Here is a 72,089-nt window from a genome sequence, read left to right on the forward strand (position 1 = left end):
ATTAAAGAAAAGAGCCTCGATAGATGGGAAAAGAATTTGGCAAAGTTAGAGAGTCCAAACCTGAAGCAGGAAAGGAAGGGATTTCTATGCACGTGTGTTACGGTAAATTCCAAACTAATGGAATATTTTATATAGCTCCCTAAATATTGGGAGGGTATGTTTTAAAGAGAAAACACCATGTGAGTTCCCTCGATTTAAATTAATCAACGATCTATGCAATTTATTTAGTTGAGATGCAAAAGATTTATGACATGATGCAATGCGCATGATGCAAAGATGAATGCAACAAACCAACAACTCACACGACGAAAACCCGGAAACTCTGGAAGACATCTGAAGCTTCGGTCTTGGGGCGTTACAAGCGTGACGGCAGTGTCGGGCATGGGAGGTTCCCGACCCAACATGGTTAGCCATGTAGCGCTGCATGAGGTGGGCCTGAGGTGCACTAGGCCCAACATGGCATTTACTAGGGTACAACCTCTGCGTCCTTCGCCCAGGTTTTGTTCAATTGGAAAAGTTAAGGCACCGCGAGTCTGGCTGTCAACGGCGGCGTGGGATTCGCGATCCTTTGCGTCCGTCGTGATGAGCTCGGGAGGTGGCGGCGACTGGCCTCCCCAGCGGGCCGCCGGCGGTAATAACATGCAGGGGCGTCCCGACGCCGGGGGCAATCACGGCGGAGCTACAGGGGGTCGTGGCGCTGGTCGTAGCGCGCCAAACGGCTGGCCGGCAAGTTGGCGGGCTGACGCGACCTGAGCTACATGGCGGAAGTGGCCGTGGAGGCTATGGTGGTTTTGGCAATTACGGCGGCGACTATAATGGCGGCCGCTTGAACTGGAATCGCCAATGGGGTGATGACGGTTACGGGGCCTATGGTGACGGGCAATTTGCTGGTTCTTCATCAGCTGGACAGAGAGCGGAACCTGATTACTATGTTGGCTTCAAGGGTCCGGTCGAAGGTTTCGTCGAAGGACATACTGGCCCGCAGCAGTACTAGCCGCGTCGGGATGGTCCGGCAGGCAGGCGATTCGGGAGGACTGGGGGCCGGAACACACGCCCTCCGAGGACGGATCCTCTGCCGCGGCGTGATCCGGCGTTGGTGACTCCGTCGGCGGTGGCGGATGCTAGTTTGCAGCCACCGGTGGTCGCGGCATCAACAGGGACTCAGCCGGCAGCGGTGGTGCCCGTGGTTGGTGCAACTAATGCGGGTTCGACAGCTGCTACGAGCTCGACGGTAGTGACGGTGACGTCTGCTGATGGCACGACAAGGCTGCCGGGGGAGGCCATGGCTGCGGTGGCTGCCCTTGTTGCCGTTCCAGTCGAAAAGGTGAAGAATGATGTGGAAAAGGGTGACAAAACAAATCAGCGCAAGAAAGAGAAATTGTACTGCTACCGATGTGGCGTGCCTGGTCACTTTTCAGTTGCATGTACCACAGAGTTGTGCAACATATGTCAGAAGCCAAAACATGACACGGAGTGACCGCTTTTGTCTATACCGGTGCCGATGGTATCTATTTATGGAGTGTGTGATGCTGAACTCATGTTTTTCGAGACGCTTGTGATGCATTCTTGCAGGCCTCGTCTGGAGAATGCCAGGACGGGCTTGATTAGAGTTACACATGGTACTTTGGCTGAGGATCAGATTATTGCTCAACTTAGACAGTTGGTATCGAGTTCTTTTCAGTGGGCTCTAGAGAGGATTGGAGATCAAGTGTACAAGGTTGATTACCCGACTAAGATTGATCTAGATAGGATCAACAACTTTGGCATTTGCAAGGTTCCTGGCAGCCCTTGTCGCCTTGAGTTTGATGAGTGGAAATAGAATGAGCCGGCTGGGGTTCCTCTTAAGAAAATCTGGGTGAGATTCTCGGGCGTTCCTCCTAAAGCACTTAATGAGTATCTTGTGGTGGCGAGTCTGGGCTCGCTGATTGGTAAAACTCGGGAGGTGGACATGGATTTCACACGTAAGCATGGGATTGCACGGCTGCGAGTTGGGGTGATTGATGTGGATTTGGTGCCTGCTATGTTAACGTGGTTTTATGCTGGTTTGGGATATGATCTAAAACTATTGATTGAGGGCCAGCCTATGGCTTTGGATGAGGACAGAGCTAGTGGACCAGGGGACGGCACGTATGATTCTGATGGGCGTCAGGATGCTTTGATGGACCAGGATAAGAGAGGAGATCCACCTCCCTCATCTGGGGGAACTGGACAGTCGGAGCTAGGAACGGCGGCTCCAGTTTCCGTGTCCATGCCCATGACTGAGCTTCATTTCGGCTCTTTCGGGGCGGCTTCGGCGCCTGCTCGCCTATGGGCTGATAGGATGGACAGTACAGACCCGGCAGAGAGTGAGTTACCTCCGTTGTCACCTGTTTGCTTCTTTTATGTGATGGGAGGCGCCAGTTTGTGTTCACTCCCGAGGTCGCTGCGGGAGGGGAGCCCCGGACGGGTGATTACCCCTGATGTGACTAAGGATGATATGATCTCTTCGGACAACACTAAGGATAGGTCTCCTATACTAACACAGGAGGTGGACATGGTGGGAGAGTTATCTTCGGCGGGTGAGCGCCCGACACCGGTTGTGGTTCGGATTTCTTCTCCATTGCCTATGCAGGTGTCACAGGCGGTGACACCCGCACACGAGGATGCTGCTTCGCGGATTCAGACGGCAGCACTCCCACCGTAGGAGGCGGCGTGAGTGTTGCCTTTGGAGACTTGTGTCCAGCCACACACTGCTGACCGATAGGAGGCTTCGGTTGAGGAGGTGGTGGCATTTGGTGGCATCCCTGATCTGACATCTGGGGGAGACGGACCAGCAAGCGCATCCAGGAGCAGCCGGACGCGGATGACTTTCAGATGGGGTGAGCCATGCGGGCTGCCAAGATTCGAGATGTCGAGGCTGTTTTAGGTTTGTCAGTTAACACTGAGTTTTTAGTTTTGCATTTTTCTGAGAATGATATTATGCATAGGGCTGATAGTTTAAGTATTTCTTTGGGGAGTAGCAATAGTGAGGTTGCAGCTTCCATTAACGATTTACTTGATCTAGAGGCTGATCGCGCACTTAATATGCTTAAAACCATAGCAGCTGTCAAACCAATGAAAGAAAGCGAAATTAATGAACTAGGAGTTAATGAATTGGAGGTGTTATGTGAGGATTTAGTCCTGAGAAATTTTTTAGAAGGGGAGAACGTGGTTGTGGATGGGCATGCGGCCGATCTACAACCATATGATGGTCTTGGCAACGAGCACGGTCATGCGGATTGTGAACTCAAATCGGCAGCACCTAGGCGTAAACGGCAGAAGAATTACGATCTTTCTGCGATACGGTGAAGTGCTCGAGTTAGAGCTAGAAAGAAATTTCATGATGAAATATGAAAGGTATCTTCTGGAATAGCAGTGGTCTGAGGGACTTGGCTAAAAGAAGATTTCTAACTGAGGGAACACAAGTTGGATTTTGTCACACTGTTAGAGACAGGACGTGATAACTTCACATCACAATTTTTGGGGACGATATCAGGGGAGGATTTTGACTGGCATTGCTTGCCACCTCGGGGTAGATCAGGTGGGATTCTCCTTGGAGTTAATTATGAGACTCTTGAGGTGCTAAATGTTTTCTTGGGAGATTTCGCTGTTAAATTCCATGTTCGGTCTAAGGTGGACGGATTCAGATGGGCTCTTGTGGCCGTGTATGGCGCGGCACAGCCGGAACTCAAACAGGACTTTCTTGCCGATCTTGCCAGAATTTGTGAAGGGGAGACTCTACCCATTCTGGTAGGTGGGGATTTCAACATCATTAGAAGAAGAGAGGAGAAAAACAATGATAATTTTGATGCCAGATGGTCCTTTATGTTTAACGCGATCATTGAAAATTTGGACCTACGTGAGATTGCGCTCACTGGTAGGCAATTTACTTGGGCAAATAATCTTCCTACCCCGACTTATGAAAAGCTGGATCGGGTTCTCACGAGTGTTGAGTGGGAACAAAAATTGCCTCTAGTGTCAGTGCAGGCAATGCCTAGAGGAGTTTCTGATCATACGCCACTTCTTGTTGATTCAGGTGAGGCGACTCACTTGGGCAATAAGAGTGTTTTCTCTTTCGAAAATGCGTGGTTTGAGAGAGAGGACTTCCTTGAGTTGGTAGCAAGGGAGTGGGCGGCTGAGCAAAGAGGTGCCTCTGCGGAGGAAAGATGGCAATACAAGATTAGACATCTTAGACAGTTCCTTAGAGGCTGGGCTAAGAATAATAGTGGCGCTTATAGACTTGAGAAGGAGAGACTTCTCAAGTTGATTGATGATCTTGACATTAAGGCAGAGAGTGTGCCTCTAGCCATAGATGACCGGGTATCTAAGAGAGAGGCTGAGGTCAGTCTGGCAAAGCTTCTTAGAGAGGAAGAAATGAAGTGGGCGCGTAGAGCAAAAGTACGCCAAGTGGTTCAAGGGGACAACAACACTCAATTTTTCCAAAACATAGGAAAAAGAAAATCATTCAACTTGAACAGGAGGAGGGAACGATTGTAGGCCATGAGAACCTTAAGCTTTACATCTCAAATTTCTATAAACAATTATTCGGGGCTCCAGTTGAGAATTTTGTCAACCTGGATGAGGACAGAGTTGATGACATACCTCAACTTCGAGATGATGAGAATGAGATTCTCACAGCCCCTTTTTCGGAGAAGGAGGTGTATGAAGCGATTGCTCAAATGAAAAACAACAAAGCTCCTGGTCCGAATGGTTTTCCAGCGGAATTTTATAAGAAGTGCTGGGGTATCATTAAAGGTGACTTGATGCCTATGTTCAATGATCTCTTTAATGGACACCTGCAACTTTTCAAATTAAACTTTGGGACTATTACTTTGCTACCAAAGGAGGGAGCGGTCCACATTGAGAAATCCAGGCCGATCTGTTTGCTCAATGTGAGCTTTAAAATTTTCACGAAGGTTGGCACAGATTGCGCATAGTGTGGTGCAACCAACACAGACCACTTTCATGTCAGGACGACATATCCTAGAGGGGGTGGTTGTCTTGCATGAGACCCTTCATGAAATCCACTCAAAGAAACTTGATGGCGTGATCTTCAAAGTGGATTTTGAAAAGGCCTACGATAAAGTCAAGTGGCCTTTTTTGCAACAAGTTTTGCGCATGAAAGGATTTGACGAAGCCTGGAGAAAACAGGTCGAATCCTTTGTGCAGGGAGGGAGCGTTGGTATTAAAGTTAATGACGATATTGGTCATTACTTTCAAATGCTTAAAGGATTAAGACAGGGTGATCCCATGTCACCGGTCCTTTTTAATATTGTGGTTGATATGTTGATTGTGCTTGTTAACAGAGCGAAACAAGATGGTCAGGTAGGTGGTCTTATCCCACATCTAGTTGATGGTGGGGTATCTATCCTACAATACGCAGATGATACAATTATTTTCATGGAGCATGACCTCGCGAAAGCAAGGAACGTGAAGTTAGTTCTTTGCTTATTCGAACAAATGTCTGACCTCAAGATTAATTTTAATAAGAGTGAATTGTTCTGCTTTGGACACGCCAAGGAGGAGCAAGAAAGATATAAATAGTTGTTCGGGTGTGAATTAGGTGCGCTTCCCTTTACGTATCTAGGGATACCAATTCATCATCGCAAACTCACTAATAAAGAATGGAAATGTATTCAGGATCGGTTTGAGAAGAAATTAAGTTGCTGGAAAGGCAAACTTTTATCGTACGGAGGAAGGCTAATTCTTATTAATTCGGTGCTGACGAGCATGCCGATGTTCCTCCTCTCTTTCTTTGAAGTACCAGTAGGAGTACAGAAAAGATTAACATCTACCGATCCAGATTCTTTTGGCAAATTGATGAGAATAAGGCCAAGTATAGGCTCGCCAAGTGGGAGATGATTTGTAGACCAAAGGACCAGAGTGGATTGGGTGTTGAGAATTTAGAAGTGAAAAATAGGTGCTTATTGAGCAAATGGTTATACCGCCTTTCAGTGGAGACTGAGGGAGTGTGGTTGCAATTACTTAGAAACAAATACTTATACGCTAAGTTTTTGGCTCAGGTAACGGCACAGCCGTCGGACTCACCTTTTTGGAAAGGACTTATGAGGACGAAGGTTGCTTTCTTTAACAGAGTGACATTTAAAGTGGGGAATGGGCAACGAACTCGATTCTGGGAGGATACCTGGTTAGGGGGCACTCCATTAGCGTTACATATCCAGTCTTATATCACATTGCACAACGGAAAGAAGTTTCCGTTGCGTCTGTGTTGCAGTCCATTCCACTTAATATTCAATTTCAACGGGCACTTGTGGGTCCACGTTGGGATACATGGTTGCATCTTATGCGTAGGTTAATGGAGATTAATCTTTCGGATGCCAATGACACGATAAGTTGGAAGTTAACGGGGTCAGGTGTTTTCACGGTTAAATCAATGTATACGGATTTAATCAATACTGGAGACATCCCAAGGTCGGGCCATATCTGGAAAATTAAGGTGCCATTGAAAATAAAAGTGTTTATGTGGTTTGTTCACAAAGGTGTAATCTTAACGAAGATAATCTAGCCAAACGCAATTGGGAAGGGAGTCAACGATGTTGCTTTTGTGACCAGAATGAAACAATTGAACATCTACTTATTAAATGTCCTATTGCTAGATTACTTTGGAGAACTATTCATGTTGCTTTTAACATCACTCCGCCAACTTCAATATCACAGTTTTTTCATGACTGGCTGAATGGGGTGGCACCTCAGACAGCTGCACAAATCAGAGTCGGAGCATGTGCGTTGCTTTAGGCGATATGGAATTGTCGGAATGATGTAGCCTTTAACAAACAAAACATTACTAATTTTTTGCAGGTCATCTTCAGAGCGTCTACATGGATCCGTACGTGGTCCTTGCTGAGCCATAAGGACCACAGGGCGCACATGACTATTGGGTGCAACCGATGAGAAACGGCTGCACGGGATACATACAACCGATATGGATGGCGGTCCAGTAATAGGTTAGGTGTGTAGACATCTTGATCTATTATAGCCGGTTGTGGCTTTTTTTTATTTTTGGCCGCGTGTGACATTTGTTTCTTCATGACCTTTTAAAACCACTTGAGGAGACTTTTGACATCTTTTCTTAATAAAATGGTTGTGTGCATCGAATGATGCAGAGGCTGGGGGTTAACCTCGTTTTCTAAAAAAAAGATACCTATGTGCTTTATGTGATACACACTATGAGGAAACTACTCTTCATCTCTTTTGGGATTGTCCATTTTCCCTTAGCTGTTGGGATACTATCATGTTGGACAGGAAAAGGGGCATCAATGTGCTAGATGAATTAAGGATAATGGTAGAGCACCTTCCTGCTCAATTCATGATGGAGATTGTCATCGTGGGTTGCTGGAACTTATGGGTGCAGAGAAACGCCAAAATCTTCAAAAACATCACACCCTTGGATCAGTCATGGAGGATTCAAGTAAGAAATGGTTTACAGTTGATAGTTTTGAGGACAAAGAACAAGCACAAAGATGCTTTCGAGCAATTTGAAGTAAATCTGCTTTTGATTTATTTATGGAGTTCCCTAGAACTGGTGTTGGCTAATTGTGTGTTTTTTTCCATTCCTTTGTAAATATTTTAATTAATAAAAATTACCGTAGAACAATTGTTCTACAATCTTTGGTCCAAAAATATATCTTTAGTGATCTATAAACGCTCTTACATTTCTTTACGGACGTAGTATATATCTAGGAGCTAGCGAGCTACGTTCAGAGCAAGTGACACAAGCTACAAAGACAAAACCAGAAAAGAATTATAGGTACTTTAGCCGCATATAAGAAGTCAGAGCCCCTCGTGCAGCGGTGCAAGAACCAAACTCGATTAGTAACTTCGCTGGCATATGCATGACGACTTCTTTCAAGGGAATACGCACCACGCAAGTAAGATAGTACACCATTTTTAAAGAAAAGGTAAGATAGTAAGATAGTACAGACCGACACTCATACCACGAGACGAGATGCCCACGCTATTAGGTGAGACTCCTTTATTTAGGGAACTAGGCCAGGCACGGACGTAGCGTTTTCCGTGCCGTTCCCACGAGCCAGCCAAAGCTAGCTCCAAATACGGATGCCACCCGCAGAAAAAGAGATCCAGATTTATAAAAGAAGTTAGAGGGGAATCCAGCCATAGAATATCTGGTTGAAATAACAAACCGATGCACGATAGCCATCAGAGATGACCACACGGGGCCATGTATGAACAGATGACAATGATTCAACCATTGTAGAAGACATTCAATTGCGAAGCTTGAAGACTAACTAAATTAAAGACCACAGTTATTGAGCAGCACTGTAATGGCAACGAGAGGGACATGGCCGAGTCAGTGGTCACCTAGAAACAGCACATGATGGATATTCATGCGTTCATGATACCCATGTGGACCGCATATGAAAGCGATATTTGGTGTAAATTCCTTGCCTCCACCTTCCCTTTCTCTCTCTGGGGCAAAAGTGGCCAGCCCTGCATTCGGTAGACCGTGGCACCATGCGGCGAATCCACCGAACAAGGATGGGAGAGGATTACAGCCCAGCACAGGCCAAGGGAAGAGACACGCAGACGCACACGCGTGCCAGCCAAGAAAATACCGAAGAAGGCCGAGCCGCCGCCGCCGCACCGAGATTGCTGCTCTTCCGCCGTGACGACAGCCGCTGGAGATGAAGCAAAGGGCCAGCGCAACTCTCAGTCTTCCTATCTTGTCCAGATCAGGCCAGTGGTTTTCTGGGTCAGAGAAAGTTACTACTCAAGATCACACACTGAAAACAGTATACGTAGATTCCTAGACCAGCAGACGCACTCATCACCTCCGTGGTCATAAACAAACAAATGGATAGTACTTCCTCCGTTTGGAAATACTTGTCCTAAAAATGGTTGTATCTAGAATTGTTTTAGTTTTAAATACAACCATTTTTAACACAAGTATTTCCGAATGGAGGGAGTAGCTCAGTACACAATGCTGGTCACGAGATGGACAGGAACCCCACTGAAAGAGCCCCGCAAAGGCTGCATAAGGAGCCTACTCCCCTGTCTGTCTGTCTGTCATCACCTCCAACAACCAGAAAGATGCCTAGGCTCTTCTTCTACCCAGTAGCCCTTCTTCTTCCCTTGCTCTCCACTCTGCTCTGCTCCTGTGTGTCCCCATGGCAGAGCACCATAAGCACAGGCACATCTCTGCAAGTAGATCGTGAGAAAGTCCTGCTCGTCTCGCCAGACACCACCTTCTCCTGCGGCTTCTACCCGTCCGGGAACGGCACCAACGCCTTCTACTTCTCCATCTGGTTCACGCACGCCACCGACAAGACCGTCATCTGGACGGCGAATCCTCGCTCTCCGGTGAACGGCCAGGGCTCCAGGATATCCCTGAACCGTGAGGGCAACCTGGTCCTCACCGACGTCAATGGCTCCACGGCATGGGAGAGCAGGACGAGCTGGGGCAAGCACACAACAGTGGCTCTCCTCGACACCGGGAACCTCGTAATCAACGACTCGGCCGGTAAGACCGTATGGCAGAGCTTCGATTTGCCCACCAACACCTTGCTCCCGACGCAGCGTCTGACGAGAGCAAACAAGTTGGTCTCCCAGTCCGATAGTTACCATGTCCTCTATTTCGACAATGACAACGTCCTACGCCTCCTGTACAACGGACCGGACATCACAAGCATATACTGGCCAAGCCCTGATTACAATGCACTGCAGAACGGCCGGACCCGGTTCAACAGCAGCAAGATCGCGGTCCTGGACCGCGAGGGCAAGTTCTTGTCGAGCGATGGGTTCAAGATGATAGCCTCGGACTCGGGTTTGGGGATCCAGAGAAGGATCACCATCGACTACGACGGGAACTTCAGAATGTACAGTTTGAATGCATCAAGTGGCAACTGGAGTATCACAGGGCAGGGTGTACAGCAGATCTGTTATGTGCATGGATTGTGTGGAAAGAATGGAATTTGTGAGTACTCACCAGCAGGCCGTCCCAGATGCACTTGTCCTCCAGGATATAAGATGGTTGATCCCGAGAACTGGGACAGAGGCTGCACGCCAACGTTCAGCATCCAATGCGGGCAACCAAAGGAGGATTTTCAATTCGTCAAGGTTCCTCATGGTGACTTTTACGGCTTTGATCTCACTTCCAACAAGTCAATCTCCCTCGAAGAATGCCAGCGGATTTGCTTGGAGAGCTGCCTGTGCATATCTTTCACATACAAAGCTGGAGAGGGTTTATGTTACACTAAAAATGTGCTCTACAACGGCCAGGTCTATCCATACTTCCCAGGAGACAACTACTTCAAACTTCCTAAGAGTGTCAGTTCAACATCTCCAGCCGCCAATCATCCTGGTATTACCTGCAGTCCGGAGAGATCCAAGGTTATGGTAGTGTCTGCAGATGCATACATACAAAACTCTGACCGCATAAGCTGGGCATACTTCTACATCTTTGCTGCTATATTAGGGGCAGTTGAATTGCTTTTTATCATGACAGGATGGTACTTCCTTTTCAAAATGCACAACATACCCAAGTCCATGGAGGAAGGTTACAAGATGATAACAAGCCAGTTCAGGAGGTTTACGTACCGTGAGTTGGTTGAAGCAACAGGGAAGTTCAAAGAAGAGCTAGGGAAGGGTGGCAATGGAGTAGTTTACAGAGGAATACTCGGAGACAAGAAGGTTGTGGCGGTAAAGAAGCTTACAGATGTTAGAAAAGGTGAAGAGGAATTTTGGGCAGAAGTAACTCTCATTGGGAGGATCAACCACATGAATTTGGTACGAATGTATGGGTTTTGCTCAGAAGGCCAGCACAGGTTATTAGTCTACGAGTTTGTGGAGAATGAGTCATTGGACAGATACCTTTTTGATGGCAGAGGCACTGAAAGACTGCTCTCATGGGGTCAACGGTTCAAGATTGCCTTGGGGACAGCAAGAGGCCTTGCTTACCTGCATCACGAATGCCTCGAATGGATTGTCCATTGTGATGTAAAGCCAGAAAATATACTGCTGACACGAGAATTCGAAGCCAAGATAGCAGACTTTGGACTATCCAAGCTCTCTGAGAGAGATAGTTCTAGCTTAAATTTTACTCAGATGAGAGGCACAACGGGCTATATGGCGCCAGAATGGGTGATGAATTTGCCAATCGATGCAAACGTAGATGTTTACAGCTTCGGAGTTGTGCTTCTAGAGATTGTCACTGGGAGTAGGGTTTCCAGCGGGGTGACAGCAGACAAAGATGAGATGGACTTGATGCAAATTCCCAGTGGGGCAACAGAAGGCGGAGAAGAGATGGGGTTCATGCAATTTGTTCAGGCGGTAAAACAGATGCTCGCTAATGGGGCTGACCTGGATATAGTGGATGCTAGACTGAAAGGGCATTTCAATCACAAGCAAGCAACAGTTATGGTGAAGATAGCTATTTCATGCCTTGATGAAAGAAGCAAGAGGCCAACAATGGATCAAATTGCTAGAAATCTCATGGAATGCGACGATGAAGACTATCATCCTGCATACTTTTGATGGCATCTTACCAGAAGCATGAAAGCAGGCTGAACAAGGCATCAGAAGAGAAAAAAAAAACAGCTATGCCATTATCTATGCAGTGTATACCTTATGTCATGAATTGGGAAGATTAGATCCATTCTCCAGATTTTCTGCATTGCCTTATTCAAATTGTGGTTGGTATCCTCACAGGCTGCAAGGCTGGTAGGGGGGAATTAGGTGAAGCGCGGTATTTTCTTTTATGTTTGTATGACAATTTTACTCATCATGATATAACTGTTTTGATAATGGTCGGTTCAAATTGGATCAATTAGTTTGATAATGCGTTGCGATATACTGTGTCTGGTATAAATTATTTATAATGCTAAAAGAGTTAGAAGTCGGTTCATTGAGCTCTGCAAGTAGTAGTTTCTAGATATGGATCTGCAATAGAATAGTGCATTATGTTCTTCCATACCGGTTGCTTTTACTTTACAGTTTCATAAGCCAGTAGCCAGGGAACATGATGTAAAGTCTCAGGCACTAAGCCAAGATTAGCAGTGCCAAACTTTGTTTTGTAATGCTGTCTATCACTAGTGGGCTGCCAGGTTTATACAAACTGACTTACCCCCCTGTACCGATCCTGCACTCTATATATAACACCATGAAGTATAGGCTGTTGTAATTTTGCGGCACATAATAAACCATGTCGGTACGATGCAGTATAGGCTACCAGATGGGGCAAGGGATGTCATGAAGCTATGTGTGAGAATGTTGTAATGTGTGAGACCTAACTTCTTGAATTATGTGTCATTTTCGGATATTTTGGTCTTTTGAACATATGAAGTGACTTACAAAATTCTTGACCTAAGTGACTTATACCATATTTTGATGGCTAAATGCTTCCAAAAAATGAAAGTGCCCAGAATTATTTTTAAAAATCTAAAAAATGAACAATGCCCTTGTATTCAATCTGGGAAAATTTCAAGAAGTTTTTTCGAACAGGAAAAAAAACTACAAGCAAAATTCAAATTCTGGAGCATTTTGGGTAAAATTTGGCCAAAAAAAAGGTTTCCAGGAAAATTCCAAAAAATTCTCATAAATATCCAATCTGGGAAAGTTTCAAGAAGTTTTGCCAAACAGAAAAAGAAAACTAGAAGAAAAATTCAAATTTAGGAGCATTTGGGGACAAAATTTGGCCCAAAAAAAAGTTTCCAGAAAAATTCCAAAAAAATCTCAAAAATCTACACTACCCTTATATTCAATCTGGGAACGTATAAGAAGTTTTTCCGAACAGAAAAAAAATAGAAACAACTTTCGCAAAAAAAGAAAGAAAAAAATAGAAACAAAACTCAAATTCAGAAGCATGGTTGGCATGGCGGCTGACTGGGCTGTTGACCAGTCAGACACAGTTAAAAACCAGCCAATGGTTGTTTCTTGTCCGGTTTTGAAAGTTTAAGGTTGTAAAATAGACGGTTTCATAGTTCACGGTTGTATATTAGAGTTTGAGCGAGAAAGGCCCAAAGGTGGCAACCAAGAGGGGGTTGATGCACACTTGTCAAGGTCCAACGAGGAATGCCACACAGCCTCTCGACTTGTCAGGATGACACTCCTTGGCGGTGGCACGAATGGTACGGCCACATCAGCTGCAGATGGCACATCAATATAGATGGTTCGAAGCCTACCACCTCTGTGACACCTGCATCCTCACCAAGCAGCCGCGTTCGTCTTTCCTGCTTCCTGGCGAAGGTAAAATTAAGAGCAGAGCATGAGAGTGCTCTGGATTTGGTCCATGGCGACCTCTCTGGCCCAGCCCACCAGCAGGTCCCGACAGCAAGCGTTTCTTCCTTGTCTACGACCACAACCGCTTCAATGGCTGGTGTTATTGGCAGCAAAATGTGCGAAGCGCCGATGGCAATCAAACGCTTCTAGGAGGTTGTAGAACTCAGAAAGTAGCAACAAGTTCCGAGCTACAAACCGACTACGGTGGTGAGTTCATGTTGATCGAATTCAACGACTATTGCACACATCAAGGTGTGTAGAGGCATCACTCCGCGCAGGTGTCACACTCACCGCAGCAAAGCGACGTCAGCGAGCGGCGGAATCAAACCATCGTGGCCACAGCATGCAGCATGCTCAAGCAAAGCAGCATGCCTACGAAGTTTTGGGGCGAGGAGGTCTCTACGGCCGTCTTTCTCCTGAGCTATGCGCTGACATAAGCCCTCGACGAAAAGACGCCGTCCAAAGATTGGCATGGCAGCCAGGAAGCCGGTGGTGAGCTTTCTTCGCACATTCGGTTGTCTGTTCATGAAGAAAGTGAAGCCATTTCCAGGCAAGCCCGAAGACTGGCAAACCCATTGTCTTCGTCGACTACAAATCGGGCTCCAGGACATACAAGATGTTCAATCTTGTATCACAATGTGTGCACGTTGCACGCACTGGCACACCGGCCAGTTCATCCAATGTTCCTTTTGCGTGTTACTCTAGTTCAAAGAGCATTAAAATTTAAATTTTCTTTAGGATACAATTGCAGTTAAGTTGCACAGGAAAGTTTCTCTAACTCGGAAGTAAAGCTATTAGTTCTTGCTTCCAAATTCAATCAGAATAACACAATGTTTCCTACTAGTTGTTATGCTAACTTGCTAACATTTTGTAAGCCCATGTGGATTTAGTGCAGTTACTCGTCTAGCAAAGTGCAACTGACACAAGATTTGGAGAACAGCAACACTTCAGAAATATGAAACACGATCTTGATTTGGTGCAGTTACTATTCTAGCAGAGTGTTGCGTATAAAAAGGCTATACCTTTATCTAAATTTACAGAAACATCCCATTGGTATCGTCGTTTCGTCTTGCAAATAGAATGGCTTGTTCGACAAAGGTACAGCAAAAACACCAGTGTTGAAAGAAATAACTACAAAAAAATAGCCATTTCTTGTATGTCTTATTTTGAAACTTATCACAAGATTGCGAAAGTAAGAATCTAATACAAAAACTACTGAGATGATAAGCTAAAACTTACTTGAATTTAAGGCACTCTTCTCATGGCACTAGCGATTCTCCTTCAACCTAATTTGCTGGCCTGTTAGATAAATCACACATTTCTCCTACCATGACAGATATGCAACCATATTGTCCAACCTTCTGTAGGTAGAAAAGGCTGCACATATCTGCCAAAGGCTAGAAAAATTAAACATCATTAATCATGTCATGAGAAATCTGCACCCTCCATTGTGTCGTGCAATGCTTTCCAGTTTTCACATGCCATTTCCCTTCTCTCTTTGAAAATAAAGTACACATTGTCCTAATCATATCTGTAATGCCCAACAGGCATCACTTAAGCTGAATTGCTATGCTGCAGTATGAGTAGTTTTCTTAATCAACCCAAATGATAAATACATTCTGCTGGTAGAAAAGCTGGAAGGGCTTTAAGCTTTATTTATATTTTTTTAAGAATACGCAGGTTTTTCCATTATTAGAAGCAAACAGTTATACTGATGATCCACCATAAGGCGCAACACCCTTACACGATCTTTTTTTTTTCAGGAAACCTTGGGAATGTAGTCAGAAGCATTAGTTTGCTTCACAATAAGGTCTAAAGGTTGTGCTCCCTTCGATAGATACCTTATTCCACTTACCTCATACAAGTTACAACCCTCACAACCTGGTTTGCAAAATATCAGATTATAATTACACAGTTCATTCAGAAAGAGCTGCAAGTCGTATAGGAAAAGATAAAGCACCTGCCAAAAAACATTGCTGAAAATTTGCAGCTACTTTCTTGCATCAAGAAGAACAATAACTGGGGTTCCTCAATACATATTAACTTACCTAGCTAGTTTAACTTTGGTTTAAGAAAGCCAGTGCCGGTGATAGCTCAAGACAGCTCAAACCCGTTCAAACAGAAACAAAGCAAGTGGACAACATGAGAGGAACATTACAGGCAACTGTAGATTGTGGTAATACACATAGTGTGAAAATGTTGTGGACATGAGTACGTTGCCTCAAAGCAGCATCACATGTATTGTGGCCGGCCAGCCGGCAAGGTGTACAATTGGCACGTGAGTTCTGTACAGGTAAGAGACGCCGAATGATATCCAAGCAAGGAGTTGGCTAGGAAGAGTTCAGGAAGGAGACGACTTGAACTAGGAAAGATGAGATAACTTGAACTAGGAAGGAGAGGCCCAATGATATTCGAGCAAGGAGTTCTGCACATATAGAATTCGGGACAGTACGTATTAGGAAAGTATGGATTCAGATACTCATATTAGAGGGTTTCCTAGTTAGAGTACAACACCCTGGGTGTCAAGTTAGGAAATATTATACTCCCTCCGTACCATTTGAACTGTTAAAACGTCATACATTATGGTACAGAGGGAGTAGTGCATGTCATGTAAGGTTTGAGAATCAAGCAAGAACAATAAATCTACGGTAATGTTAACTGGCTGATGTTCCCTGGGAGGGAGCTCCAAGCGAACACCCCTACAGCCATTGGATCATGATCAAGCGGTGGCAGTTTTCTTGGAAAAATTGCCTTCTACACAATAAACTGACATGCTCTTCTGAAGAAACTGCCATCTTCACATAACTTAAACTGCCAGGAAAAACGTTTGGAAATGCCAACCCTTCCCAGCGAACGTTCCCCAGCTATTGGGGTCCTAAATCTAATCTATAGTTATTCTCTCATTCCAATCTATCTCTAACCAGTTCCTCACAGCCATGCCATCTGGCATATTCAGAACGGTAGTTATCCAGTTGCGAATCAAGGTTCCCAACAGAAAAATAGTCAGTAGTCTAATTGACATATTGCCCAGGCAAGTTCACTATCAAACCCAGTCATATAACCAGGAGGCACGAATGCATCAGGGAGAAAAGAAAAATAGCAGTCTGCTATAAGTTATAATCAGGATTCAAAATCCAGGAATAACAATGTAGTTAGTAGTTACTGCCTTCCCTGGTTATCCCAGTCAGTGTCTCTAGTACATCGGCCACTGTTAATCTATATTTGATTCAAATCCCAATTTCAATTTGTTTTCAAAGAGACCATCTGCAAACCAGACTGGCCACTAGCTGGATAATATCTGGCTCGTTTATGTCTCCAGACCCAAAATATGGCTACACGCTGCTAGTAATCCTGACCAGTATTTGCACAAGTACTAATTCAGCGTCTGAAATCAGTCCACTTAACAAAATTATGAAGTGATCCTAATAGCGTAGGCAAGTTATATCCTACCTCGCAAATCGCAGCTACCCCTGGTCCAACAAAAAATACCCAGTGGAACTTTCTTAGCTTCAAAGAGATAAGGGCAACTCCAACGCACGACGCCAAATGGACATCCGTTTTGTCCGGATTTCGTCCGTTTGGGAGTGGCAATGGGGCAGTGTCCACCCGGATTGTGGATGCGCCGGGCGTGCGCCCAACGCGCGGCCGCATCTGGTCCGCCTGCATGCAAATTTTTGAAAGCAACAAAAGGTGTAGCTAATGCCAGCGGCCGCGGTTGCGGTTCACGCCAGTACATGCCGGCCGGCAACAAAGCCAGCGGCCTACAGAATGGTCACCCTCCAGTTTCACGCCGGCAACAAAGCCAGCGGCCGGCACACTAGCCAGCGTTCAAAATGAACATGTTTTTGACGCCGGCAACAAAGCCAGCGGCCAGCACACAAGCCAGCCTTCAAAATGAACAAGTTTTTGGCACCGGCAACAAAGCCAGTGGCCAGCACACCAGCCAGCCTTCAAAATGAACGGCCATAGTCCACGGCCGAGGTCTCACCTAGTTCAGGCTGTCTCGGGCAAACATCTCCTTCTGCCGGTTCGCGAACCAAGCCTTCCTCTCCAGTGACATGTTCTTGTCGACACTCATGATCGCGAGTGCCACCTCTTTTGCTTTGGTATCGGCATTGGTGGCCTTGATCTTGAGCTTCATCAGTTGAGCAGCCTCCTCAATGCAAGCTTCCTCTTCGCGGCCTCCTCCATGTCAAGCTTCTTCGTTTGGAGCTCTAGGTATATCTTCATTTGCTCCTCCTCTCCTCCCTCACTTCCTTTTGACTCATCATGCCTTCCGAAGTTGCTTGCAAGGCCATGGAAGCCGCATCACGCTTCTCGTCGGCCTTCGAGCTGGTCTTGCCCCTCGGCCTCTTGAGCAAGTCTCCCTCCTCAGCCCCGGCCGCCTTCCCTCCTTGTGAGCGGCATATTGGTCTTTGAACATGGGGCAATCTTTGATGAGCGACCAACAATGCGTGAGAGTAAATGGCTTGTTCTTGTGTCGGGCCTTGAAGGCTTCCAAAGATTGGAATGCCTACACAATCAAAGATGTGGTCACAATTGTAACATGGGAGGACACAAGATGCATGAAACATAAATGGCGTGCCAAGATGAAAGGACACAAGATGAAAAAAGAGAGGTTCATACCAAGTCACCGACGCCTAGGCCACTCACGAGATGGGCTTCGACGCTCTCAAGCGTGATACAATACTTGTTGCACTCTTGTTGAATGAACCCCCGTCTCTTTTGGATTGAGTTGATGTCGCGGGTGCTCGCAAATTGGTAGGGGGCAAACTTCTTCACTCATGAAAGGTTTTGTAAACTCTCATCCAAAAGACAGATCCTTTTGCTCGGCACCTTTCATGGGATCTTGGCCTATCTCCATCCAACTCTCGCAAATTAAAGTGTCCCCCTCTTGGGTGTATATCCCGTGCGAATGCTTTGCCTCTTCTTTTGTGCTTCGGCCCTTTGGGTGAGCTCATCGATAAACAAGGGCTCCTCCGCAATGTCGACCTCTTCTTCCTCATCTTCACAATACATGTCATCATCTTCATGCCATGAGTTGCCATGGTCGTCCTCATCTTCATCATGGCCGGCGAATTGGGTGTCACCATATTGGCCGCAGGCATCCTGGCTTTCGGCCGTGGCGGGATCGAAAGCTTGGCCTTGACCGTCGACGTGGAAGGCCTCACCACGGCCCTCGAAGATGATGTTCTCCATGAATGCGGCGTAGTCAGGGTCATCGACTATCGGCGTCGGCAGTGGCATTTCAACGACAACTTAGGGGCGCCGGCCAACCGGCCATGTTGGTCGTAGGAATCAACCGGGCCTGCTTCCTTTGCGTCCCGTCGAACGGCTGGCTAGCGCCGCTGTACCCCGGCCGTCACGTTGAGGTCGATGAGGGCTGCGGGCGTGGCCGGCGTGACCACGCTGCCGTCCGGCGACATGGAGAACCGGGTCTGGCCATGGCCATGCAGTGGCGGCACACGATACACGGGCGTCTCCGGCGTGACGGACGAGCTCGGGGACCGGTACTGCGAAGGACGAACGGTCGACGAGCCTGTGCTAGCCACGGCCATGGCAGCGACCGAGAGAATGGCCAGCGAGGGCCGACACAACCCTAACATGAAGAGGGCGTGCGCCTTGGCGACGATGGACTCCTTGTCGTCGGCGTCGGCCTGGTGCTGCGCGGCTCGTGACTTGGCGGCGTAGCCGGCAGCAGCTTTCTTCTTCGCCACCTTTGTCAACCAGTTCCTCCTCTTGGTTGATTCGGCATCGAGCTTGGTGAGCTCCACCGGTGTGAGCTCCGACCGCGGCTTCTTGGGAGCCTTCTTCGCCGAAGGGCATGCGGCCGCGGCCGGGTCGCCGAGATTCATTGGGGTGCCGGCCATGGAGGAGGGAAGGGAGAGGGGGGGCACGGGAGGGTTTTGGGCGAATTGGAGGAAAAGCGGGCGGGGTGTGTCTCCGACGGGCGGGCCAGGGGAGGACAAGGGCACACGTCCCGCCTGTCCGCGCGCTATCCATTTCGACGCAAGCGCGGCCAAAATTTGGGTCGGGAATGGGTCGAAAGCGGACCGAAAACAGACATTCGTCCGTTTGCTCCCGCGCGTTGGGCCACCTTTTCTGTCTGTTTAACCCCAAACGGACGCGGCCGGACCATTTGGGGTCATGCGTTGGAGTTGCCCTAAGCCATGGTCAGGTATAACCCCTGACACAATCAATGTACTGCATTGATATGGCAGGTAACTGGCACGGTGGCAGTATTCACACTTGGCCTGATATTGCAACCTAACCATTGCATATAAAGGTTGCCTATGGGGTTCTAACCCATCAGTCATTGTTTCCATCAAAGAACATCTGGTAGAGTTTCTTACTGACAGCTAAGGTTCACTGCTTTCTCTATGTTGTTAAATATAGTGTTATAGTCATCACCAATCAACAGATAATGTTAGTAATTATTTCTGTTGCCAAACATTAACTCCACTGGAATAACGAAAAACAGCACTCTTAATTTCACTCATGTCAGGATAACAACAGACTCACAATTATACAGAACTATCATGCTGAAAGCTATTTGCTCATTACAAAGCATACCAGCGAATCGGTGAGCAGTCTGAATGTAACACCCAAACCTGCTAATATTTGTCACCCTTGTTTCATCTTGATCATTTAATTGAGTTGTAATACATAATACAATGAGATTTGAGAAGGCATCATCATTCATCTAGTTCTACAGATTCCAGCATCAGTAACAGCAGTCCTTGTCTACAACAGAGGCACTTAATTAACAGAAGATCAATTGCTCCACTTCTCTTCAACCAATCCATATCCCACAACGACAACGCAAGCCCGCATTCCCCTGCCAACCATAACCGATAAAGGAGATTTATTTGCAGAAGGCTAGCGTGAAGTTGCATCGAGGATGAGAAACAGAAGACTTGCTAATCTTTTGGTATGTACAGAACTGGAAGTGGGTCAGCTCAGAGCAAAAATCCTAAACCGCGGCATCTTTAGCATTGGACAACACATTGTATTTTTATCTGCCCGCATGATCACATCAACTGGGGATCTGAATGAGCATAGAAATCGTTCCAGGTAGAGAGCAAACACATAGTGTTTTAAAGCTGCAATGAAGTGTGGTCCCTGCAGTGAGATCTTGTGGCATCAAAACACCATCCTTAAAGAAAAAACTTAATGATTGTCCACATAGAGAATGCCTCTCCTTATTACTGGCTTCGGCCTCTGCACTGCTTTCCAAGTGACATGTACAATCCCTTGAAACAAAACTAACATCACCCTGACAAACACAATGCTCTGAGATGATTTGCAGATAACGCTTTTTTCCAATTTCTTCTTTACAGCCAACTACACCTTGAGAGCTGTGCCATTTTCTAACTGTTGCTAGTAGTTTCAGTGAGCAAGATGAGAGAATGTCATGCATATCATCAACGGTTAAGCAATGCTTATTAGGCCATACTGAATTTGAAAGAATATCATGAGACACCTTATAAACAGCATGGAAGCATGTGGAGCAACATTCATATAGACATGAAGATTTTGGAACTGAGAGATTATTTATGCTATCTTGCACTTGACCATTAATCGGATGACCTGACCCAACATCATTAAGAGGAAAGCTGGTATGCAACTCATTACCACTGCCATGAGATTCAGAAGACATCGTCTTCTTTGGTACTTCTACATTGTCCATAGCAGCTGGGCATGCACTTGAATTTTCTGCCCTTTGCATATTATTGAAATCTTCAACAGATTCAGAGAGGCTTTCAGATCTTTGAATATCTGGCTTGCATTTTGCTTTACCATTGGTAACTCTGGACATTTTCCAGCCGTTGTTTACTCCATCAGATCCTCCATCATTTATTACTGGATCTGCAGGTGTAAGAGCACTTTTGGGCGCATCGGGTGAAGCAGAACAGACAAGATCTTGTTCCACTGCATCCATCCTGGATATAGATGTCAAATGATCATTACCAATGTTGCAGACCACACTATGAATTTCAAGTTGGTCTGGACCTTGGACTGCCTTGTCATGCATCTCACTAGGACAGGAAGCAGGGCCAACCAGATGGTCGTGTGACTGTTGGGCTGAATTGTCTTGGACCTCGGTAGAGCCGCCAACAGGACCAGCCAGTACATTGCTTTCTGTAGCGTAACTGGTACTTTCACACTCTCTTGTGCATGACTTTCCTAGACTTGCTGTCTTTGTACCTAATGCTCTTGTCCTAGTGTCAGGATGTAATCTGTAGATGAAAGCAAAAGGAAGAAAACAAAAGGTCAGTAAAATTCGTCACAGGATCAGCAATATTAAGTACCAACATGATCTTGCTGGCCTAGCACACCTGACTTAAGAAAGAAACAATACTAGCAATCAATAGAAACATAAGACTGATTCGTCAGGCATACCTTTGGAAGGTGTACGCCCAGCTGTTCACGATGTCATCCAGATATGCTACTTGAGATAGAATATGGAAGTACCGATATCGACTTTTCTTTTCCAAAATTTTAATTCGGATCTGCTCAACTAACAGTTCCAAGACCTTTCTCACCTCAGCACAGACTTCCATAACAGATTCATAGACACCTCTATATGCTAATAAACCAACAGCAACCAACCCTCTCACACAAAGGGACTTCTCCTTGCCCTTAACAACACTGTGTCCTTCAGATAATGATTTATTGGATGAGGTACTGCTATGTAATAAACAGGAATTAAACGGCCAGCCTTTCCATGGTTCATTTATATCAGTGCAGGGGCCTTCCCGCAGTTTTGAGGTAACCCAACAGAGTTTAGAGAACTGCGGGTGCTGCAGTATCTGAATTCCGAAGGCAATAATAGAAAGTGCTTCATTGCCCTTCATAGTTCTACTAGAAGGATTTCTTGAGACACTCTCGTGAAAATCAAGTTCCTCAGGATCTTCCTCTCTATCTTTCACATCAGATGCTGATGGCTGTAGCTGAGCACTGCATGTGGCCAGCTTTGTAGGATATGAGGGCCGTTTGTCAACATACAAAGAAGACTTCGCCAATATGATGGATTCCTGGTTCTCACAGGATTTTGATTTATCTGGTGCACTAATTTCCATGGGAGAAAAGACTTCTTTCTGATCATCACGACTGTTATGAGCTCTGTCATGCAATAATTGAACATGATGCTGAATTAAGTCATGTGATAACCGCAAAGCGCATGAATCGAGCACCTCGTCCCAGCTAATAGAGCTGTCAACATTCACAGAGAATCTTGGTACAGTGTGTTCTGAAGAACTAAGACATTGATCTACAACATGTGTGCTGAAGAAATGCTTTACTCCGCATGGAAGATCTTGGAACTTCAGCTCACTAGTGGCCTGTAAGTGAAGTATCAGCTACATATCCCATTTATATATAATCAGGTCAGCTAATTACCACTAAATCTCAAGTCTAAATAGTAATGGGCAATCGCCAATGGTGAAAACATTCACCGTGTTCAACATGAATATGAGATGAAAGATTAACCAGCAAGGCAGTAACAAATGAACCAACCAGCTCTTTATCATTTGCACAAACAGACCAAATAACAAATACATAACTGAGCACATCACTATTGTTGCTATTAAGATCCGTGGGCGAACTACTGCTATACAATGTTGCACAATTGAATTTGAGCAATCACTCCCAGCTACGAACTACTTGCTACTAACTTCTAGAGCAAATTTGGGGTTAGTTTGGCAATGCAGTGGCTTTTAGGTTACGGTTTTGTTTATTAATTCCAGATATGCTCAGTAATCAACTAAGAGACATAGCAGAAATATTTTACAATGATTGGTAAAGATTCTCTCAACTAACCATATGTTGCAGCATGGACTGATCACAACCTTTATGTCATTTTAAGTTTGTGTTGTAAGACCCAAAAGCATGATTTAACAAAGATAAATACAAAATATCCTTTTCTTAATAACAGTTTTAGTTGTTTTTAGTTTAGATTATCATATAGAAAGAAATGCAAACAAGGTGATAACATTGCATGACTAGAAATCCTCAGAGGCGTACTCATCATGTTAATGAACTTAAATGCAGTATTTTAGCCATGAACTTACCATGCACATTCCTTTGTGACATTTTATGGAGGACAGCACGAAATGCATACATATATACAGAAAATCTCAAGCAAAAAGGAAGTCAAAAGAAATATGGCATGAAGAGTGGAGATGAAGCTTACCAGAACACTTATGGATACAGATGCTGATAATGAACCCATCTGATCAACCAAAGTATTCCAAACTTCTGAACATTTTGGCATGCTTTCAACTGGCGAGGAGGCCAACTTGCTTGTATCCATGTTGTGCCCATGATCTTCTGTTTCCTGTTCATGGACCGTGTTGACTGCCCACAGATCAATTCTAGGCATGTAGATTATGCACCTTCCAAGGTGTAGGCCTTTCACTGGTCAAGGAAAAGCAAAAACAAACTATGGTTACTCACTTATATCCATTGGAAACAAATGAAAGATACTAATAGAGTACTAGATGGATAGTCAATAGATCATTGGACATCAACTAAAAGAGGAATCAGGCATAACATAGTTTACCTATATATAAAACCATAAAGGCACTCTCCTCCAGGAACATAAGTTACTGAAACAACATTACATTGATTGCCTTTGGAATTTGGATAGTGTGAGTGTGTGACAATGGCTTCTAAACTCACATGATGTGGCCAAAAGAGGATAATGGTTCAGCTAAACTAAGTCTGCTAATTTACATCAGGCCAGATATGGGTTGGCAACTTGGAATTAAATTCAATCTATAAAGAATCATCATTGCTATGGTGCATCAATCTTCAGTGCATATATTCAGTAACTTGGCAATGTGCAGCTCAACTGAAATGAATTCAACCTCAAATGGATAAAACAACTTGAATTGTCCAATGTAGATACATATTAGCTACATACTCAACTCGCTTTCTAATATGTGATGAACACTTCACAGGAAAATGCAACTTTGATCAGTGGAAAGATCCAACACCAGGTGCATGACTATCTTCATATAGCTAATTTTCTTGATAAAACAAGTTTTTTGTTTTTACTACGTGTCAACTGCACAGTGCTTGCGAAAAGTCGGTTGGTTGTGGATGACTGGCTGCCCATATCAGATAAGATTAGCGCATGCACATCAGTAAAGCCCAATAAGATAGTTCTCTATAATGTATTTGTCTATTTAAATAGACTCCTGAATACATGACTGAAGGTTACATCCAGGAAAGCTCCTACTTTCTAAGTAACATCCAAACCTGTTTAGACAAGACAGAGTATGTTGTTGCGTTATAACTGCAGAGAATACTAATCCAAAGTCATGGCACAAAATGGCAGTGTTCTCTATGCTGCTACAGTTACTGTGCAGCCAGCAACAGTAGCACCATGAAAAGTTCATAATGACAGAATCTGATTGCAAAGTTAACAAATTTAAGCCTAAAGGAAGTTGTTGACTTATCATCGATTCTTATACAGATAACTCCTGAATGAGCATTAATTTCACATACTCACGAGTCACCTTTTTTAGATGGTGGAGATTTTATTCATCCCCAGCCTCTGTTACATGCATATAGACAGTACAAAATGAAAAATAAAATACACAGGCAAAGAACATTAACACTCAAGATACAGCAAAAATACAGACGAAAAGTTAACTGGTAATTTCTTAGTCAACATTTCAGAACTAAATGGAAATAAAAGTAACTTACACAGAATTTGTGTCAATCCATTAAGGATGTCACCATTTCCCTCCTGTGCCATAGTTGCAAGATCAAGCTTGTGTATTACAGTCTGACCCACAAAACCATGAAGAAGGCAACGGACTAGATGTTGTTGGCCTGATCTGGGTGCTCCAGCAACTAAAGCTCGAAAACCTGTTAACTTATATGCTAACCCTCCTTTGTTCAGAGAACAGGTGGAACTCAACCTGCGGTCATCGAACTTCTCATGTTGTTTGTTTTGACTTAACAACATTGAACCATGATTTCCTAGTTGAGATGCTGTAAGACCATAGCTTGACAAGATTGATACAATTTTTTTTCCAATATCTTTCTGCTGTATCAAAGAGGGAAGATAGGAAGACCAGAAAGTGTGAGGTACATTGTTCTTTTCCATAGACGAAAACACCACTTCCTTTATAGAGGAAGATGCCTTCAGAAGAGACGAAGGTAACCAGATCCGTTCATCCAAACAGAGGGAAATAAGGAGATGAAGTAATGGTTTAAGAAGGCATGGTAAAAGATAGGAATCAATAGGAGCGGAAACTAGATCATTTGCAGCAATCCCTGCTTCCCTTTGTGAACAGGGTGGGGGAGCTGCTGCAAGAGCAGACAGCCAATCCCTTTCCTCCACGTCGATTGATGGTAGAGGAAGTCGTCCATGTTCAGTTCCTTTCTCAGCAAAGCGTAAGATATCTTGCAATGGGCAAGTCCTTTTCAGAGCATTTAATGCAGCTTGGGTACAAATTGCCTGCAAATCAGCACCAGCGTATCCAATAGTTTGGCTTGCAACAGCTGAGAGGAATGTGCCTGAAATAGGACTAGGCCAGTTTTTTGTGTGTAACGAAAGAATGGCAGACCTAGCCTCTAGGGTGGGGAGCGGGAAGTATATCTCACGATCAAACCTTCCTGGTCTCCTAAGTGCAGGGTCTATAGCATCAGGACGATTAGTAGCCCCTATTACTATAACGGAGCCACGTGATTTCAAGCCATCAAGTAACGAGAGCAAAGTCGCTACAACTGAATTGTGCGTCTGGTCTTGTTGTCTGGATCTACAAGGTGCTAAACCATCCATCTCATCAAAAAATATGATAGAAGGTTGGCATTTTTCAGCTACCTGGAATAGAAGTCTTAACTGCCTCTCAGCATCCCCAACATACTTGCCCAAACAATCAGCACCTTTTCGAGCAAAATAAGCAATCCTTCTGTTACCCTGAGAGCATGCCCCTATTAGTGCCCGTACAACAAGTGTTTTACCAGTACCAGGATGACCATGCAGCAGAACACCTCTTGGTGGTGTAAGACCTAAAGAGCTAAAGAATTCAGGATATAGAAGAGGGAGTATCACCACTTCTTTCATGCTCTGGATAACATCGCTAAGCCCAGCAACAGATTCCCAACCACGGTACGCCTTGTCATTTTCAGAAGAACCTCCTATGTAAACAGGTGCAATCCTCAAAAGATCTCTGTTTAGCCTCTTCCCCTCACGTTTCAAGAACTCTTCATCTTCCCCACAGTTCTCTAACCATTTCTCTTCAGCCTCTATATCCTTTCTCCATGCATCATGTGACAACTTTCTGATATTGGCCTTCATCTTCTTTACCTTCATCTTCCTGAGTAGTTCAGCATATTTATCTCCTTGAGGTTGGAAGAGATGTCGATGATCATTACAAGTTATAAGAAACTTCCGGTGATCAAATATGCAGGCTTCTGTTCGACTACAAGGCTACAGAATAGAGATGGAGAGATGAATAATACATATTAAAGAGAAATAATAGAATGATGAAGCGCAGCCTAAGCATAAAGTAATTACCAAATGGTAGGTTTTTGGACACCGGTCGACACGGCACCCAATAGTTGCTCCAGGTCTGCCACACCGACTGCACTTCAGAAGCCTTCCACGGCAAAGTGCTGCCCTTACATTTTTTAGGCACCCCAAACCAGCAAAGTAAACCTAAAATTTAACACCAAAAAAAAAATCTCAGCATCACTAACATGGTGTATATGGATGCATTCAACTGTTTTTATTGGCAATACATTCTATTGGAATTCAGTAAGTAATCCACAGAAACCAATGCTGATCCATAACCAGTTAACCATGCAGTGGAACATACTATTTTCAGGAAATACAATCATGGTGATAAAGAGGGGGTTATTGAGGAAGTGAGCCTAACTAACTTGGGTGAGGCCATGAGAAGGTGGATGTACAAACCCACAACCTAGGACATTGCTACATGCCTTCCTTTTTTTTAAATAGAGCTAAAGAACAGCAATAATAAGCAACAGAAGAAAGAAGTAACTCAACATACACATTCAAACAAACACATAAGAATTTGAAACGCATTGCAGGAACTGACCTCGGGACTCCAAACTGCACAATTCTGATGAACCCAGACACGGGCAATCCCAAATCTATCATGTATTGGACCCAGTAACCTTCCGAGCCATCCAGGATCGTCACTGAACCCATCCCATATATCATAGTTGGGCTCCTCTGAAGGCATGGCACCCTCATAGGCTTCATTCTCGCTGTCAGCAGTATCATGCAGTGCAATCTTGGGTGGTCTCCCATCAGTCCCTCCTCCACATAGCCCACACCTCCTTCCTTCTTTAACATCTACAACTCCTCGTTTTTCATCTGAAACTAGAGACTTTCCGACTCTCTCGTTCAGAGCCTCCTCAGGCAACACTATATTTGGGGCATCCATCTGTTCATCCTGCTGGACCTCTTCCACTTGCTCATCAGGACCATCAAGTTCCATTGGCTGCTCATCAGGAAGGTTGCTCGCTGCAATCTGCCCATGGTGCACATAGAGCTGCTCATTCCCCCCTAAATCGCCGAACTCAACCTCATCAGTATTCTCATCACCATTTTCTCCTTCTAGTACAGGTGAATCCAACTGTTCAGGTTTCTCTTCACCCTGCAAACTATCCTCCTCCCCCATTTCCTCCATGTTGCCTTCGTCTAGATCAGTTCCCGCACCAATTGCTTCTTCCTCCTCGTCATACTCATCACCTTCCTCCCCTGCTCCTTTTTCCTCACCTTCCTCTTCTACTACAGTGACACCCTCAACAGCCTCGTGAGTATGTACACTAACATCGATGGTTAAATTGATCTCCCCATCTCTGATTTCCCTCCCACGCGATGACAAACCTCCGCTCTCCTCGCCCCCCTCTTCCTTAATCCCCTCCTCAACTTCGTCTTCATCTTGGAACCACAGGGTCCTCACTCGCCTCCCCGCCCCGGCCTTCCCCTTTGCCCTATCCCGCAGCCGCGAGCGCCACGCCGCATTTCCCCCGCCGTCCTCCTCATCCTCCTCGCCGTCCACTACTCGGGCAACCGCCTGGCCCCGTGCCCTACCCTTGCCTCCCCTCCGTGGGCTCCCACTGGACCCGGCCACGCCCCCGCCGCGGCGGGGCCTCATGCGGCGGGGCGAGGGGGCCGGCGAGGTGTCGAGCGTGACCGGCGCGCGGCGTGACCGCGTGCTCCGGCGGACGGACTCCGGGTCGGAATCCTCGCCGCCGCCCCCCGGGGGAGGCGTCGGCGCGACGTCGCAGATGGCGTCGAGGCGTTTCTGCTTCTTCCGGCAGCGGGGTGAGGCGGCAACGCCGCGCCGCCGCTTCGGCATCGACGGAGGCATCTTGGGGGAGGGGGGAGCGATCGCAGACCGCGTGCTAAGCGAGGGTTTTGGGGGTCTCGCTCGCTCAGCCTCCAGAGTCCAGACGGCTGTGGGTACGGCGGCGCGGCCAGTCGAGGGGAGGGGGGGAGGGCAACTGATGTCAGTCTCAGGCGCAGATTTACAGTTACTGATAGGTGGGTCCCATGTTTTTCTGGGCTCGTCTGTCAGTGCGGCTAAGGCCAGGGAGCGGGTGATGCAATGCAATGGCTCTTCCTGCGAATTTTGCATTTTGCAAGACGCCCTGTCAAAACAAAACAAAATGAACTTTTTTGAGCCTGTGAGTTCGGAATGTCAATGGCGACGACGGAGGATTAGAGCAACTCTAGCACATCCCCTATATCCTCGTCCGGACCATATAATTTCCACGGTTTTACAGTATTTCACATTTTTACGGCTGGAACAAGTCTGTTAAAAGTCAGCCAGTTCTATAAATATTTTTACAGATGTCCCACGAATCCGCTCGTCCGCCGCTACCTAGGCATGGGCGGCCCGGCCCGACAGGCCTGGCCTGAAGCTTGATGTCTGGGCCGGGCTTAGGACTCACTTTCCAGACCACAGCCCGGCTCGTAGCCCAGGAAAAACTCGACAAAACATGATTTTCAAGTTTTTATATAAATATAGGCATAGAATTATAGTATTAATCTTCGAAAACATGATTCATTGACTCGCGTTCACTGTTTTGATAAGTTGTTATGTGGGTGAAACTAATTTGTGCAATCAATTTGATTATGTCAAAGCAATTGATTTCCCAAATTAGTTTGTAGGATAATCATATAGAAGCTATTGTGATGTCCATGAAAGGTTAAGTTTCCACTCCACCGAAAAAGATTTTCACCCCACTTTTATATATAAAGCAAGCCACCACGGCCACAAGGTTCAACAGAGAGCACACACACATAAGGTAACACAACACAAAGTACGAGGTAGGATAAGGTACTGCTTGAGAGCACAGCTCAACAAGCCCTTAAAATAAAAAGGCGGACGCGCCGCAGACGAAGAAGCTAATCCGGCTCTGGTGGTGGTGGAGGAAGCAGCGGCGCCAAACGAAGAGCCATCGAGCGAAGGTCAACAATGATGATGTTGATGGTGTCCTGGTCCTGAGGGTGGCTAAGCGGCCACCTGAGTTGCAAATAGCCACACATTTTGAACACCGCGTCGGACGCACGTCGCAGAGGGACACGCTGGATCACAAGCTTATTTCGAACTATCCAAAGCGTCCATGCAACGACCCCAATGGCCAGCCACCTAATATGGCGGCCCGTTCGGGGTAAGGTCTGAAGCTCAGCGAAGAGTTCCGGGAAGTTGGTGTTGCACCATTGACCACCAACCACCTCGCAGAAGCAACTCCACAGGAACTGGGCGAACACACGGGAAAAGAAGATGTGGTTCGAGTCTTCCGCTTGAGCACCTCCATGTCGGAAGGGATGCGGCCCCGGATCCATTGCCATAAGAAGATCCTGATCTTCACGGGGAGGGGCCTGATCGACCATATCATCACTAAGGGCGCAGGTCCCGACGAGGGGACGATGGCCCGGTATGGACTTCATGGAGAAGCTGCCCGAAGATTCAAGACGCCATGAGATGCGGTCGATCGTCTGCTCGACGTCTGGCTCGTGCAAAGGCGATGCAGTCAAGGAGTTCATGCCAGGCAATTATATCCGACAGCCGGAGCGCAAGGTACCCTAAGTCAATAAGGACCACCTCGACAGAGATCCTAGGTTCCACCGTGATGGAGAACAGATCCGGGAAGCGGGCCGCGAAGGGGGTATCCCTAGCCTAGTGATCGAACCAGAACAGGGTGGATGCATGCTACTTCTTGAGTTTGCTCTGGTTTTTCCCTTGAAGAAGAAAGGGTGATGCAGCAAAGTAGAGATAAGTATTTTCCTCAGTTGAGAATCAAAGTATCAATCCAGTAGAAGAACAAACAAGTCCCAATGATTGCACCTACACAAACAAACAAATACTTGCACCCAACGCGATAAAAGGTTGTCAATCCCTTCACGGTTACTTGCATGGATGGGATCTGATAGTGATAGATATAAAAGATAAGTAAAAGTGCTAAATAAAATAAAAGTAAATAAATTGCGGCAAGGTATTTTTGGTTTTATAGATCTGAAAATAATATGATAAAAGATAGACCCAGGGGCCATAGTTTTCACTAGAGGCTTCTCTCTTGAAAGAAATCATATGGTGGGTAAACAAATTAATATTGAGCAATTGATAGAAAAGCACATAGTTATGACGATATCCAAGGCAATGATTATGTATATAGGCATCACGTCGGTGATAAGTAGACCAACTCTTGCATGCATCTACTACTATTACTCCATACATCGACCGTTATCCAGTATGCATCTAGCGAATTAAGTTAACAAGAATGGAGTAACGCCTTAAGCAAGAGGACATGATGTGGAGGGATAGATCCAATTAATATGGACAAACCCCATCTTTTTATCCTTAGTGACAACAATACAAATATGTGTCATGTCTCTTTCTGTCAATTGGAATAAGCACAGCAAGATTAAACCCACTACAAAAGCACATCTCCCATTGCAAGAAAAATCAATCTAGTTGGCCAAACCAAATCAATAGATCGGAGAGAAATACAAAGCTATCTTAATCATGCATAAAAGAGTTCAAAGAAGACTCAAATAATATTCATAGATAATATGATCATAAACCCACAATTCATCGGATCTCAACAAACGCACCGCAAAAGAAGATTACATCGAATATATCTCCTAGAACATCAAGGAGAACATTGTATTGAAGATCAAAGAGAGAGAAGAAGCCATCTAGCTGCCAGCTATGGACTCGTAGGTCTCTGATAAACTACTCACACATCGGAAGGAAGGGCGGCAAGGTTGATGTAGAAGCCATCCGTGATCGAATCCCCCTGCGGCGGGGTACTGTAAAAGGCCCCAAGATGGGATCTCATGAGGACAGAAACTTGCGGCGGTGGAAAAGTATTTTTGGTGTGTCCTCTAGTCTACGGGGAATATTTGACTATTCATAGAAGAAGAATTAGGGCTGGAGGACCAACTATGGGCCCACAAGCCTGGGGGGCGCGCCCTCCGAGCTTGTCGTCTCCTCGTGGCTCTTTTAGCCTCTTCCCGAGCTTCTAGGGTGTCTTGTGCTCCAAAAAAATCATCAAAATGTTTCGTTTCATTTGGTATTGAGTTTCTCTAAAGACAAAAACAAGGAAAAAAATATCAACTCGCATTGGGCACTAGGTTAATAGGTTAGTCCCAAAAAATGATATAAAATAGCATAATAATGCATATAAAACATCCAAGATTGATAATATAATAGCATGGAACAATACAAAATTATAGATACGTTGGAGACGTATCAAGCATCCCCAAGCTTAATTCCTGCTCGTCCTCGAGTACGTAAATGATAAAAATAGAATTTTTGATGTGGAATGCTACCTAACATGTATATCATGTAATCTTTCTTAATATGGCATGAATATTCATATCCATAAGATTCAAAACTAAAGTTTAGTATTGACATAAAAAAATGCTTCAAGCGTACTAAAAAGCAATCATGTCTTCTCAAAATATCATGGCTAAAGAAAGTTATCCCTACAAAATCATATAGTCTTGTCATGCTCTATCTTCTTAACACAAAGTATTTATCATGCACAACCCTGATGACAAGCCAAGCAATTAGTTCATACTTTTTAATGCGCTTCAGCTTTTTCAACTCTCACGCAATACATGAGGGTGAGCCATGGATATTGCACTATAGGTGGAATAGAATATGATGTTGGAGGTTGTGTGGAGAAAACAAAAAAGGAGAAAGTCTCACCTTGACGAGGCTAATCAACGGGCTATGGAGATGCCCACCAATTGATGTCAATGCAAGGAGTAGGGATTGCCATGCAACGGATGCACTAGAGCTATAAGTGTATGAAAGCTCAAAAGAAAACTAAGTGGGTGTGCATCCAACTTGCTTGCCCATGAAGACCTAGGGCGTTTGAGGAAGCCCATCATTGAAATATACAAGCCAAGTTCTATAATGAAAACTTCCCACTAGTAATATATGGAAGTGATAAAATAGAAGACTCTCTATCATGAAGAACATGGTGCTACTTTAAAGCACAAGTGTGGAAAAATGATAGTAACATTGTCCCTTCTCTTTTTTTCTCTCATTTTTTGTTGGGCTCTTCGGCCTCTTTCTATATATTTTTTATATTTTTGTCCGGAGTCTTATCCCAACTTGTGGGGGAATCATAGTCTCCATCATCCCTTCCTCACATGGGACAATGCTCTAATAATGATGATCATCACACTTCTATTTACCTACAACTCAAGAATTACAACTCGATACTAGAACAAAAATATGACTCGATGTGAATGCCTCCGGCGGTGTACCGGGATGTGCAGTGATCTAGCATGACATGTATAAAAAATATGAATGGTGGCCAAGCCACAAATACCATGCCAACTATATGATCATGCAAAGTAATATGACAATGATGATATGTGTCATAATAAAACAGAACGGTGGAAGTTGCATCGCAATATATCTTGGGATGGCTATGGAAATGTCATAATAGGTAGGTGTGGTGGCTGTTTTGAGGAAGATATAAGTAGGCTTATGTGTGAAAGAGTGTATCATATCACATGGTTTGGATGCACTGGCGAAGTTTGCACCACAACTCAAGGTGAGTAAGGGCAATGCACGGTACCGAAGAGGCTAGCAAAATGCAGAAAGGTGAGAGTGCGTATAATCCACGGACTCAACATTAGTCATAAAGAACTCACATACTTATTGCAAAAATTTACTAGCCCTTGAAGCAAAGTACTACTACGCATGCTCCTAGGGGGGTAGATTGGTAGGAAAATATCATCGCTCGTCCCCGACCGCCACTCATAAGGAAGACAATCAATAATATATCATGCTCCAATTTCATAGCATAACGAGACCATAAGTGCATGCTTCGGGAATCACAAGCCTTAACACAAATATTCTTACTAAACCACAATTACTCACTAGAATGACTCTAATATCACTATCTTTATATCTCAAAACAAATGCAAGTAATCAAACTTCTCATATATTCAATGATCTTCGTGAAAGTTTTTATTATATCCCTCTTGAATACCCATCACATTAGGACTAAACTCATAACCTAAGCAAATTGCCATACTATTTATAAGACGCTCAAAATAATATAAGTGAAGCATGATAGTTCCTCAATTTCTTCAAAATATAACCACCACCATGCTCTAAAAGATATTAGTGAAGCACTAAAGCAACTACCTAGCTCAAAAAATATAAGTGAAGCACATAGAGTATTCTAATAATTCACGATTAATGTGTGTCCCTCTCAAAAGGTGTGTCCACAAAGGATGATTGTGGCAAACTAAATAGCAAATAAAGAAAAACTCATATAATACAAGACGCTCCAAGCAACACACATATCATGTGGTGAATAAAAATATAGCCTCAAGTAATTTAACGATGGATTGTAGATAAAAGAGTGGATGCCATCTGGGACATCCCCAAGCTTAGATGCTTGGTTGTCCTTGAATATTACCTTGGGGTGCCATGGGCATCCGCAAGCTTAGGCTCTTGCCACTCCTTATTCCTTAGCCCATCGAAACTTCACCCAAAACTTGAAAACTTCACAGCACAAAACTCAACACAAAACTCGTGAGATCCGTTAGTATAATAAAGCAAATCACCACCTTTAGGTATTGTTGTAAACCCATTCCAATTTTATATTTGCATTATGTCTACTATGTTCTAACTTCACCGTGGTTCATACCACCCGATGCTACCCATATATTCATTAAAATAAGCGAACAACACTATGAAAACAAAATATGTCAAAAATAGAACAATCTGTAGCAATCTATACTTTAGCCAAACTTTTGTAACTTCAAAAATTCTGAAAAAATAGTACAATGTAGGAAATTTGTATATAAATGTTGTGTAAAAAATTTAGATCAAAATAACGTTTCTGTGAATTTAAAAAATTCCATAACTGAGCGCAAAAGTTTCTATTTTTTAGCAGAATCGAATCAACTATCACCCAAGATCATCCCAAAGGTCTTACTTGGCACAAACACTAATTAAAACACTAAAACATAATCATGACAGAAGTATAATTTCATATACTCATAAAAATAGAAAATAAAAGGGAAAACTTTGTTTTTGCCACTCTAGTTTTTGCCAACTTCGCTTATGCCACTCTAGAATTTGACATTTCACTTTTGCCACTCTTAACTTTTGACAATATATCACTTTTGCCATTCCGTGGCAAAAACAAAATTTCTAGAGTGGCAATTATGATACATTGTCAAAAGCTAAGAGTGGCAAAAGTGAAATGAAAATTTATCGTTTTTGCCATGAAATGGCATTTGTGATGTATTGTGAAAAGCCAGGAGTGGAAAAAATGAGATGTCAAATTCTAGAGTGGCATAAGCAAAATTGGCAAAAGCTAGAGTGGCAAAAACAAAGTTTTCCCAAAATAAAAATATTGGGTTGTGTCCCAACAAGTGCTTTTCTTTAAAGCCTTTTAGCTAGGCGTTGATAATTTTAATGATGGTCACATGAAAGACAAAAAATTGAAGCACAAAGAGAGCATCATATAACATGTTAAAAACAAGTTTGAATCTAACATACTTCCTATGCATAGGCATTTTATAGGGAAAAGATTTATCAAGACAAGCAAAAACTAGCATATGCAAGGAAGAAGAAAGAAACAATAGCAATCTCAACATAACGAGAGGTAATTTAGTAACATGAAAATTTCTACAACCATATTTTCCCCTCACATAATAATTACATGTAGGATCATAATCAATTCAACAATATATCTATGATATAAATTTTTCTCTTCATGATCCACATGCATAAAAGTTTTATAATCTTCCAAGATAGTGGGATTAACATCAACTAAAGTCATGACCTCTTCAAAACCATTTTCAGTATTATCGCAAACATATTCATCATGATGCTTAAATAAATTTTCAAGATCATAATTAAGAAGCATTATCACCCCAATCATGATCATTGCAATAAGTAGTGGACATAGCAAAATTAGCATCCCCAATATTGGGGTTCTGCATATTCTTAGCACAATTGAAATTACTAGAATTTATAATAAAATCATTGCAATTGTGCTTTTCATTCAAGGAGCTATCATGAATCACTTCATAAATTTCTTTGTTTAGCACTTCATCACAATTTTCAGATTCATGAATCTCACGCAAAACTTCGTAAAGATAATCTAGTGAACTTAATTCACTAGCAATTGGTTCTTCATTTGGATCTTTTAAAAAGATTAGTAAGTGGATGAGGATCCATATCAATAGACTTTCAGCAAGCGAAGATGCAAGAAAATAGAAGGCTCATGGCAACACAAGCAAACATAAGATAGAACAAGAAAAAGGCAAACGGAAAATAAGGCAAATAAAGTGACAATTTTTCTTGAAGTGGGGGAGATGAAAATGAGAGGCAAATGGCAAATAACGTAAATTGCAAGGAGATGAGATTTGTGATTAGAACCTGATAGATGTTTCTGATGTTTCCCCGGCAACGGCGCCAGAAACTCCTTTTGATGCGGCTTGAACTACGTCGGTATTTCCCCAAAGAGGAAGGGATGATGCAGCACAACTACGGTAGGTATTTCCCTCAGTGATAAGACCAAGGTTATCGAACCAGTAGGAGAACCACGCAACACTATGTGAACGGTACCTGCACACAAAGAACAAATACTTGCAACCCGGCGTAAAAGAGGGGTTGTCAATCCCTCATGGTTAAAAGGATAGATAAAATTGTAGTAGATTGGATAAATAGATCTCACGGGAACGCGAGATAAAATAAATAACAATAAATTGCAGCAAGGTATTTTTGTATTTTTGGATTAATAGATCTGAAAAGAAAAGCAAATAAAAATAGATATCGAAGGCAAATATGATAAAGAAGAGACCCGGGGGCCATAGATTTCACTAGTGGCTTCTCTCAAGAAAAATAGCATACTATGGGTAAAAAAATTACTGTTGGGCAATTGATAGAACTTCAAATAATTATGACGATATCCAGGCAATGATCATTATATAGGCATCACGTCCAAGATTAGTAGACCGACTCCTGCCTGCATCTACTACTATTACTCCACACATCGACCGCTATCCAGCATGCATCTAGCGTATTAAGTTCATGGAGAAACGGAGTAATGCAATAAGAACAATCACACGATGTAGACAAGATCTATTCATGTAGGAATAGACCCCATCTTGTTATCCTTAATAGCAATGATACATACGTGTCATTTCCCCTTCTGTCACTGGGATTGAGCACCGTAAGATCGAATCCATCACAAAGCACCTCTTCCCATGGCAAGAAAAATCGATCTAGTCGTCCTAACTAAACTAAATATTCGAAGAAGAAATACAAGGCTATAAGCAATAATGCATATAAGAGATCAAAGAACTCAAATAACTTTCATGGATAAAAATATAGATCTGAACATAAACTCAAAGTTCATCGGATCCCAACAAACACATCGCAAAAAGAGTTACATCCAATAGATCTCCAAGAGTCCATTGTATTGAGAATCAAAAGAGATAGAAGAAGCCATCTAGCTACTAACTACGGACCCGTAGGTCTACAATGAACTACTCACGCATCATCGGAGAGGCACCAATGAGGATGATGAACCCCTCTGTTATGGTGTCTAGATTGGATATGTGGTTTCTGGAACTTGCGGAGGCTAGAATTGTGTTTCGTCGACTCCCCTAGGGTTTTTGGAATATTGGGGGTATTTATAGAGCAAAGAGGCGGTGTGGGAGGCCACCGAGGTGGGCACAACCCACCAGGGCGCGCCTGGGCCCCAGGCGCGCCCAGGTGGGTTATGCCCCCCTCGGGGCACCCCTCTCGTACTTCTTTGGCCCATCCTGTGTCTTTTGGCCTAGAAAAATTCTCCAAAACATTTCGTTGCGTTTGGAATCTGTTTGGTATTGATTTTCTGCGAAGTAAAAAACAAGCAAGAAACAACAACTGGCACTGGGCACTATGTTAATCGGTTAGTCCCAAAAAATGATATAAATTGCTATAAAATGATTGTAAAACATCCAAGAATGATAACATAACAACATGGAACAATCAAAAATTATAGATACGTTGGAGACGTATCATGCACCATTGCAAAAGTTTGTCGTTTCGAAGCACCTCATGATGATCGGGTGTGATAGACTCCACGTTTGCATACAGTAGGTGTAAGCCAGTTTTACACATGCAGAATACTTGGGTTAAACTTGACGAGCCTAGCATGTACAGACATGGCCTCGGAACACAGGAGACCGAAAGGTCGAACATGATTCATATAGTAGATGTGATCAACATGAAGATGTTCACCATTGATGACTACCCCATCTCACGTGATGATCGAACATGGGTTAGTTGATTTGGATCATGTGTCACTTAGAAAACTTGAGGGATGTTGATTTAAGTGGGAGTTCATTAGTAATTTGATTAACTGAACTAAATTATCATGAACTTAGTCTTAATTGTCTTCGCAAAATTTGTGTTATAGATCAATGGCCCGCGCTGTAGTTCCCCTGAATTTCAATGCATTCCTAGAGAAAGCTAAGTTGAAAGATGATGGAAGCAACTATGCGAACTGGGCCCGTAACTTGAGGATTATCCTCATTGTTGCTGATGTCTACTACGCAATGATAAGTCTCCAACGCATCTATAATTTTTGATTGTTCCATGCTATTATATTATCAATCTTGGATGTTTTATATGCATTTATATGCTATTTTATATGATTTTTGGGACTAACCTATTAACCTAGAGCCCAGTGCCAGTTTATATTTTTCCTTGTTTTTGAGTTTTACATAAAAGGAATACCAAACGGAGTCCAAATGACATGCCAATTTTTGATGATTTTTTATGGACCAAAAGAAGCCCCCCGAGTAAAAGAGTTGGGCCAGAAGAGTCCCAGGCCATCCATGAGGGTGGGGGCGCACCCTACCCCCCGGGCGCGCCGCCCTATCTCATGGACGACTCAGGGACCCCCCTGACTTGTTCCCGACGCCAAAAATTCCTATAAATACAGAAACCTCCAGAAAATAACCTAGATCGGGAGTTCTGTCGCCGCAAGCCTCAGTAGCCACCGAAAACCAATCTAGACCCATTCCGGCACCCTGCCGAAGGGGGGGATCCATCACCGGTGGCCATCTTCATCATCCTGGCGCTCTCAATGACGAGGAGGGAGTAGTTCACCCTCGGGGCTAAGGGTATGTACCAGTAGCTATGTGTTTGATCTCTCTCTCTCTCATGTTCTTGATTCGGCACGATCTTGATGTATCGCAAGCTTTGCTATTATAGTTGGATATTATGATGTTTCTTCCCCTCTACTCTCCTTGTGATGAATTGAGTTTTCCCTTTGAAGTTATCTTATGGGATTGAGTCTTTAAGGATTTGAGAACACTTGATGTATGTCTTGCATGTGCTTATCTTTGGTGACAATGGGATATTCACGTGATCCACTTGATGTATGTCTTGGTGATCAACTTGTGAGTTCCGTGACCTCATGAACTTATGCATAAGGGTTGGCACACGTTTTCATCTTGACTCTCCGGTAGAAACTTTGGGGCACTCTTTGAAATTCTTTGTGTTGGTTGAATAGATGAATCTGAGATTGTGTGATGCATATCGTATAATCGTACCCACGGATACTTGAGGTGACATTGGAGTATCTAGGTGACATTAGGGTTTTGGTTGATTTGTGTCTTAAGGTGTTATTCTAGTACGAACTCTAGGATAGATTGAACGGAAAGAATAGCTTCGTGTTATTTTACTACGGACTCTTGAATAGATCGATCAGAAAGGATAACTTTGAGTTGGTTTCGTACCCTACAATAATATCTTAGTTTGTTCTCCGCTATTGGTGACTTTGGAGTGACTCTTTGTTGCATGTTGAGGGATAGTTATATGATCCAATTATGTTATTATTGTTGAGAGAACTTGCACTAGTGAAAGTATGAACCCTAGGCCTTGTTTCAACGCATTGCAATACCGTTTTCCCTCACTTTATCATTAGTTACCTTGCTGTTTTATATTTTCAAATTACAAAAACCTTTATCTACCATCCATATTGCACTTGTATCACCATCTCTTCGCCGAACTAGTGCACCTATACAATTTATCATTGTACTGGGTGTGTTGGGGACACAAGAGACTTTTTGTTATTTGGTTGCAGGGTTGCTTGAGAGAGACCATCTTCATCCTACGCCTTCCACGGATTGATAAACCTTATGTCATCCACTTGAGGGAAATTTGCTACTGTCCTACAAACCTTTGCACTTGCACTACAAAAAAATACACTTCCGTGATGATACGTGTTTGTCACAGTAGGTCGCGTTTTTTGTCATGCATGTACATCCATGACAAATTTATGACAAAATCAAGATAGTCATACCTGTGCTGTCGTAGAAGTGTTCCATGACATTACCAAAATTATCATCACGGAAGTGTCCACTTCCATGACGATAAATCGCGCATCACAGAAGTCCTTTCGTCAAGGGTGACCGACATGTGGCATCCACCATAACGGAACGCCGTTAAGCTATCGGGTCGGGTTTTGGATCCGATAACCCGTTAACAGCCCTGAACAATGGGGATTTTCCACGTGTAAAATCATCATTGGCTGGAGGAAACACGTGTCGGCTCATCGTTGGGACAGATGTCATCCACTCATTGGACAGAAGGTGCCTATGATACGTCGAGACGTGGCACGTCCCAACAGAGGCCATTCCTGTGAAAAGGCCGGCCCGTTTGACTTGGTCAAAAGGTGGCAGGCCGGCCCATGGAAAGCCTGTTAACGGCCTGTTCACATATAGCCCATTTACAACCCGCTAACCCAAGGCCCGTTACGCCCTATCCGAATTAGGCCCAGTAGCGTCATCTGGGCCATCCAATATGATTCCAGTCCATTTTCACTTCTAGCCCATGTATGGCCGATGACGTCTTTCGGCCCATATGAGGCCCTATGTAACTCTTGGCCTATTAACGGCCCGTGGTGAAACTGGCCTGTAATGAACAGTGTATCACTTTACACCCATTAACGGCCCGTGGTGAAACTGGCCCGTAATGAATAGTGTATCACTTTATACCCATTAACGGTCCGTTATTCTGTTGGGCCGTTTCCAGCCCATGTTATCTTTCGGCCTTCTCTGAGCCCATTTATTCTTGGGCTCATCTCCAGCATTCGTTTACTTACGGCCCGTTACTGCCATTTTCTGCTTATGGGCCAAATTCAGCCCGTGGTTACAGTCGGCCCGTTTGTGGTCTGTTAATATGTTGGGCCGTTTTCATAGCGTCATCAAATACGGCCTATTAACGATGGCCCGTTATGGGTGGCCCATGAACGAACGATTCCAACTCTAGCCCGTTTACGGCCATAATGCGGCCTGTTATTGGCCCATGTTTGGCCAATCGATCATACGGCCCGTATAAGGCCCATTGATGATACGACCCGTAGAAGGCCCATTGTTTCTACGGCCCGTAGAAGGCCCATTGTTTCTACGGCCCGTAGAAGGCCTACTGTTTCTACGGCCCGTAGAAGGCCCACTATTTCTACGGCCCGTACGAGGCCCAGTGTCCATACTGCACTGACTACAAGCAAACAAATAAACAAGACAACAAGGAAATAAATAAGCAAGCAACTTATGCTAGGCTATCACGGCTATTACACATATTACATCCACTGGGCATCAAAGTTCGCCACCAGTGCAAATATAGGGAACAAAGCAGCATATAAACGCCGCAGCAAAACAAGTCTAGAACTGAAACCACTTCAGAAGAGTTCAAGAAACAATATCCTGGGTACCCATAATGCTGGCAAGATGCTTAGCAAGCTTATTAACTTTCTCTTGTTTGGCACTTAAATCCTCCAGCGCTTGCTGTTGCACAAGAAAGTACGCATCTGAATTCTGCAGGGACTTCCTCAGTCCTTCGGCTTCTTACCGCAGCATAGCTGACTGATGCCTTTCAGCTTGTAGCTAAGACTGAAGAAGCCAAAGTGATTCAGGTAGCGAGTTCGAAGAGCTTGTGCCAGCGGTACTGGCCAGTAACTCGAACACTACATCAACGCAGGACTGTGGGGTTTTCTCACTGTCTACAAGACCGTTTTTATCACCTTTCTTGGAGACCAACAGGGTTGTCTCACTATCTTGAACCTTATCTGCATTACTTTCTCTACCATTGCATAGTGGGGTGCTCTTCTCCAATATTCTGTTTGCATACTACAAGAGAAACAGGCAGACACATCACAGGTTTAGCTTGTAGTATACGAAACTCATTTTGGTAAACCGGTTCAGTAGTAAGGTGGACAGGATAACAACATAAAACAAACATATATCTATGTACTATGGTCACTTTATTGTCCATATCATTCTAGTTTATGTTCCCTAATCAAGATAGAGACACAGTTCAACTCATATATTTTTAAGACACAGCAGCATGGACAGAATATAAGTGTGATAAACTACACAGCATTGGCAGCACTTGTAATGTGCATCACATGAGAACATAACTGTTTATACAACTTAAACTGAAATCAACATAGAGCAAGAAGTTAGAACATCAATCCAGTTAAAGAAATAGGTTTAAAACATACCTGTTGCACCATTGGAGTTTCAATTGGATCCTTCAAATTCGAAAGTAGTTGGTATGAGTAAATACAGTGATGCAACAGCAAAGGAGTATGGACCATAGCTACGGAATCTGACCTGAGAACAGTTGCTCTTCTGCTTTAAACGTGGAGTTTGGGTTAGCTGTGGTGGTCTTCGTGCTTTGGGCACTGCAGTAGCTTTACAAACTGCTCGTGTGGGGGTACTCTGTGGTGGACATGGTGCTTTGTCAACTATAAGTGGGTTACTATCCGCTGGGGTTGCGGTTAGATGGGTTGTAGTTGGTTCTCTGCCCAACGGTGTAAGTGTGCAATCTCGAAGAGTCTCGATTATGTGTGGTGGGGCTAGTTTATGGGCCAGTACAACCATGGTTCTATCTGCATCGACGGGTAGCATTGTCTTTTGTGAAGAACGGGTTTTTGCTCCCTTAGATACTGCCATCACCGCCTTCAATTCAAATGGCTGATAAACAAGAAAAGAAATTGAACGTGCATACATTGTATGATAGACAGATGTGGTAATTCACATATATGTTGTCTAACCAAACAGGACAACATGACACAATTTCACATATATGATGCCTAACTAAACAGGATAGCATGACACAGTTGCAGATATATGATGGATAACTTAACAAGATATAATGGCATAATTCAACATATGATGAGTACCTAAACAGGATGACATGACAAAACTATATGATGTCTTTCTAAAATAGGCTGGGATGAAATAATTCACATACATGTTATCTAAGTATACAGGATGGCATGATATAATTGACATAATTGATTCATATACTAAGCAGCTGGCACTCGCATGTATGATCTCTAAACTAAGCAGATAGAATTCAATATTGTGCATATGATGTCTAAACTAAGCAATGCAAGACACCATATGCATCATATGAGAAATATAAACATTGCAACTTAGAGCATACACCTCAGGTGAGATATAGGACTGGTTATCTGTCTCTGAATCCTCCTCTGAGGAGCTCCCTGTAACCATCGAGATATATGCTTCAACAGGTACCATTGCCTGCTCTGAAGACCTTGTTTTCACTCCAGATTTTTTCCATAACCAGCTCAAATGGCTGATACACATGAAGAGCAGTTCAATATACACATATTGTCTACAAATGGAATACTAATGAAAAAAAGATGGCATAAGATAATTCACATATATGATGCCTGGCTCCATGGCGGTGCATAATTCACATATATGATAACTGGCTGAAAAACATGGCATTGCATAATTCACATATCTGATATAGAAAGCAAACAGGAGGCATTCACACAAAGCATGTCTAATCTAAGCAGATGGCATGGCAATGCAAGGCACCATATGCATGATATGAGCAATATAACCCAGCCAAGTTAGAGCATGCACCTCGGGGGGGGGGGGATACGACTGTTCATCTCTCTCTGAATCCTCCTCTGAGGAGCTATCTGTAACCAGCAAGAAATCTGCATCGACAGGTAGCACTGACTGCTCAGAAGACCTTGTTTTCACTCCAGATTTTCCCATGACCGACTCAAATGGCTGATGCACAGGAAGAGTAGATGAATGTATAAACATTGTTGACAAATGGAATACATTATGGAAAAAAATATGGCACGATACAGTTCACATATATGATGACTGGCTAAACAGGATGGCATTGCATGATTCACGTATATGATGCCTGGCTAAAGAAGATGGCATTGCATAATTCCCATATACTCCCCCCATTCCTAAATATTTTTCTTTTTAGAGATTTCAAATGGACTACCACATACGGATGTATATAGACATATTTTAGAGTGTAGATTCACTCATTTTGTTCCATATGTAGTCACTTGTTGAAATCTCTAAAAAGACAAATATTTAGGAATGGTGGGAGTATGATATAGAAACCAAACAGGTGGCATTCACACAAAGCAAATCTAAACTAAGCTGATCACATATAAGATGTATAATGTAAGCAATGCAAGGCGCCATATGCATGATATGACCAACATCAGCATGCCAGGTTAGAGCAAACACCTCAGGTGGTAAACAGGCATGGTCGGCTCCTTCTGAATCTCCATCTGAACAGTTATCTTCCTCTCGAATACAATCTGGAAATGCAGGAGGGGGGGGGGGCACTTCGCCCACCATGGAGCGGCGTCTGCATGACATTATATTCACACGCAACGGTCTTCTCTTCTTCTCTACATGTTCAGTAGGATTGTGTACAATATCTGACATGCATAATAAAAAAATAGTTATATTTTGTAAGGCCTAAGGGGTGCATGCAAAAATCAAGACTGATGGTAGCAAACGAGTGGATGGATCCAAAACTAATGATAGCAGGTAGATTATAGCTTCATTTTAAAAAGATAGACAATGGATCATCTATTGTTTGTTGCCCACCCAACATGAACCACATAGAAGACCCCAGATGAACCAGATAGTAGACATATACTATTCGTTGCTGGCTTGATATGAGACCCATGGGCAATTCAAAACTCAAGATTGAACGATAAAGTAGCAGGTAATAATAACCGATGTATAACGTAAGCAAACACGAAAGACTGTGACCTCTCTTCTGGAACTGTGTAGTCCTCAGGTTCATCTGCTCAGTCGATGATGGTAAAGCAGTTGGCGTGGCTTCCAGCAACGGGGAAGATGATCTGAGGCGGCGAAAGGAAGTCTGCAGGGGGGATCTCTGCTGCAGTGAATGCTTCTGTCGATGGTGCACCTCAAGTGGGGTGGATGACGGCACGACAGGAGCAGGACATAACACACAAAGTTTTCTTTGACGCCTATCTGAAAATGAAGTAAATCTGTAAGTGCTCCTTAGAATTGGAGGATTCTATAGACGCAGAGACAGGAAAAACACAGGAATAGGATAGGAATGCACGTGTAAAACAAAGCATTTGGAAACATAGGATTTCAGTCAACCTGGGTGTTTGGCTCACATGAATTGGAAGAACAGAAGAATGGAGAAACAAAGTGATGCAATGAGTGTACAACCTCTTTGGCATGGCCTTGTGGACCTCAGCATCATTGGGTTGGATGTGGAGGATGGTGATGATGCTGGTGTGACTGTCGGAGGCGAGGAAGAAGATCCGAGGCCTCTGGAAACGGCGCCGAGGGTACTGCTCCGCTCTGATGGATAGTTGTGTCGTTGGAGCAGCTCCGCTAAGGTGTATGGCGACGAGGCTGAAGCATGACAAGACAGACAACGTTAATCTGAAGTGGGACCCTAATATCATCTACAATAGATGATGTAAAATACATCATCAAAAAGTGCTAGATGTAAAACGCATCAGCCGCGCCACGGCCGCTCCGACAGATGCTGTAAGTACTATTCACTCTAAACTTAACTGAAGAAAATGAACTTCACAGTCGAAACTGAATTTTACTGTCGAAACTGGTTGAACTAGTAACAGAGCATTGCAATAGATGTTTAGGGCGTTCGAGCACTAGTAGCAGAGAAGCAGTGATCTAAATCAGCAGACGCTCGAGCAGGGAACGCACTAGCAGAGAGCAAGTCGTGCAGTAGCATCGTGAGCGAGTGCTAAAGCAGCAACTCCTATAGCTGCTGGAGGTCGTGCAACAGCAGCAGCAGCGCAAGCGAGAGCAAGAGCAGAGCAGCAGCATGAACGAAAGCAGGAGCAGTGCAGCAGCGCGACCGACAACAAGAACAGAGCCGCAGCGCGAGCGAGAGCCGGAGCAGCTGCAGCTAGTGCCGTTGTGGAAGTCGCCGCCGAGGAAGCAACGACATGGGGGAGAGACGCCATGGATGATGTGGCCGACGACGGCGCCGTCAATGGAGACACGCCATGTCTGCTCGGTATCGAGCACCGGCAGCCCCGTGAGATCGAATAAAAGATAAAATGCAGCGATGAGTGCAGAACCTCCTTGGTGGCGCCGAGTTGGCCTCGGCTTCATCGGAGGAATTGGTGAGGGTGCTGCGGTTCCGATGGGGCAGGTCAAGACGGCGCTGTGGGGATTGAGGTGGCGTGATAGACGAGGCGAACGTCGGGGCAGCTCCTTGGAGGTGGAGGATGGAGCGGCTGATCCGGCGGGACGACGAGATCGACAACGGATCCTCATCTGGTGCGATGGATGAGGGACGGCGAGCTGTTGCGGTAGACGACGTAGTCGGGGAAGAGTCTCTGGCTGGGCGACGGTCGGGAGGCCGACGGAGGAGCATGGGGTTTCGCGGGTTTTGGCAGCCTCGGTGTACGAATGGGGGGGCGAGGGGGGAAGGGGGAGCCAAGCTTAGGGACGCGCTTGTCCGAAATGTAGGGTAAGTTACCAGCGTACCCCCACCGGTTTTGACACCGCGGCGTGGAGGTTCATTTCCGGCTGAGGGGTAGAAGGGGGATTTCGCGTGTCTGGGCTGCGGGAGCGATTTCGGATGAGGAGGGAGTTCTCGTGCGCGTCCAAATTTCGGGATAACAAGGCGCAGCGCGGGTTGAAGAAGCGGGAGTTTAGAAGCAGGTGAGACAAAAGATACTCGAGCTTGAAAATTTCGGGATAACAAGGTGCGGATTCCTTGTTCGGCAGAACAAACTTAACGTGTAAAAAAACAATTCATACAAGACACAAGAGAGTCATGTCCCCTTTTACTATATTGCTATAGATGCCATTGAAAAATCTACAAGAAAAATGTAAAAAAATCGGGAGAACAAGATTACCCTACACAGTACCAAATCGATTCGCACTTCCCTCAATAACAACAAAAAACAAATCAATTCCCACCAAAGAAAGAGTAATGTCCCTTTTTATATGATTACAGATGCCATGATCTCGAATTTCAATTTTCGAATCCACGTTATGTTGAATTCGAATATATCTTTAGGTGACCTTGTGGTTTATAATTGATGTAGTCGTACATTTTGATCTTCCATCATATATGAACATTTTACTCCACCATGTGAACATATATATTGCCATCTACCATATGGACTAAATTTGAATCAATTTTCCTTATTTGAATACGATTGTTGTCAAGTTATACAATAATTTATAATATTATCTTGATAACAAAAAACATACATATAGCAGTAATCATATTTCACTATGAACTACATGTACCATACGCTCTCCAATTCAAATATTTGTATCCATTTTATGTTGAATTCAAATCATAGTACATTATTGGTCTAGGTAGTGAGGTGTTTGGGATAATCTAAACCCTATTTTCATACATATAATTTTTGGCTGAATTGGGACAAGTTTTGATACAAGCCTCTTGCAAAACCGGAGATTCTCTCAACAAGCCTCGTGGTTCCGAGAGGGAACGTGTCACCTTTGTGTGCAAAACGATATACGCTGCCTCCCCCCTGATTTTATTTACAGAGGCAACATATAACTATATGAGTGCCCTGTTAAATTTTGGAATTATTTCGGGTTCATTTGGCCTTTTTATACATTAATTGAGTTTTTGGACTTTTAATGTGCATAATCTAAATATGAATTGCATGCACATGCTCCGGTGCACCAAAGTGGGTTGAAAAATCACATGTGTGTCCTTGGTTGAATTTCTAGGCCCCATGGAAGAAATGAGAATGAAATTCAAACATCTGGGCGTCATGACTTGGCCAAGAACATCGAGAAACTTTGATTTTAAATTCATGTAAATCCAAAACTCGCTTGGAAATCATGAAACTTGGCATGGCGTCATGTCATGGCACTAAGATGTTGTGGTAAAAAATTGGGCCGATTTGGAAGCTCGTGGTTCTAAGAGGGAACGTGCCACCTTTGAGTGTGAAACAATATACGCTTCCCCCCTTGAGTTTCTTAACAAAGGCAACATAGAACTACATTAGTGCCCTGTTAAATTTTGGAATTATTCCGGGTTCGTTTGTCGTTTTTTATACATTAATTGAGTTTCTGTCATTTAATGTGCATAAGTCAAATTTGAACTACAAGCACATGCTCTCGTGCACCAAAGTTGGTTGAAAAATCACATTTGTGTCCTCGGGTGAATTTCTAGGTCCCATGCAAGAAATGAGAACAAAATTACATCTGGGCATCGTGGCTCGGGCGAGAACATTGAGAACTTGGTTTTAAAAATCCAAAACACGTCTGAAAATCATGAAACTTGGCATGGATGTCATGTCATGGTACTACCATGTTGTGGTAAAAAAATTGGCCGAATAGGAACAGATTTTGGTATAAGCTTTTGCAAACCGAAGCTTCTCTCAAGAAGGCTCGTGGTTCTGAGAGGGAACGTGCCACCTTTGAGTGCGAAACGATATACGTTGTCCCCCTTGAGTTTATTTACAAAGGCAACATAGAACTACATGAGTGCCCTGTTAAATTTTGGAATTATTCCGGCTTCGTTTGGCCTTATTTACACATTAATTGAGTTTTTGGTCATTTAATGTGCATAATTCAAATTTGAACTACAAGCACATGCTCCCGTGCACCAAAGTTGGTTGAAAAATCACATTTGTGTCCTCGGGTGAATTTCTACTCCCTCCTTCCATCTATATAGGTCCTAATGCGTTTTTCGAGGCTAACTTTGACCAAACATTAGAGCAATAATATATGACATGCAACTTACACAAAGCATACCTTCAATTTTGTATGTCAAAGGAGCTTCCAATAATATAATTTTCATAGTATACATCTCATGTGCTATTAATCTTGTCAATAGTCAAAGGCTGTCTTGAAAAACACATTAGGCCCTATATAGATGGAAGGAGGGAGTAGGTCCCATGCAAAAAATGAGAATAAAATTCAAACATCTGGGCATCGTGGCTCGGTCGAGAACATTGAGAAACTTGGTTTTAAAATCATGAAACTTGGCATGGTGTCATGGTACCATGCGTGGTAAAAAAATTGGCCGAATAGGAACAAATTTTGGTATAAGCTTCTTGCAAATCGGAGCTTCTCTCAAGAAGGCTCGTGGTTCTGGGAGGGAACGTGTCACCTTTGTGTGCATAATTCAAATTTGAAATACAAGCACATGTTCCAGTGCACCAAAGTTGGTTGAAAATCACATGTGTGTCCTCGGGTAAATTTCTAGGTTCCATGCAAGAAATGGGAATGAAATTCAAAATTCTGGGCGTCGTGGCTGGGTTGGAAACATTGAGAAACTTAGTTTTTTAATTCCTGTAACTCCAAAACACGCATGAAAATAATGAAACTTGGCTTGGTGCCATGACAAGGCACCAGCATGCTGTGGTAAATTTGCAGTCCGATTTGCGAAGGCGCACACATTAACAATCAACAAAGTCATTTTGGAACAAGTGTTGTCACGTTACAATCGGAAACACAAGTATTATTGAAACCGTGGGCGTTCTACTTACTAGTACCATTTACGTGCCGCCACGCGTCCCCATTTTTTATTAGCTAGGAGGCGTCGTGCAGGGTAGCTATTTGAGTACGAGAGGCGTGCGATTAGACCCCTGCGCGTGCTTATCGGGAGGAGAGCCCTTTGACCCTCCATCTGTCGTCCACCTCTCTCCCAAGGTCTCCATTAATGGCGCCCGAGCCTCTGTTTAATGGCGTGGCTATGTCTCACTCGACTGAGATTTAAGAGAGAAAAAAAGAAAATCTAAAAGCACAGATCTTGATGTAAGATCCGACGGACCTATATAGCATCTACTGCGACTTATAGCAAGACTGGTGAATATATAAGGACGATTAATTTTTCTTTTTTATCAAAGAAGGGCTTGCCCCTTCCGATTTTCATTACTGAAAACCACCACAATTCACAAGAAGTTCAGCACAACTCCAGCCTAACACGAAGGACTAAAATCTACCAGATTGAAATCGCAACATCCCAAGAGGCCAACAAAGGCCAAACATCCGCGCTAGAACCCAACATTTCACAACCGACGACACAATCCACATCCTAAACCGATTATTACATCAAAAGAAACCAGGAAACTAGTCTCCGCGGCGAGCGGCGATGAGCTCTTTCGTGTCCTCAAGACGCTGCTTGAGAACATCCATGAATTCCTCCACCAGCCTTTGGCGCTCGTTGCGGAGCATGTCATTCTCGTCCATAAGTTTCTTGACGATGACACCGGTCCTCTTCAACAAGGCACTGGTCTCCTCCTGCTGGTCTGCACTTCAGACGATCTTCTCCCTCAGCAGGTTGCACTCGTCCCGAAGCTTCTCATTGTCCTCCCTTAGTTGCCGGATGATGCCGGTAGCCTGTTCAAACAAGGCTATCATGTCGTCCTGCAACCTCGCCGAGCCGGAGATCTGATCCATCTGGCTATGGACGATCGCATGCATGCGCCTGTAACAGTCGTCGCCTACCCGCGAGAAATTTTCCCAGACCGCCGCAGTGCGGCCGGACATCTCTGCTGCATTCGTCGCACGATGGGACATTTCTGCTGCTTCCGCGGCGCGGCGGGACCAGTTTGCTGCATCGACGACGCGGCGGGACCTCTGTGCTGCTTCAGCGGTGCGGCGGGACCTCTGTGCTGCTACTTCCGCGCGGTGGGACATGTCCGCTGCTCTCGCAGTGAGGCGGGACATCTCTCGTGCTTCCCTTCCATGCTTGCCTCTCCCTGGTGGCAATCTCTCGACCCAGAACTCACGCTGGCCATGGCAGACGCAAGGGAAGGATGCTGAATGACTTTGTTTTTGTGGATGAGGAGTTGAGGAGGAATGTGCAGTCATCTTGGCATACTAGTATTTATAACCGAGTACTAATACGCTCCTAAGTGGGAAACCGTTTAGGTTGTGATCGGTGTGAACAGGTTTGCAATTCAATATAGCATGGAGTAATTGGGAATGTGACGAGACGCAAGCTCAAAATTTATTGACGGTTCTAGTTTCGAAGTGCGGCACTATCCCCAGATGGAGTACTTCTTTTTCTACTCCCTCCTTTCCGGTTTTATAGGGCTTATCTCGAAATTTTAGTTTTTCCATTTTATAAGGCTCAATTAGGTTGTTCCCCAACACATGTTCAGATTCCAAGGTGCATTAAATCATTGCATGCAAGTATTAAGAGAAAATTGACCAAGCATGTACTTTATGCATGCATGCATTGCAATTAATGCATTGATAAACATAATTTTTTGAGAAAAACAATAGCCGTGTGGCGAGCTCTAGGCTAGTCTTTTTTTCCAGACGCATTAAATCTATCTCTCGAGACTTCTCGCACGCACCATCGTGCCACCCACAAAAACTTGTACTCTGAGTTTATTAGTACATTATACAGGAAGAGAAGAGGTGCACGCACGCACTCGTCCTCTCACACACGCGTCTGTTTTTTCTCGAAAAGGAGGATGATGACCCCCGACCTCTGCATCTGGGAGTCACACATGCAAATTATTGAAATATATTAGTGCAGTGCTTTGATGTGTCGCGTCAACTCGTACATCAACGAGAAGTTTGATTATCCTCTCCCTCGCGGACTTAACTGCACCTGCCTTTGGCTGTATGACAGGTTGGCCACACACATGTCGGGCCCACCTGTCATGCACACAAAGGTAGGAGCGTCCCTCCCTCGCCCATGAGCGTGGTGGCTGGCAAGACTAGGAGAAGCTTTCGCTACATGCTCTCCCTCTCGCACGTGGTGGACATGCAGCAGTTCAATCGGTGTCAGATGGCCAGAAGCGTACTGTAGTACTCCTCCAGTGCAGTAGTATTCCATCATTGTTTGACTTCTCGAAGAGGCGAAGAGCCAAGTGTAGCCCGCATGCTCGTGTGGCAGTTTCATGTGTAGAGTAGTCTAGGATAGCGTGTATCGTTCCTGTAAGCTTAAAATCGTTGGGGTCGGCTCCATGCTATGTGGCCGTCTCGAAGTTTTTTTTAAAAAAATAGTCTTCTGGCCCTACCCGAAAACTGTCGCGCGTATTGCCCGGGAAAAGCCCCGCCCTCAACTTTTAACTACGCAAAAATAGTTCGAGCTTGTTCGTTCTATATAAATACAGTACTTACTATATGTTTATTCACCCGTGGGGTTGTTCAATGAATGGAGGGTGGGGAGCACAAGTGAACAATACTGTAGTACTACTAGTAGTAGTAAGTAGGAGCCGTACAATAGTCACCTTAAATAGAAAGTTTCTTTTCTTTAATGCCACGTACACAAATTGAAACGCTTGTTGTGGAGAGAAAAAATATAATCACTCCACTATATATGGACGCAGGGGCCTGAGCGCTTGCTTTACTAGGGTTGCTCTCTTCATTCTCTCACCCTCTCCAGATATAAACAAGACAACGGTAGTGACATTTTCTCTCTGCTCACCGCTGGTCACAGATCCGGCCGGATCCCTTCGGCCGGTGTGTGCAGAGGACTAAAAGGTGCATCGTTCACGCGGTCATCGCCGCCGAGGGAGGAAACCCACAGCTGCCGGAGGGGCCCGATCCTCTGCCCGTGCCGTTCTCTCCGACACATGGCCGGCTCGAGAGGTCCTCCGACCCTTCTTCCACCCTGCCGTATTATCCGCAGATCCGACCTGCCGCCGCCGACATCCCGGCGACCCTCAGGTATAAGTTCTTCGAAAGCGGCCTTGCTCTACTGCCCCAGCTCCCCATGTGTCTGCATGTGCATCTTTTTCTACTCCTATCAGCTCTTCCAAAGCCACCTAAAATTTTAGATTAGAGGTAAAGCTACTTCATGCATTTGAATCTAGGGCTTTGTTCAAACAACGAAGAAAGGGGGAACGTTGTAGCATGAATCTAGGACTTGATTCAAAGATGAAATAATATGGTGAAAGTAGTAGAGACCGGATACCCAACCGGTCTCTTGGTTGAAAAGGGAAATAATGGGAAAACACAGTACAAACTGGATAAGGAACAAATCTATTATTGGTTGAAAAAAGGATAGAAAGTGGCGGCTGGTGGACAAGTCAACAGAGTATGTCGAGGATTAGATTTGCTGCCATCACATAGTAAAAGGTCTCCAGGATTAGATTTGCTGCCCTCACATAGTAAAAGGTCTCAGTATTAGATTTGCTGCCCTCACATAGTAAAAGGTCTCCAGGATTAGATTTGCTGCCCTCACATAGTAAAAGGTCTCCAGGATTAGATTTGCTGCCCTCACATAGTAAAAGGTCTCCAGGATTAGATTTGCTGCCCTCACATAGTACAATGGCACTCCTATTGTTTTCCCCAGTATGATAAGTAAGTTGCTCCTTTACGCTCCTGAGTGTCCTGGTGTCCCCATGGTCCCATGCCCTTAAACCAACTCTTTAGCTGCTGTTGATTTACTGTGTCTGGTAAACAAGCAATGCAACCATTAAAGTAATCCCATATTTGAGGAATCTCATTGTTGATCGTAATGCTTCTGCTAACATGAAGCATTGCTGACGTTTTAAAATTTCTACTGTCCTTGCGTGATTGCCATGAACATAATTAAGATGCTTCTTTTCATTTTGTATATGTTTCGTATATTCTTATTAACCAGCAACTGTTTACTTTCTATCTTTTTGTGCAGATAGGGATATCCATTTCACCTTGTTGCTATTGTGACCTTTTGGTGAACTGCACAAAACACTTGTTTTGGAATGAGTGTCTTGTGCAGTTTAACTATAATGTCACGTGGGCGACATCTCTCAATTTTGGTGGAACTGCACAAAATGGTGATTGGAGTTTCCAAAATCTCCGTCAAGTTCTGCTGGTAATCTCGTGCATCATTTTATTAGCCTTTGCAAGATGGAGCCGTCACTGTCACCACAATGGCACTTTATTTTAGTGGAACTGCACAAAAGGATAAGAAAATTATAGTTGCACCTTACATGAGCTAGACAGCCAACCTTAATGTTCCTCAATTTTAGTGCAACTACTAAAGAAGAACCTGCCAGCTCATAAGAGCAAGTACTTCTTGCTAGCTGAATGATGCAATCTTTGCTGCATTTCAGGTGAACTGCAGAAAAAGGCGCATGAATTGAATCATGGAAGTCCAGGTAGACCTCATCCAAGTAGAGCTGGAGGTTGAGTTCAAGGAGGCCGCTATTAAAGCGAAATCATGCTTTCCTGTCTCCTTGTTTGTGCTGTGCAAACATGCTGTGCAAACAGGAATACTCAACTACAGATGTTGTGACGGTCAAGAGCATTCGCCAAGTTCTTCGATTGTATGACATGGCTAGCCAAGATGGATTTAATCCTGATATTCACTTTATCAAAAGGCTCTAATGGGTTGGTTCTGAATCTTGCAAGCTGGGAATCAGTGAGATGTGTAGGCATCTTTGTTGTACTTATTATTTGAATCTTATTTGTTGGTTCTGAATCTTGCAAGCTGGGAATCAATGAGATGTGTAGGCATCTTTGTTGTACTTATTATTTGGATCTTATTTGTTGGTTATGAATCTTGCAAGCTGGGAATCAATGAGATGTGTAGGCATCTTTGTTGTACTTATTATTTGGATCTTATTTGTTGGTTCTGAATCTTGCAAGCTGGGAAACATGGCATGATGATGCAAAGGACAACAACCATAACAAACAGTTCAAACTTGGTAGTATTATCTTTGTGAAAGTGCGACAAATGTGCTGATCGTGTGCGTCCTGAGAATAATAATTCTAATTGTTGTGCATGTTGATCCTGTGGCACTGATAGAATGAGCGAATGCATTTCTTGTTTTAAGTATAAATTTCTACTAAAGCTAATTAAATTTAAGTAAAGTGACCACTAACTCCTGTTATTACAGTACCAATACAGACCCGCTCGTGAACCGATGTGTGGCCGATGGTGCATCTTCTACCGGGCGTGCAGCGGACGAGGGAGGGGTAGTAACTATTGTCGCCTATACACACTCAGCTTACTGTTGAATCCAGTTCCCCAAGAGCTGAAAAACGAACTGCTGCCGCCGCCTACACACTCGTTCACTCGAAGAGACTCCAATGGCGATCCGAGGGGTGAGCCTGCTGGATATGGACTTTAGCAAGGAGTTCCCCTTTGAGTTTGCTGTTCAGTCCTATGGCTGCACCAAGTTGAATGTGATGTACACCAACGATACGGACTCGGTGAAGCTCTGCATCGCCTCAGTCCCATGGCTGCACCAGGTTCTCGAGCATTTGCCTGTTTCATCGGCAGCGCCGACTGCACCTTCGCTACGGTGGAGAGAAGGAAGAACGCGACGATTCGACCATCTGGTGCAACAAGCTTGTAGACATCCAGAAGCAATACAAGATCATCAGCAACGGGCAGGAGAAGGACTCCGTGGTTGACCTTGCTGAGACCATCATTGACCCCTGATACGCCAACATGAAAGAAGACGACCTGAACACGTGGGAGGTACCTCTGAATCTAGCCTACATAACCTACGCGGCCAAGGACGCATACGCATGCTACGACATGTACAGGCAGATCTTGGACATGAGGGCGTGTCTGCTTCCTGTAACCGACGAGTACACGGACAGCCGCAGCGTCATGATCAAGCGTGCCAGGAAGGTCTATATGTTGTACTTTATCTGTTTATAAGCACCTTTATCATCTGAGTGTTTCATACATTAGCCTGTGTGTCGTAATTATCTATTTTGTCCGAAATATTTCTTTTAAGAACCCATTAACCTGATTGCTTTTTTAGTGGCTATTTGCTTATGTATGTAAACTAGTTCACTTGTCCGTAAAAAAACTAGTTCACTCGGCTGCCGTGCTTTGAATCTCCTTCCTCCCAACATACTCCCCTCCTCAGGTGGACCCAGCAGGTCTCTGAATTTTCTCCCACTTTCTTTTTCGATGTAAACTGAGTTTTCTCCCAGTCCTTTCCCCGTCTAGCCCAACATGATATTTTCACCCAGCCCAACAAGTCCGCGGATTTTGAGAAAAATGCAAATGGGATTTAAACGGGCTGCATAGATGCTACATCATTGTTTCACCCAGCCCACCAAATGGACTAAAAAACAAATGGACTGACAGCTGGGTCCATGGCCACAAGCCATTTTTTGTGATTTGCCAAGTAAGTCGCTTTGTCAGGCCTGTTGGGTTGCAAATCTTTCAAGACGAGGAGAGCTTCATTCGGCTGGCCGAGAAAATGGCCTATCAGTAATGAGAAATGGCTTGTACATTTTTAAAACACATCAAACCGACAATTAGTTTCAAATATCTTTTTTTGATTTTGAGATTTTAAATTACATTAATTTTTATGCATGGAGAATTTGTTGGATTTTATATTGATATACATTTATTTTTAAAATCAGTTTGAATGTGAGTCAAAATTTCGGGATTAAAAATAGTTAGGACCGCACCGAAATACGCAAAATTTCGTATAATTTTTTAACCGTGTCTACAATATGGGCTGTAGTGCTAACAAAAAGAATATGGGCTCCAAAAAAACCTGAATTAGCAAATGGGCTGTAAATTATTAGAAATAATGGCAGATGGGTTGTATGCTATTTTCCACAGATTTGAGGTTTTCCTAAAAAAAGGTTGACGCACAAGCAGTGACTGTTGGATGGCCATCCAACGGCCGTCGTGCTTCTTCAATCTCTACTCTTCCTGCTTCAGCCACTCAAACAAGCACCGGCGGGACTGCCTGCTCCCTTCACCCCGGGGTCGGCTCTGGTACCGCGCAGGCCTCACCGCCCCACCATACTCCCATCGCTGGCCTAGCCATCCCTCTACTCACCCACACCTGTTGTTATTCTCCGGCGACGGCAGACGAACCAGTAAACCCTCGTACAGTCGTACTCCCCTCCGCGTGGAAAACAACTGCCTAGTCTTCCCTGCCTCCATGTTGTTCTCTTCCTAGGCCTCGCCGTCGTCCACCACCCTGGTGCTCTCGGCGCGGCCTGGTCAACGTGGTCAACGACCGACATGCATCTGAAGTGGACTATACGTGGAGAGGCCGACAGCTGGGTCCACGACCGCACGCAAGGAAATGCCTCATTACGCGCAAAATAATGATTCCTCCACCCGATATTAGGGACCCACAGAAAGGGCCTCTGTATTTCGCGAAAAAACGTTACCCCCACTGACAGCTCGGACCCACCAGCTATATCTTTGCACGCAAGGAAGTGCCTCCTTATTACGCACAAAAAAATGAATACTCCCCCTGATAGCTGGGACCCAGTATAGTGGCAGGCTGACTTGTGGGCCTACTAAGTTGACGGGGACGGAGGGCTTTGTCAACTTAGTCAATATGCACGATTCTAGCTCCAGTGACCGTACGATGTCCATCCAACGGTCGTACTGCTTCTTCAACCTCTGGTTTTCTTGCTCCAACCGCCCAAACCAGTGCAGGTCGTGCCTCGTGCTCCCGCCTCCCATGGCCGGCTGCGATGCGGCAGAGGCCTCACCGCCCCCTACTACTCCCACCGCTGGCCAGGCCATCCCTCTACTCACCCACACCCCCTGTTATTCTGCGGCGACGGCAGCCTCACACCGCAGCGAACCAGTGAACCCTCGTACTCCTCTACGTGTGGGCATCCACTGCCGCATCTTCCCCGGCTTCGCGTTGTCCCCTTCCTAGGCCTCGCTGTCATCCACCGCCCTGGTGCTCTCGGCGCGGCGTGGTCAACATGGTCAAGGAACGACTTCCATCGGACGTGGACTGTACGTGGAGAGGCTGACAGCTGGGTCCACGGCCGCAGCAAGGAAGTGCCTCCTTATTACGTGCAAAATAATTATTCCTCCACCTGACAGCGGGGACCCACCGGACGGGCCACCGTATTTCACGAAAAAATGTTTGCCCCTGACTGCTCGGACCCACCAGCTACATCTTCACACGCAAGGAAGTGCGCCCGGGCAAAAAGAAAACGATTCGCCCCCTGACTGCTGGGACCCACCAGCTACATCTTTGTAGGCAAGGAAGTGCCTGACAGTTGGGACCCACCTGGTCGAAGCGTACGTAGCGTTGTCATTCTGGTCGCGAACATGTATGTACATATATACTGGTGGATGTAGATGTGATGCCCCGAGACTATTGCGCTAGGTGTCTTCCAGTTATTCGTTGTCGTTGCCATGTCATTCGATTGCGTGTTGCATCTTGTCATGTCATCATGTGCATTGCATCATCTTGTTTTCAAAACTTGCTTTAGTCCAGGTTCCCCAGTTCCGTCCGTTGTCCGTTCTGAGCCCAGGCACACTTGCACGCGCCCGCGGCATGTCCGAAATAGAATTTTATAAGTGGCTGAGAAATGTTCTCGGAATGGGTTGGAAAAGGCATGCGGTGTTTTCTTGTTGTCAGTAGGTCGCCTGCCAAGTTTCATCGCATTCGGAACTCGTTTGATGGCCCAACCGCTAAACTATAGCGGCATTATAGTCGGTCAAACGTCGGACGTTTTCGGTCTTAGGAAACAGTCGCCGGGCCTCTCTCTTTTCTCTTCTCTCAGCCTAAGGCCTTCTGCACAGCCCACTACCACTCACCGTCAGGCCCTACCTATACTCTCTCGTCAGCCCGCGGCCCTCCTCGCGTGCGTGTCCGAAACTTCCCCGAACCGACCCGGACTATCATTATCGTTGTGTCCGGATCATCCCCAAACATCTACAAAACATCTATGTTTTCGTTTTTGGACTCCCTACCTATTTTTCTTCTCTCGACCGTCCATTTTAGATCAGACAGACTGGATTAGCCCCTACCAAAAAATTCTATTGCTATATTTAGTGGGCAACCCTAGATCCTAGGGAGTTTGTCCCATCAGTCATGTCCCACCGCCAGCCACGAGATCCACCTCGTTTTCCCCGTCGCTCCAATCAGGGCCTCCCCTGCCTTCCCGATCCACCCACCGAGCCAACCAGCACTGCCAGGCCAGACCTCACCGGCCCTCCCCAACCAGGTCCCTTCGATCCTCTCTGTACCCCTCTCTCTCACCCTGCCGCATTTCTTCATCTCTAACCTCTCTCCCTCTCTGCCATGGATGACCCCAGGAGCTCCCGATGATGCCATGGCTCGTGAACCTCAAGTCTTCGCCGGATCTGACTGGGAAATGGATGTTCTAGTCCATCCCCGACCTCCGGCCGTCCCCTGCCTCGCCGGAGCGCCTCTCCACCATGGATGCCTGGACCTGAAGCTCCATCTTCGCCTCGTTCCACGCCTCGCCTCGCCTCTGGTCAGATCGGCTCCATAGGGCTGGATCCGTTCGTCCGCTCCATCCCTGCTGTCCCGCCGGAGTCCTCAGCTCGCCGGAGTTGCGCCAAGTTCCCCTGCATCGCGCCAGACGCTGCTCTCCGTTGCTGCGTTGCCGTCGTCCAGCCATGCCGCTTCGTCTCCGGCCCTTGCCTCGCGTGCGTGACCTCCTGTGCCAGATCTCCAAGGCCAACGCCGCCCATCGCCGGAGCATCGTCCCCGTCCCTGCCAAACCTGCCGCTGACCTCTGCTTCCTCTTCATTGAGCAGGAGCACTCGTCCCCAAGTCCTGCGCTGCCTCCGTTCGAGAGGAGGAGGACGGAGCCGCGCCCCTGCGTTGACTTCTCATCGAGACGCTCCAGCCGGCCTCGTCTCGATTCCAAGCCCAGTGCCTCCCCAGCCCGCTTGCGCAGCCTACCCTTGGCCCATCCGTGCAAGATCCGCTAGGCCAGCCGGCCTGCTAAGGCCCGTGGTGAGCAGCCCAGTTCTTCTCAGTTTCAGCCTGTATAGTTTTTTTAGGCTCTGTGAATTTCTGTATTTATCCTGAGTCTGCCAGTTTTGCAGAATAGCTCCTAAACTTCATGCATTTAATAACTTCACAACCGTGCATCGGATTAAAACAAACTTTATATGTAAAATGCTTAGAATTATGTGTAGATTAATAATATGCCACTTTCATGCATGTTAAAAAATGTTTAAACTTGTTGTTTGCTTTGTTTAGCTATATGCCATGCTAAAATGCTTTATTTCATAACTAAATAACCGTAGCTCCAAACTTAATAAACTTTATATGTAAATGGGGTGGAAAATGCCTAGTTTAACATGGTGGCTTTACTTTGCTTGTTTAACAACTCTAAAATATGGTTTAGGGCAGAACAATACCAAACCTAAAATATGCACATGAGGAGTTTCCGGACTTGTTGTTTGTTGTTCCGGCCTCATTTAAACTTGTCTAGATAGGTAGTTTTCATATGCTTCATCTCTTGCCATCTTAATCAACATTTAATATTGTTGGGTACATAAATGAGATCGAACTAAATAACTTGAATGTGGTGTTTCATCAATATGCAACTCGTTGCATATTGAGCTCCACTTAACTTGTAGTTTTGCTTGTGCATATTGCCATGCCATGCCTCATTAAACCGGACATGCATTGTTACGACATATCTCTCTCAAGGTAGTTTTGGTGATTGATGACAACATGTTTGCGGACTAATCTTGTGCTTTGAATAGTTCACAATTTCTCCCCTGGCACGAGACATTTTCTTCCCCTCGGAGTGTCTTTCAAGACGGTGTAGCTCTTTCGTTTCTCTCTCGGTGGACTAGTTGCGTAGAGGGCACCGTACTATCAAGAGGGGGTCCGCTGGGGTTTTGCATGGGTGGAATCAACATGTACACATTAGCTTCTCACCCTCTGAGCTTGTCCATTCCTTTGAAGAGGTCTCTCCACTTTTCCTTGTCCTGTGTGGGTCCCAGCGGTAGTACCGCGCAACCCAGCCGTAGTACCGCTGAGGAGACACAAGCGGAACTACCGCTCCACAGCGGTAGTACCGCCCTTGTCTCAATAGCAGTAGTACCGCTGGGGTGCCTGGCACCACCGCCTCATCCTCAGCCTCATTGGAGAGATTCTCTCTCTCTCTCTCTCTTCAGTGTCCCAGCGGTAGTACCGCACTACCAGAGGTAGTACGGCCGAAGGGTCACAAGCGGTAGTGCCGCTCCACAGCAGTAGTACCGCCCGTGACCCCGCTGCCGTAGTACCGCTGGGCTGTCTGGCTCCTACCACCTCGACTCAAGGGGTCTTTTTCTCGTGTCGGGTTTTGCGGCACTAGTTGCGGTTATAGAGGCGGCAGTACCGTTTCAGGAGCGGTAGTACCGCCCCTACCACCGCGGTAGTACCGCGTTGGCTCCTATTCCCTACTAGTCTCCTCTACGCGGCAGTCCTGCTGGCTGGTGCGGCAGTACCGCTGACCTAGCGGTAGTACCGCCCTGTGCGGGGCTGGTTGGTGGGGGGCAACGGTTGGATTATTGCCCCCACTATAAAAGGGAGTCCCCTTCTTCTCTTTGACCCACCTCTTCCTCCCCCAAGCTCCATTTATTGCTCAAGCTCCATTAAATGCTCCAAGCTCCATTTTCGCTCGATCTATCTCTCTAGCCAATCAAACTTGTTGATTTGCTTGGGAGTGGTTGAGAAGGCCCCGATCTACACTTCCACCAAGGGATTTTCGATTCCCCCACTCATCCCTAGCGGATCTTGTTACTATTGGGTGTTTGAGCACCCTAGACGGTTGAGGTCACCATGGAGCCATAGTCCATTGTGGCGAAGCTTCGTGGTTTTGTTGGGAGCCTCTGATTAAGTTGTGGAGATTACCCCAACCTTGTTTGTAAAGGTTTGGTCGCCGCCTTCAAGGGCACCAATAGTGGAATCACGGCATCTCGCATTGTGTGAGGGCGTGAGGAGAATACGGTGGCCCTAGTGGCTTCTTGGGGAGCATCGTGCCTCCACACCGCTCCAACGGAGACGTACTTCCCCTCAAAGGGAAGGAACTTTGGTAACACATCCTTGTCTTCACCGGATCCACTCTTGGTTATCTCTTACCTTTACTTGTGCAAGCTCTTTAGTGTTACTTCTCTTGCTTGCTTGTTTGCTTGTTGGTATTGCATCATATAGGTTGCTCACCTAGTTGCACATCTAGACAACCTACTTTGATGCAAAGTTTAATTTGATAAAGAAAAGTTAAAATTGGTAGTTGCCTATTCACCCCCCTCTAGTCAACCATATCGATCCTTTCAACTGGTATCAGAGCCCCGTCTCTTTATTAATGACTTTACCATCCAAAGAGTATGGTTGATACCGTAGACGGTGTGGAGGAACACTCTGGTGTGAATCTGATCTCGTCTACGAGCGATGGGGGAACCTCGGTCTCTCGTGAGGAGTTCAATGTGGCCTTGGAGACATTGAAAACCTCCATGACGACCGAAGTTGAAAGCATGTTTACTAAATTTCTTGAGGGGCTTAAACTATCCACCGCACCGTTGAAAGTGGGTGACCCCACCAACAAGGTGACGGATGCTATCCCCGACAAGGGGGAAGCTAGTAGTGAAAAGGCTCCTTCTTCTAGTGGTAAGAATGGCACCGGCATCTTTGCCCATGTGGAACCACCACTTGTTTATGGTGGACCGGTTCCTTCCACTCATTTGAATCATGCCGGTCCTCCCCCTAAGATTGTGAAAAATTAGGATTTCGATTCTTGGGTTTACCGCTTTAAATGTCATTTAAATCATGTGAACACTAACCTTTGGAGAATCATTGAAGAAGGTTTCTATCCACATGATCCAAGCAACTTCACTCCTCGAGAAGCCACAGACAATCAATTCAATGAGAATGCTCTCTTCATCATTCAAGATGCAATTCCACCCGAAGACCTACCTCATCTTCGTCCCTTCGCCTTGGCCAAAGATGCATGGCATTGTGTTGTCTCTCTCTACCGGGGAAGCGCAAGCATTCAACGCTCCAACTATGAAGTGGTACAAGATGAGGCCGATGAGTTTGCAATGAAAGAAGATGAAGAACCTCGTGAGCTTTATCGGAGAGTAACCGAACTCGCGGTCTCACTACAAGATCACGGGAGCAAGGACACGGATGACAATTGGATCAAGCGCAAATTCCTCAAGGCAATGATGCCCTATCACAAGGCCATGTCCTCCGTCATTCGTCAAAGACCGGACTTCCACACTTTGACCTCAAGCGAAGTGTTGGATGAGTTTGTGGCCATGAACATTTTGGACAAGACCGCCGACAATGCGGTGCTCCGTTCTCAACGGGCAAAGAAGCCTAACCTTACATTGAAGGCCAAGCTCACCGTTGAAGAAGAAGAAGAGGAAGAAGAGGAGAGCAACCCCGAAGATACGAAGTATGCATATCATGAACACATGGCACTTGCTTCAAGGCAATTTTGGAGCAAGAAAAACTCGAGGCCAAACTTTAGCAAAAACAACTCGAGTGGCACGAGGGGCAAGCAACGTGTAAGGACTTGCTACAATTTCGGCAACGTGAGTCATTTTGTTGCGGAATGCCCGTATGAGAAGAGGGAAGACAATGGTGGCAAGCTCATCCGAAAGGACAAGGCCAAGTCGTTCCCCAACAAGAACAACTTCACCAAGAAGACTCCTCCCAAGGCATTGGTTGTACAAGAAGAGTACAATGAGGATGATGACAATGATGAAGATGATGAGTCGGTTGCCATGGCCTCCGTTGCCATTGCGACGACTTCACGGGTGTCTCTCTTCGACTCACCCAATGAGAGCATCACCACCAAGTGCCTCATGGCTAAAGCCACCAACAAGGTAACCCCCAATATCAAAACTACCATCATTAATCATCCTTCTTCGACGGATAGCATTAATGAACTTGAGGGAGCTAACGTGGAGGCTAACAAGTTTGAGGCCTTTATGGGCAAACTCAAGGGAAAATCCAAGAAGCACTTTGTTGCTCTCTTGGAACAACTTGGTGAAGCCAATGACATGATCGAGGCTCACGAAGACACCATCACTAAGATGGAAGGGCATAGTCATGACTATGCCGATGAGATTTCGGATCTTTCCAATGCTCTTGAGGAAGATCATGGTCTTCGTTTGGCTCTTGAGGAGTCACACAACGTTGATCATGCTAAGTTAAAGAAAGATTATGATCATGTCCTCATAGTTTCTCATGTGCTAAACTCCAAGAAGGCCGAACTTGAGGTTGATCTTGCTAGACTCAAAGAGGAGTTTGATCTACTTGACAAGGCTCACAAGGTCTTGAAGGGTACTCATGCTAGCCTCAAAGAGTCTCATGATCAACTTCAAGTAAAGCTAACCAAGGAAAAAGCAACTTTCCCTCGTATGATGTTAATTGATAATGCAAATGCTACTAACCCATGTTGTGAGCATGTGCATCTCGTTGAGGAGAACGCTAAGCTAAAGGGGCAACTTGAGAGTGGTCTTGCAACTTGCATACAAGGCAAGAAGAACCTCAACGATCTCTTGATCAACCAAAAGGGAGTTGTGGCCAAGGAAGGGGTTGGTGTAATGCCCCGAGACCGATGTGCTAGGTGTCGTGCAGTTATTCGCCGTTGTTGTGTTGTCATTGCTTGCGTGTCATGCATCTCATATCATGTCATCATGCGCATTTCATTTGCATACATGTTCGTCTCATGCATCCGAGCATTTTCCCCGTTGTCCGTTTTGCAATCCGGCGCTTCGTTCTCCTCCGGTGGTCATTTCTACCTTTCTTTCTTGTGTGGGGATTAAACATTTCCGGATTGGACCGAGACTTGTCGTGCGGCCTTGGTTTACTACCGGTAGACCGCGTGTCAAGTTTCGTACCATTTGGACTTCGTTTGATACTCCAACGGTTAACCGAGGGACCGAGAAGGCCTCGTGTGTGTTGCAGCCCAACACCCTTCCATTTTGGCCCAAAACCCACCTAACTCTGTTCCATCATCTCGGTCGTTCGATCACGATCGCGTGGCCGAAAACCGCACCTCATTTGGAGCTTCCTAGCTCCCTCTACCTATAAAAGAGCACCCCTCCCCGAAATTTCGGATCATTTCGCAGTCTAACCCTAGATCCACTCCTCCCCGCGCCACCGGACGCGTCCGCGCTGCACCAGACATGTCCGCCCCCGCGCGCCACCTCACTCCAGCCAATCAGAAGCCGCCACGTCTCCCCGCCGCCGCTTCCCCTCCACTCACCGCGCGCCACATGGCACCGCGCTGCCCCACTTCGCCGCCGGGCCTGGAGAGCCCGCGACCGGCCCCCGCGGCCCATTCAGCGCCGCCGCCCGAGCCACGGGGAGACCAGATCCGCGCCGCCCGGTCCTCCCTTGCGCCGCCGCACGCCGTCTCGATGCCGGCCGCCCGCCGACGCCGCTAGCCGCCTCGTGCCCTGCCCGGCCCCGGCCACCGTTGAGCTCGCCGGATGCCGTCCCCGTCACCTTTCGCGACCCGCCGCCGTCCCGGAGCGCAGCGGCCTCCATCCGACCCCAGGGAGGAGCCCCGGTGCCGCCCGCCCCAAGATCCGGCGCCGCCCCCTCGGTTCTTGCCGTCCCCGTCGCTGGAGTTCCCAGCGCGCCGCCGCCGGAGAGGATCGGGAGGAGCCCCGATCCGTCTGCGTTGACCGCGTCCCCGCTCTTGGGCCCCGCCGTGGCCTCCCAGGCCCAGCGTGCCCCCCCCCGCCTTCGGCCCAGATCCGCGGCCAGCATCGCCGGCCCAGCTCCCCGCGGTCCAGCGCGAGCGCCCCAAGGCCCAGCTCCAGCCGGCCTCGCCTTGGCCTGCCTCCTCCTCCAGCCGGGCCGAAGCCCACTGGGTGAGCCGACCCCAGCGCCCCCCTCCTCTTGTTTTTTTTCACTCTTGTTGGGCTTGCCCCAGATCCGGCCCGCGTCATTTTTTTTTCCAGATCGGCGATTTGTCTATTATCCTGAGACAGCAGTTTCGCAGTTTAGTCCCCCTAGTTCATGCATTTAATAACTCACAAACCGTGCATCGGATTAAAATGTTTTATATATGAAACTTGCTCAAAATTTTGTGTAGATTAATAATATCCAACTTTCATCTATGTTTGAGATGATAAAAATGCTGTTTGCATTAATTTGCTCCTATGCCATGCTAAAATGCTTTATTTCATAACTAAATAACCGTAACTCCAATTTTAATAAACTTTATATGTAAATGGGGTAGAATTTTGCCTAGTTTAACATGGTGGCATCATCTTGCATGTTTAACAACTCTAAAATATTGTTTAGGGCAGAACAGTACCAAACCTAATTTATGCTCATGAGGAGTTTCCGGAATTGTTGTTCGTTGCTCCCGGCCTCATTTAAACTTGACTAGATAGGTAGTTTTACTTTGCTTCACCCTCTTGCCATGTTAACCAACATTTAATATTGTTGAGTACATAAACGAGATCAAACTAAATAACTTGTTGTGGTGTTTCGTCAATATGCAACTCGTTGCATATTGATCTCCACTTAATTTGTAGAACTGCTTGTGCACTTTGCCATGCCATGCTTCATTAAACCGGACATGCATCATACTCGTTTGTGCATCATGCCATGTTGATGTGTTGGTTATTTACTATGTTGTGTGCTTCTTTTCCGGTGTTTGCTTCTTCGGGTTGGTTCCGATAACGTCGAGGTTGTGAGGATCCATTCGTCTACGTCCGTTTGTCTTCTTCATGGACTCGTCCTTCTTCCTTGTGGGATTTCAGGCAAGATGATCATACCCTCGAAACCACTACTATCTTTGCTATGCTAGTTTGCTCGCTCTTGCTATGCCAATGCTACGATGCCTACCACTTGCTTGTCAGCCACCCAAATTGCCATGTTCAACCTCTAACCCACCATGTCCTAGCAAACCGTTGATTGGCTATGTTACCGCTTTGCTCAGCCCCTCTTATAGCGTTGTTAGTTGCAGGTGAAGATCGAAGTTTGTTCCTTGTTGGAACATGGAGATGTTGTTCCTTGTTTGGAACATGTTTGCTTGTTGGGATATCACAATATATCTTACTTAATTAATGCATCTATATACTTGGTAAAGGGTGGAAGGCTCGGCCTTATGCCTGGTGTTTTGTTCCACTCTTGCCGCCCTAGTTTCCGTCATATCGGTGTTATGTTCCCGGATTTTGCGTCCCTTACGCGGTTGGGCTATAATGGGAACCCCTTGACAGTTCGCCTTAAGTAAAGCTTCTCCAGCAATGCCCAACACTGGTTTTACCATTTGCCACCTAGCCTTTTCTTTTCCCTTGGGAGTCGCGCTCCTGAGGGTCATCATTATTTTACCCCCCGGGCCAGTGCTCCTCTGAGTGTTGGTCCACCTGTCAGCTACCGGTGGCTACCAGGGGTAACTCTGGGCTGGCCTACCCGTACCTAGGACAATCTGAGTGTGCCCTGAGAAAGAGATATGTGCAGCTCCTATCGGGATTTGTCGGCACATTCGGGCGGTGTTGCTGGTTTAGTTTTACCCTGTCGAGATGTCTTGTTGTACCGGGATACCGAGTCTGATCGGAATGTCTCGGGTGGAGGTCTATTCCTTCGTTGACCGTGAGAGCTTGTCATGGGCTAAGTTGGGACACCCCTGCAGGGATTTGAACTTTCGAAAGCCGTGTCCGCGGTTATGGGCAGATGGGAATTTGTTAACGTCCGGTTGTAGAAAACCCAAAGTTGACCTTAATTAAAATACATCAACCGTGTGTGTAACCGTGATGGTCTCTTTCCGGCGGAGTCCGGGAAGTGAACACGTTGTTGGAGTTATGCTTGACGTAGGTTGTTATAGGATCACTTCTTGATCATAGTTTCTCGACCGTGCTTTGCCTTCTCTTCTCGCTCTCATTTGCGTATGTTAGCCACCATATATGCTAGTCGCTTGCTGCAGCTCCACCTCATTACTCCATCCTTCCTATAAGCTTATATAGTCTTGATCTCGCGGGTGCGAGATTGCTGAGTCCCCGTGGCTCAAAGATACTTCCAAAACCAGCTTGCAGGTGCCGTTGAGTCCGTGCAGATGACGCAACCAAGCTCAGGAGGAGCTCGATGAAGATCTTGCCCTTTGTGTTGTTTCGTTCCAGTTGATCAGTAGTGGAGCCCAGTTGGGGTCGATCGGGGACCTTTGTCGCATTTGGGGTTCTTCTTTTATTTTGGTTCCGTAGTCGGACCTTGATTGTATCTGTATGATGTAATGCTTTATTCATGTAATTGTGTGAAGTGGCGATTGTAAGCCAACTATGTATCTCTTTACCTTGTTATATTACATGGGTTGTGTGAAGATTACCTCACTTGCGACATATGCCTTCGATGCGATTATGCCTCTAAGTCGTGCCTCGACATGTGGGAGATATAGTCGCATCGAGGGTGTTACAAGTTGGTAATCAGAGCCTTCCCCGACCTTAGGAGCCCCACTGCTTGATCGTTTTTAGCGGCCGAGTTGTGTCTAGAAAAATGTTTTGAGTCCTTAGGAATTATATATCGGAGAGTTAGGAATTCTTTTTACTCCCCAGTCTCTTCATCGCTCTGGTAAGGCATCCTGACGTAGAGTTTTGACTCTTCTCTTCTCAAATTTCACTAAAATTTTTTTTTTTAGGATCACGCGGGTATCTTGGAATCGTTCCGATGGTTTTATGATGAGAACATTGTCTTGGTTCCTCCTGTCAGGGGTTTAGTGGAAGTGTCCCGGGGAGTTGAGCTCTAAGGTGTTGTCATCATAATTTTATCGTTGCAATTCTGGAATACCTGAGTTTAGTACGCCGACATTGAAAATCTCTTTTATGCAGTTCGTTGGTGAGATAACCTCGACGCCACCCAGTACTGGGGCGGGAGTTCGGGAGTATCGCCATAACTTGTATAACGGATGATTTTCGAAGGTTGAGGTAGATGATTTCCGAAGGTTTCTTGGTTATGTGTTGAAGGATGGATACAGCTGGATGTAGGATTTGCTAGTTTTGGGTGAGATATTATGCTTCCCCTGTATCCCCAACACCTGATTGCATAACCGGAAAATTTCAGGAGTTTCATAGGTGGGAATCAAGTAGCTCTTAGGATATCTTCCCGACAGATGTATGATATGAAATTGGGGTTCGACGTCTAGTGGTCCGCCTATTCACGGTCGATTTTACAGTGGTCTTGTTGTGTCTTAAAGAACCCTTGGCTATGCTGGTTCGGGGACACTTCGTATGTCATGTGCACTGCCTTGTACATGATGGTGCTGTACACTCGAGCCCGTGTAGGCCCCACCACGAAAACTTCGGACGGAATCTCTATCATATGTTTGTTCCGGCTTATTTTGCAAGCCAATCCTTTGTTTTGTTTTGAGCTGTGGTATTCAAGTTGCTTCAATGTCAAGTGTTGATTCCATACCTTTCCGAAATGGTGTTCTCATACTCCGATGTGAATACTAATCCTTCTCGACAATCGAGATTGTCACGTCAATCCTTTTCAACCGGCGTGTTTCTCTTCAAGTGGATCCGATCACTTCAACATCAGCAAGAACAATTATCATTTCTTCTCAAAGTGTTTGTTTCATCCGTCTCCAAGTTGCCTTTGTTTTTCCCACCCTCCCTCCCTTTTGTTTTTCTTCAAGGACTAAGATTTCTTCTTCAAGTATCCATTTTATCGATGGGAAGTTTCTCCATTCTTTTCCGTCAATATTCTTATCCGGTGATTCTCATGAAGATTCTAATGGAGCTTCAAGTTCGTCATTCCTCATTCCTTTCTCTTCTCCGGTGGATTCAAGTCAAGATTTGTCGATTATATCCCCTTTTTCTCGTCTCAAATACCTTCTCTTGACGATGCTCCTCATGTTTATTCATTTCTCGCTATTCTATTGTTCCGGAGTGCTCAAGATATCTCGAAGATTCGTGTTTCCACTCTACTTTCATTCAAGTTCTTTCGAGGATGTTCCCTCATTCAAGCCATTTAACTCAACCGGTGCAATCTCTCTTTTAAATCGTTCAACAGTGTTTTCTTTTGAGTGGGCCCTAACCCACAGGTCTTTTCCCAGGATCTTACCTGACTCTTCTATTTTCCCAGAGCTATCCTAAATTCTTCTCTAAGTTTGACGTAAGAATGAGTTATCATCAGTTAAATGCTTTTCTCCAAGATCTTTCAAATTCTTTTCATAGTTGGCTCAACCTCTTCGCTTTTGATTCTTCCGGTGTGCCTCAATAATTCTTGGTGGTGTTTCTCGTTGTCATTCTCATCATTTGAAGACCGAAGAAGAGTTTCTCTTTAATCTTGCTCTATTCTCTTCAAGATTCATGGTGCTAGCTTGTTGCCATCCTCTCATAATTGTTTTCGATTGTGAGAATCTTTTTCACCCATCAGGAGATATTCAAGAGTCTTCTCAGTTTGTCATCCGGAGTCCATCAATTCAGGTTTATTCATTCTCGGCCGTCAGTTGTCATTCTCCTATCTTGCCGGTGCATCTATCGAATATCCTCTAATCAGTTCTTGATCTCTTTGTTCTCATGTATCTAGTTTGTCTCAAGCACCTTCGTTCATTTGCTAATTCTTACCGGTGATGCACCCCTACTTCGATCATTTTCAATTCTTACGGTGGTTCTTTCAAGATCTCTCTTCCTTGTTCATCATATCAATTCATTTGTTGTTCCAATCCTACCGGTGGTTCGTTGAAGACCTTCTCAAGTTTTGATATATCTCTTTTAATCCTTTCTACGAGAATAAGTAGTATGCCAAATCCGTTGATTGTCATCAATTTAAATTGGTGAAGGATACGCATAACATAATTCTTATTCTGGTTTCATCCAAGTGATTAATCCTTTCCTTCAGAGTTTGTCCAGGAGGAATAAATTCTTGGCTTCTTGTTGTTCATCTTTCTTCCGGAGTTCTAAGTTTTCCGCATTATCTCGTCGCGAAGCTCCATCTAAATCATCGCAAGGCTTCACCTTGTGTTTTCAACTTCTCTTTCTTTTTTATCATCCTTTTATTACCGGAGTTCTTCATGGAGGCTCTACATGCTGGTTCGTCAAGGATTCTTTGCATTCTTCAATTGTTCTTCAAGATTTCTCTTGAAGTTAAGATCAGCCAAGCTATACTCAAAAATAAACATGGTGCTCAACACATGTTTTGTTTTGAGGAGTTCAAGCATTCTTCATCTTGCATTCCGAAGTGCAATTCTTTCGACCTTATCTTTTGAGGTGGTGTTAGGTCATTCTTAATAATTTCCCTTCGCGTTTCATGATTCACAAGTTTTCATCTCTTCGTTAATCTCAAGCAAGTAATTGTTCCGTTAGTGGCCGGTTGTCACCTCATAATGTTGAGATGTTTCCATAAGCCCACTACAAGCTTATTCGTTTCGTTGTTGGTTTTCCAACAACTCCGTTATAACCTTCTTGGAAGGGTGCTTGGCATTTTCTTCTCCATTCTTCTATTTCAACTATCTATCTTCTATTCTTTTGTTTCGGAGGCATTGTGATGTTGTGCTCTTCAATCATCATCTTGTTTTGTCAGGATCGTGTTCTTTTCATGCTTATCCATTTAACCGGAGTGTCCTGCCTTTTTTCTTTCAAGTTCTTTTTCATCTTATCAAGTCTTGCATCTCTTTCCAATCGGAGTGCTGTCCGATTTTGATCTTCCTTGTTCCTTGTTTATCTCGTTTCAACCAGAGTGATTTCAATTCCTTATTGTCCATTGTACTCGTCATTCATAGCTTCGCAACCTTCAAGTCCTCATAATGTTCCTTGTTCCTCTTTTCTAACGGATTGTTTGCAATCTCGTTCGTCTCTGCTGTACTCTTTCTTTTAAATTGCTCAACCTCTCAAGGTTCATGGTTTCACTCATTGGTCAAAGAAGCAACTTAGTTTTACCGCTTCTCTTTCCCTTTCGTTTTCCCTCCGGTGCCATTCTAGATCTCGGGACGAGATCCTCTCGTAGTGGTGGAGTGTTGTAACGCCCCGAGACCGATGTGCCAGGTGTCGTGCAGTTATTCGCCGTTGTTGCGTTGTCATTGCTTGCGTGTCATGCATCTCATATCATGTCATCATGCGCATTTCATTTGCATACATGTTCGTCTCATGCATCCGAGCATTTTCCCCGTTGTCCGTTTTGCAATCCGGCGCTTCGTTCTCCTCCGGTGGTCATTTCTACCTTTCTTTCTTGTGTGGGGATTAAACATTTCCGGATTGGACCGAGACTTGTCATGCGGCCTTGGTTTACTACCGGTAGACCGCCTGTCAAGTTTCGTACCATTTGGACTTCGTTTGATACTCCAACGGTTAACCGAGGGACCGAGAAGGCCTCGTGTGTGTTGCAGCCCAACA

At 45.2% G+C, this 72,089-nt stretch overlaps 3 protein-coding genes across 3 annotated transcripts; 2 read left to right on the forward strand and 1 right to left on the reverse strand.

Annotated features, from left to right (window-relative positions):
* Positions 1-1,376: 1,376 nt before the first annotated feature.
* Positions 1,377-3,132, forward strand: LOC123058443 (uncharacterized). Its single transcript, XM_044481166.1, has 2 exons — positions 1,377-2,345; positions 2,525-3,132. The coding sequence occupies exons 1-2, from the start codon at positions 1,949-1,951 to the stop codon at positions 2,560-2,562; spliced, it is 435 nt and encodes a 144-aa protein (XP_044337101.1). The 5' UTR covers positions 1,377-1,948; the 3' UTR covers positions 2,563-3,132.
* Positions 3,133-9,032: 5,900 nt separating this feature from the next.
* On the forward strand, positions 9,033-11,833 carry LOC123061711 (putative receptor protein kinase ZmPK1). The gene has a single exon (XM_044484924.1). The coding sequence runs from the start codon at positions 9,088-9,090 to the stop codon at positions 11,527-11,529; it is 2,442 nt and encodes an 813-aa protein (XP_044340859.1). The 5' UTR covers positions 9,033-9,087; the 3' UTR covers positions 11,530-11,833.
* A 7,907-nt stretch (positions 11,834-19,740) lies between these two features.
* LOC123061712 (uncharacterized) lies at positions 19,741-28,758 on the reverse strand. The gene is made up of 6 exons (XM_044484925.1): positions 27,354-28,758; positions 26,810-26,950; positions 24,988-26,722; positions 23,468-23,691; positions 21,676-22,616; positions 19,741-21,512 (listed from the first exon to the last, which is right to left on the reverse strand). Exons 1-6 carry the CDS (start codon positions 28,635-28,637, stop codon positions 20,309-20,311), a joined length of 5,529 nt encoding a protein of 1,842 aa, XP_044340860.1. The 5' UTR covers positions 28,638-28,758; the 3' UTR covers positions 19,741-20,308.
* Positions 28,759-72,089: the final 43,331 nt, after the last annotated feature.

Source organism: Triticum aestivum, chromosome 3A (assembly GCF_018294505.1).
Source record: "Triticum aestivum cultivar Chinese Spring chromosome 3A, IWGSC CS RefSeq v2.1, whole genome shotgun sequence".
Classification (NCBI taxonomy): Eukaryota; Viridiplantae; Streptophyta; class Magnoliopsida; order Poales; family Poaceae; genus Triticum; species Triticum aestivum.

Coding starts and splice junctions, on each gene's coding strand:
- LOC123061711 (XM_044484924.1), top strand. CDS start 9,088: ATGCCTAGGCTCTTCTTCTACCCAGTAGCCCTTCTTCTTCCCTTGCTC.
- LOC123061712 (XM_044484925.1), bottom strand. CDS start 28,637: ATGCCTCCGTCGATGCCGAAGCGGCGGCGCGGCGTTGCCGCCTCACCC. Junction 26,723..26,809: donor GTCCAAAAACCTACCATTTG/GTAATTACTTTA, acceptor TCTATTCTGTAG/CCTTGTAGTCGAACAGAAGC. Junction 22,617..23,467: donor CTGTATCCATAAGTGTTCTG/GTAAGCTTCATC, acceptor CTTCACTTACAG/GCCACTAGTGAGCTGAAGTT.
- LOC123058443 (XM_044481166.1), top strand. CDS start 1,949: ATGGATTTCACACGTAAGCATGGGATTGCACGGCTGCGAGTTGGGGTG. Junction 2,346..2,524: donor CAGTACAGACCCGGCAGAGA/GTGAGTTACCTC, acceptor ATACTAACACAG/GAGGTGGACATGGTGGGAGA.